Below are 67,160 nucleotides of genomic sequence, written 5' to 3'. Positions count from 1 at the left end.
AGCTGTTCAACAAGGCAACGTGCATAAACTCAAAGGGGACAACTTCGACGCTTACCGCAGGCGAGCTACAGAGTTGAGCACCCATCGCGGCTGCATCATATTTGGGTCCCGAGTTGTGATGCCGAGAGAACTACGCGCACAAGCTATGTCTCTCATCCACGCCGGACATCGGGGCATCGTTGCAATGAAAAAGTGTGCCAGAAGCTACATGTGGTGGCCTGGCATTGACAACGACATCGAAACAGTGGTGCGAGAATGCAAGCCTTGCCAGAGCAGCCGGAGCGCCCCGCCGAAAGCTCCTGTCCCAGAATGGGAAAAGCCAGACACACCATGGCACACACTGCACATTGATTGTCGTGTCCGGTCGCTGTGTTGAATGCAGCGAAGACGCACACGGTACTTTTAGACTTCGTTTATTTAAAGCTGAAGAGGGTGCGACCAGCGTCGACCGAGGCAGCAGCCGAACTGGCCGCCCGAAGAAAGGGGGGAGCGGAGAAGCGTCCAAGGGAGGGAGTGGCTTCCCAGAACAGGAGGAGGGTGCGGGGGCGCACCGTGGGGGGGCATCCGGCGACAGCGTGCGACGAGGGGCAAGCGGTCGTTAGGAGGAGGATTGAGTGGTCGTTAGGAGGAGGATGCGAGTGGTCGTTAGGAGGAGGACGCGGGGGCGCACACACACAAAAGCAATAAGGGGACACAACACTTCCTTCCCCCTTAGAAAGTTGCCTGGTATCGTGCAGGGGGTCGGCGCTCACGCGTGGAGGCGCGCTGGCTTTGTGCGCTCGGGGGAGAAACACTTGTAGGCTGGCTGTTGTTCGCTGTGTCTCCTGGGTCTGTCCTGGGCGAAGTCTCTTCTTCCGGGAAGAGGTGCCAGGCTATGTGGGAAAATGGTGCACGTGTTCTCTCCGCTGGCGGACAGCTCTCAGACGGCGTCGTAAATCTACGCAGCTGGTTGAGATGTCGGCGTGCTACTGTGCCATGTATGTTGACGAGCCAAGAGCGCAGGCCTATGCGTCTGACAATTGTAGCTTCCTCCCAGCGTGGCTTTTTCAGAAACTGTCGGGCGAGGACGCGCTGCCCCTCATTAAGCGTGCCGCAGCGCGGAATTGCTTTTTCTTCCCGGAACGTCTCTGCCTTTGGCTCGGGGAGGATGGCTGTGAGCTGGGTTCGCATTTCACGCTCGAACATCATTTTCGAGGGGGTCTCGCCTGTTGTGCTCTGAACCGTCGTGTGCTGCTTGAAGAGAAAGCGCGCAAGGCGGCGCTGCAGCGAGCCTGTCTGATCTCTTTCAAGGGCGCGTTTTAGCTCGGCTACGTAGCGCTCGGCTTGTCCGTTTGTCGCTGGGTGGTAGGGGGCCGATGTAACTGATGAGATCCCGTTGTCGCGATAAAACTTGAGGATCTCCGCAGACACAAACGGTGTTCCGTTGTCCGACACTACCTTGAGCGGCAGGCCGAACGTTGCAAATAGTGATCGGAGGTTGTCAATGACTGCTGCCGAAGTCGTCTGTCCCATTTGCCTTATCTCAAGCCACTTTGTGTAGGCATCTACGACCACAAGGAAAGTGCAGCCCTCAATTGGTCCTGCAAAATCAATGTGCAGTGTGTGCCATGGTGTGTCTGGCTTTTCCCATTCTGGGACAGGAGCTTTCGGCGGGGCGCTCCGGCTGCTCTGGCAAGGCTTGCATTCTCGCACCACTGTTTCGATGTCGTTGTCAATGCCAGGCCACCACATGTAGCTTCTGGCACACTTTTTCATTGCAACGATGCCCCGATGTCCGGCGTGGATGAGAGACATAGCTTGTGCGCGTAGTTCTCTCGGCATCACAACTCGGGACCCAAATATGATGCAGCCGCGATGGGTGCTCAACTCTGTAGCTCGCCTGCGGTAAGCGTCGAAGTTGTCCCCTTTGATTTTATGCACGTTGCCTTGTTGAACAGCTGTGTAAACTAGCCGGAGAGCTGCGCACTTCTGCGTAGATGCTGCAACTGTGCCTGCTGTAAGCGGAGGTTCTGGCAGTGCTTCGAACATCAGAACGTCTCCTGGTGGAAATGGTTCGTCAACAGTTGCGTCTAGTGGCAGACGGCTTAGCGCATCGGCGTTTTGATGTTTGCCGCATATCATTACGCCTAGTGGAGAAAACCAGTTTCTCCCTAGAAGGCTTGATCCTGTGCCCTTCACAACAAGCAGAGGTAGCGTATGGGTCTGGCCGTTGTAGTTAACCTGCACGTTGGCAGAGCCCAATAGTGGCAGATTCTGTCCTGACCACGTTCGCAGGTGCGTGTCGTCTTGTTGCAGGGCGGGTGCGTCAGATGGCCATGAAGTTCGGAACGTGTCCTCACTGATCAGAGTACAGGCTGCGCCGGTGTCCACCTCGAACTTAATCAGCTGGTGATGTACGCTTACTTCTGTAAAAATCTTCGGTCGCGTGCCGAGATTCATGGTGTTCAGGTCGTACAACACAGATGGTGTTGCTGATGTTGTTCCATGGAGATCAGATAGCGGCGTATACTCTGAGGCGTTGACGCTGTGATTAGGCTGGGAAGGTGACTTTATCTTGGCAAGTCTCCGTTTCGTAATGCATGCTCTTTCGATATGCCCTCGCTTGTGGCAAAAATTACACGTGGCTGACTGGAATCGACATCCCTGGGGGTTGTGTTGGTCGTCACACCGCCAGCAGCGTTGTGCCTTTTTGACCGATTTTACAACAACAGAAGGCTTGCGCACCTGGTTGCTTGTCTGGTGTACCGGCTCGGTGTTCCGGCGAATCCCTCTCTGCTGGTGACCGGCGCTCTCCGCTCGAACGGCGATGTCGTAAGCTTTGCTGAATGTGAGGTCCTTCTCAGCGAACAGGCGCTGCTGCAGTGACTCGTCACTCAGTCCGCACACAAATCTGTCGCGTAACATCACGTCCAAGGGAAGCATGGTGGTGTTAGCAGAAGAAGCTGCGTCTCCCTCCTGCCCGGTAGCTGTTGTCGACAGCGTTCCAAAATTGCAGTCGGCAGCGAGCTTCTTGAGCGCGGCTACGTAGGCGCTCACAGTTTCTCCTCCCAGTTGATCTCGTCGTTGGAAGCGAGCCCGGCTGTAGACCTCGGATGGCCTTGGGTCGTAGTGCTTTTGCAGCGCTTTTACGATGTCGTCGTAAGACACTGCCGCTGGTGTGCTTGGCTGAATAAGTGCGCAGACAGTATCGTAGGTCTGCTCCCCGCACAGCGTCAGCAGGTTGGCCCTCTTCAAGGCTGGGTCTGTGATGTTGTTAGCTTCAAAGTAGAACTGTCAATAGCGTTGCGTAGCGCGGGTCGAATCCACTTTCTCGTCGCCACTGTCGTGTCCGGTCGCTGTGTTGAATGCAGCGAAGACGCACACGGTACTTTTAGACTTCGTTTATTTAAAGCTGAAGAGGGTGCGACCAGCGTCGACCGAGGTAGGAGCCGAACTGGCCGCCCGAAGAAAGGGGGGAGCGGAGAAGCGTCCACGGGAGGGAGTGGCTTCCCAGAACAGGAGGAGGGTGCGGGGGCGCACCGTGGGGGGGCATCCGGCGACAGCGTGCGACGAGGGGCAAGCGGTCGTTAGGAGGAGGATTGAGTGGTCGTTAGGAGGAGGATGCGAGTGGTCGTTAGGAGGAGGACGCGGGGGCGCACACACACAAAAGCAATAAGGGGACACAACATTGATTTTGCAGGACCAATTGAGGGCTGCACTTTCCTTGTGGTCGTAGATGCCTACACAAAGTGGCTTGAGATAAGGCAAATGGGACAGACGACTTCGGCAGCAGTCATTGACAACCTCCGATCACTATTTGCAACGTTCGGCCTGCCGCGCAAGGTAGTGTCGGACAACGGAACACCGTTTGTGTCTGCGGAGATCCTCAAGTTTTATCGCGACAACGGGATCTCATCAGTTACATCGGCCCCCTACCACCCAGCGACAAACGGACAAGCCGAGCGCTACGTAGCCGAGCTAAAACGCGCCCTTGAAAGAGATCAGACAGGCTCGCTGCAGCGCCGCCTTGCGCGCTTTCTCTTCAAGCAGCACACGACGGTTCAGAGCACAACAGGCGAGACCCCCTCGAAAATGATGTTCGAGCGTGAAATGCGAACCCAGCTCACAGCCATCCTCCCCGAGCCAAAGGCAGAGACGTTCCGGGAAGAAAAAGCAATTCCGTGCTGCGGCACGCTTAATGAGGGGCAGCGCGTCCTCGCCCGACAGTTTCTGAAAAAGCCACGCTGGGAGGAAGCTACAATTGTCAGACGCATAGGCCTGCGCTCTAGGCTCGTCAACATACATGGCACAGTAGCACGCCGACATCTCAACCAGCTGCGTAGATTTACGACGCCGTCTGAGAGCTGTCCGCCAGCGGAGAGAGCACGTGCACCATCTTCCCACATAGCCTGGCACCCCTTCCCGGAAGAAGAGACTTCGCCCAGGACAGACCTGGGAGACGCAGCGAACAACAGCCAGCCTACAAGTGTTTCTCCCCCGAGCGCACAAAGCCAGCGCGCCTCCACGCGTGAGCGCTGACCCCCTGCACGATACCAGGCAACTTTCTAAGGGGGAAGGAAGTGTTGTGTCCCCTTATTGCTTTTGTGTGTGTGCGCCCCCGCGTCCTCCTCCTAACGACCACTCGCATCCTCCTCCTAACGACCGCTTCCCCTCGTCGCACGCTGTCGCCAGATGCCCCCCCACGGTGCGCCCCCGCACCCTCCTCCTGTTCTGGGAAGCCACTCCCTCCCGTGGACGCTTCTCCGCTCCCTCCTTTCTTCGGGCGGCCAGTTCGGCTCCTGCCTCGGTCGACGCTGGTCGCACCCTCATCGGCTTTAAATAAACGAAGTCTTAAAGTACCGTGTGCGTCTTTCGCTGCATTCAACACAGCGACCGGACACGACACGGAGTTTCGGAGTTTTGGAGTTTCAGAGTTTTGGAGGTTCAGGGTTGTGGAGTTTCGGAATTTTTGAGTATTGGAGTTCCGGAGTTTCGGAGTTTTGGAGAATTGCAGTTTTGGAATTTTTGTAGTTTCGAATTTTCAGAGTTTCGGATTTTTGGAGTTTTGGAGTTTCGGAGTTTTGGAGTTTCAGACTTTTCGAGGTTCAGGGTTGTGGAATTTCGGAATTTTTGAGTTTTGGAGTTTCGGAGTTCCGGAGTTTCGGAGTTTTGGAGTTTTGCAGTTTCGGAGTTTTGGAGTTTTGGAGTTTCGGAGTTTTGGAGTTTTGGTGTTTTGGAGTTTCGAATTTTCAGAGTTTCGGATTTTTGGAGTTTTGGAGTTCCGGAGATTTGGAGTTTCAGAGTTTTGGAGGTTCAAGGTTGTGGAGTTTCGGAATTTTTGAGTTTTGGAGTTTCGGAGTTTTGGAGTTTTGGAGTTTCGGAGTTTCGGAGTTTCAGAGTTTTCGAGGTTCAGGGTTGTGGAGTTTCGGAATTTTTGAGTTTTGGAGTTTCGGAGTTTCGGAGTTTTGGAGTTTTGGAGTTTCAGAGTTTTGGAGGTTCAGGGTTGTGGAGTTTCGGAATTTTTGTGTTTTGGAGTTTCGGAGTTTCGGAGCTTTGGAGTATTGCAGTTTTGGAATTTTGGAGTTTTGGAGTTTCGAATTTTCAGAGTTTCGGATTTTTGGAGTTTTGGAGTTTCAGAGAATTGGAGTTTTAACGTTTTCGAGATTCGGAATCTTGGAGTTTCGGAATTTTGTAGTTTTGTAGTTTTGGAGTGTCGGAGTTTTGGAGTTTTGGAGCTTTGGAGCTTTGGAGTTTGGGAGTTTTTGAGTTCTTGAGTTTTGGATTTTTGCACTTTTGGAAATTTGGAGTTTTGGAGTTTTGGAGTTTCGGAGTTTCGGAGTTTTGGAGTTTCAGAGTTTTGGAGGTTCAGGGTTGTGGAGTTTCGGAATTTTTGAGTTTTGGAGTTTCGGAGTTTCGGAGTTTTGGAGCATTGCAGTTTTGGAGTTCTGCAGTTTTGGAGTTTGGAATTTTCAGTTTCGGATTTTTGGAGTTTTGGAGTTTCGGAGATTTGGAGTTTTGGCCTTTTGGAGATTCGGGGTCTTGGAGTTTCGGAATTTTGTAGTTTTGCAGTTTTGGAATGTCGGAGGTTTGGAGTGTTGGAGTTTTGCAGTTTTGGAGTTCTGGAGCTTTGGAGTTTTGGAGTTTTTGAGTTTTGGAGTTTTGGATTTTTGCACTTTTGGAGTTTTGGAGTTTCAGAGTTTTGGAGGTTCAGGGTTGTGGAGTTTCGGAATTTTTGAGTTTTGGAGTTTCGGAGTTTTGGAGAATTGCAGTTTTGGAGTTTTGGGGTTTTGGAGTTTCGAATTTTCAGAGTTTCGGATTTTTGGAGTTTTGGAGTTTCGGAGTTTCGGAGTTTTGAAGTTTCAGAGTTTTCGAGGTTCAGGGTTGTGGAGTTTCGGAATTTTTGAGTTTTGGAGTTTCGGAGTTTCGGAGTTTTGGAGTTTTGGAGTTTCGAATTTTCAGTTCCGGATTTTTGAAGTTTTCGAGTTTCGGAGATTTGGAGTTTTGTAGTTTTGGAGTGTCAGAGTTTTGGAGTGTTGGAGTTATGGAGCTTTGGAGTTTTGGAGTTTTTGAGTTTTTGAGTTTTGGATTTTTGCACTTTTGGAGTTTTGGAGTTTCGGAGTTTCGGAGTTTCGGAGTTTTGGAGTTTCAGAGTTTTGGAGGTTCAGGGTTGTGGAGTTTCGGAATTTTTGAGTTTTGGAGTTTCGGAGTTTCGGAGTTTTGGAGTTTTGGAGTTTCGAATTTTCAGTTTCGGATTTTTGGAGTTTTGGAGTTTCGGAGATTTGGAGTTTTGGCGTTTTGGAGATTCGGAATCTTGGAGTTTCGGAATTTTGTAGTTTTGTAGTTTTGGAGTGTCAGAGTTCTGGAGTGTTGGAGCTTTGAGTTTTGGAGTTTTGGAGTTTTTGAGTTTTGGAGTTTTGGATTTTTGCACTTTTGGAGTTTTGGAGTTTTGGAGTTTCGGAGTTTCGGAGTTTCGGAGTTTTGGAGTTTCAGAGTTTTGGAGGTTCAGGGTTGTGGAGTTTCGGAATTTTTGAGTTTTGGAGTTTCGGAGTTTCGGAGTTTTGGAGTTTTGGAGTTTTGGAGTTTCGAATTTTCAGTTTCGGATTTTTGGAGTTTTGGAGTTTCGGAGATTTGGAGTTTTGGCGTTTTGGAGATTCGGAATCTTGGAGTTTCGGAATTTTGTAGTTTTGTAGTTTTGGAGTGTCAGAGTTCTGGAGTGTTGGAGCTTTGAGTTTTGGTGTTTATGAGTTTCTAAGTTTTGGATTTTTGCACTTTTGGAGTTTTGGAGTTTTGGAGTTCTGGAGTTTCGGAGTTTCGGAGTTTTGGAGTTTCAGAGTTTTGGAGGTTCAGGGTTGTGGAGTTTCGGAATTTTTGAGTATTGGAGTTCCGGAGTTTCGGAGTTTTGGAGAATTGCAGTTTTGGAATTTTTGTAGTTTCGAATTTTCAGAGTTTCGGATTTTTGGAGTTTTGGAGTTTCGGAGTTTCGGTGTTTTGGAGTTTCAGACTTTTCGAGGTTCAGGGTTGTGGAATTTCGGAATTTTTGAGTTTTGGAGTTTCGGAGTTCCGGAGTTCCGGAGTTTTGGAGTTTCAGAGTTTTCGAGGTTCAGGGTTGTGGAGTTTCGGAATTTTTGAGTTTTGGAGTTTCGGAGTTTTGGAGTTTTGGTGTTTTGGAGTTTCGAATTTTCAGAGTTTCGGATTTTTGGAGTTTTGGAGTTCCGGAGATTTGGAGTTTCAGAGTTTTGGAGGTTCAGGGTTGTGGAGTTTCGGAATTTTTGAGTTTTGGAGTTTCGGAGTTTTGGAGTTTTGGAGTTTCGGAGTTTCGGAGTTTTGGAGTTTCAGAGTTTTCGAGGTTCAGGGTTGTGGAGTTTCGGAATTTTTGAGTTTTGGAGTTTTGGAGTTGTGGAGTTTCGAATTTTCAGAGTTTGGGATTTTTGGAGTTTTGGAGTTTCGGAGATTTGGAGTTTTAGCGTTTTCGAGATTCGGAATCTTGGAGTTTCGGAATTTTGTAGTTTTGTAGTTTTGGAGTGTCAGAGTTTTGGAGTGTTGGAGTTTTGGAGCTTTGGATTTTGACACTTTTGGAGTTTTGGAGTTTCGGAGTTTCGGAGTTTCGGAGTTTCGGAGTTTTGGAGTTTCAGAGTTTTGGAGGTTCAGGGTTGTGGAGTTTTGGAATTTTTGAGTATTGGAGTTCCGGAGTTTCGGAGTTTTGGAGAATTGCAGTTTTGGAATTTTTGTAGTTTCGAATTTTCAGAGTTTCGGATTTTTGGAGTTTTGGAGTTTCGGAGTTTTGGAGTTTTGCAGTTTCGGAGTTTTGGAGTTTTGGAGTTTCGTAGTTTTGGAGTTTCAGAGTTTTCGAGGTTCAGGGTTGTGGAGTTTCGGAATTTTTGAGTTTTGGAGTTTCGGAGTTTTGGAGTTTTGGTGTTTTGGAGTTTCGAATTTTCAGAGTTTCGGATTTTTGGAGTTTTGGAGTTCCGGAGATTTGGAGTTTCAGAGTTTAGGAGGTTCAGGGTTGTGGAGTTTCGGAATTTTTGAGTTTTGGAGTTTCGGAGTTTTGGAGTTTTGGAGTTTTGGAGTTTCGGAGTTTCGGAGTTTCAGAGTTTTCGAGGTTCAGGGTTGTGGAGTTTCGGAATTTTTGAGTTTTGGAGTTTCGGAGTTTCGGAGTTTTGGAGTTTTGGAGTTTCAGAGTTTTGGAGGTTCAGGGTTGTGGAGTTTCGGAATTTTTCAGTTTTGGAGTTTCGGAGTTTTGGAGTTTTGGAGTTTTGGAGTTTCGGAGTTTTGGAGTTTCAGAGTTTTGGAGGTTCAGGGTTGTGGAGTTTCGGAATTTTTGAGTATTGGAGTTCCGGAGTTTCGGAGTTTTGGAGAATTGCAGTTTTGGAATTTTTGTAGTTTCGAATTTTCAGAGTTTCGGATTTTTGGAGTTTTGGAGTTTCGGAGTTTTGGAGTTTTGCAGTTTCGGAGTTTTGGAGTTTTGGAGTTTCGGAGTTTTGGAGTTTCAGAGTTTTCGAGGTTCAGGGTTGTGGAGTTTCGGAATTTTTGAGTTTTGGAGTTTCGGAGTTTTGGAGTTTTGGAGTTTCGGAGTTTCGGAGTTTCAGAGTTTTCGAGGTTCAGGGTTGTGGAGTTTCGGAATTTTTGAGCTTTGGAGTTTCGGAGTTTCGGAGTTTTGGAGTTTTGGAGTTTCAGAGTTTTGGAGGTTCACGGTTGTGGAGTTTCGGAATTTTTGAGTTTTGGAGTTTCGGAGTTTCGGAGCTTTGGAGTATTGCAGTTTTGGAATTTTGGAGTTTTGGAGTTTCGAATTTTCAGAGTTTCGGATTTTTGGAGTTTTGGAGTTTCAGAGAATTGGAGTTTTAACGTTTTCGAAATTCGGAATCTTGGAGTTTCGGAATTTTGTAGTTTTGTAGTTTTGGAGTGTCGGAGTTTTGGAGTGTTGGAGTTTTGGAGCTTTGGAGCTTTGGAGTTTGGGAGTTTTTGAGTTTTTGAGTTTTGGATTTTTGCACTTTTTGAAATTTGGAGTTTTGGAGTTTTGGAGTTTCGGAGTTTCGGAGTTTTGGAGTTTCAGAGTTTTGGAGGTTCAGGGTTGTGGAGTTTCGGAATTTTTGAGTTTTGGAGTTTCAGAGTTTCAGAGTTTTGGAGGTTCAGGGTTGTGGAATTTCGGAATTTTTGAGTTTTGGAGTTTCGAAGTTTTGGAGTATTGCAGTTTTGGAATTTTGGAGTTTTGGAGTTTCGAATTTTCAGAGTTTCGGATTTTTGGAGTTTTGGAGTTTCGGAGATTTGGAGTTTTGGCGTTTTGGAGATTCGGAATCTTGGAGTTTCGGAATTTTGCAGTTTTGTAGTTTTGGAGTGTCAGAGTTTTGGAGTGTTGGAGTTTTGGAGCTTTGCAGTTTTTGAGTTTTTGAGTTTTTGAGTTTTGGATTTTTGCACTTTTGGAGTTTTGGAGTTTTGGAGTTTCGGAGTTTCGGAGTTTTGGAGTTTCAGAGTTTTGGAGGTTCAGGGTTGTGGAGTTTCGGAATTTTTGAGTTTTGGAGTTTCGGAGTTTCGGAGTTTTGGAGTTTTGGAGTTTCGGAGATTTGGAGTTTTGGAGTTTTGAAGATTCGGAATCTTGGAGTTTCGGAATTTTGTAGTTTTGTAGTTTTCGAGTGTCGGAGTTTTGGAGTGTTGGAGTTTTGGAGCTTTGGAGTTTTGGAGTTTTTGAGTTTTGTTGTTTTGGATTTTTGGACTTTTGGAGTTTTGGAGTTTCAGAGTTTTGGAGGTTCAGGGTTGTGGAGTTTCGGAATTTTTGAGTTTTGGAGTTTCGGAGTTTTGGAGAATTGCAGTTTTGGAGTTTTGGGGTTTTGGAGTTTCGAATTTTCAGAGTTTCGGATTTTTGGAGTTTTGGAGTTTCGGAGTTTCGGAATTTTGAAGTTTCAGAGTTTTCGAGGCTCAGGGTTGTGGAGTTTCGGAATTTTTGAGTTTTGGAGTTTCGGAGTTTTGGAGTTTTGGAGTTTCGAATTTTCAGTTTCGGATTTTTGGAGTTTTGGAGTTTCGGAGATTTGGAGTTTTGGCGTTTTGGAGATTCGGAATCTTGGAGTTTCGGAATTTTGTAGTTTTGTAGTTTTGGAGTGTCAGAGTTCTGGAGTGTTGGAGCTTTGAGTTTTGGAGTTTTTGAGTTTTGGAGTTTTGGATTTTTGCACTTTTGGAGTTTTGGAGTTTTGGAGTTTCGGAGTTTCGGAGTTTCGGAGTTTTGGAGTTTCAGAGTTTTGGAGGTTCAGGGTTGTGGAGTTTCGGAATTTTTGAGTTTTGGAGTTTCGGAGTTTCGGAGTTTCGGATTTTTGGAGTTTTGGAGTTTTGGAGTTTCGAATTTTCAGTTTCGGATTTTTGGAGTTTTGGAGTTTCGGAGATTTGGAGTTTTGGCGTTTTGGAGATTCGGAATCTTGGAGTTTCGGAATTTTGTAGTTTTGTAGTTTTGGAGTGTCAGAGTTTTGGAGTGTTGGAGTTATGGAGCTTTGGAGTTTTGGAGTTTTTGAGTTTTGGAGTTTTGGATTTTTGCACTTTTGGAGTTTTGGAGTTTTGGAGTTTCGGAGTTTCGGAGTTTCGGAGTTTTGGAGTTTCAGAGTTTTGGAGGTTCAGGGTTGTGGAGTTTCGGAATTTTTGAGTTTTGGAGTTTCGGAGTTTCGGAGTTTTGGAGTTTTGGAGTTTCGAATTTTCAGTTTCGGATTTTTGGAGTTTTGGAGTTTCGGAGATTTGGAGTTTTGGCGTTTTGGAGATTCGGAATCTTGGAGTTTCGGAATTTTGTAGTTTTGTAGTTTTGGAGTGTCAGAGTTCTGGAGTGTTGGAGCTTTGAGTTTTGGAGTTTTTGAGTTTTGGAGTTTTGGATTTTTGCACTTTTGGAGTTTTGGAGTTTTGGAGTTTCGGAGTTTCGGAGTTTCGGAGTTTTGGAGTTTCAGAGTTTTGGAGGTTCAGGGTTGTGGAGTTTCGGAATTTTTGAGTTTTGGAGTTTCGGAGTTTCGGAGTTTCGGATTTTTGGAGTTTTGGAGTTTTGGAGTTTCGAATTTTCAGTTTCGGATTTTTGGAGTTTTGGAGTTTCGGAGATTTGGAGTTTTGGCGTTTTGGAGATTCGGAATCTTGGAGTTTCGGAATTTTGTAGTTTTGTAGTTTTGGAGTGTCAGAGTTCTGGAGTGTTGGAGCTTTGAGTTTTGGAGTTTATGAGTTTCTAAGTTTTGGATTTTTGCACTTTTGGAGTTTTGGAGTTTTGGAGTTCTGGAGTTTCGGAGTGTTGTGTCCCCTTATTGCTTTTGTGTGTGTGCGCCCCCGCGTCCTCCTCCTAACGACCACTCGCATCCTCCTCCTAACGACCACTAGCATTCCCCTCCTAACGACCGCTTGCCCCTCGTCGCACGCTGTCGCCAGATGCCCCCCCACGGTGCGCCCCCGCACCCTCCTCCTGTTCTGGGAAGCCACTCCCTCCCGTGGACGCTTCTCCGCTCCCTCCTTTCTTCGGGCGGCCAGTTCGGCTCCTGCCTCGGTCGACGCTGGTCGCACCCTCATCGGCTTTAAATAAACAAAGTCTTAAAGTACCGTGTGCGTCTTTCGCTGCATTCAACACAGCGACCGGACACGACAGTGGCGACGAGAAAGTGGATTCGACCCGCGCTACGCAACGCTATTGACAAGCCATGGCTACGCGAGGGTTTCCCAATCAGATACCAGAGTTCAACGGCTCATCGTGGTCATCGTGGGTTGGACGCCTTCAGTTCTACTTTGAAGCTAACAACATCACAGACCCAGCCTTGAAGAGGGCCAACCTGCTGACGCTGTGCGGGGAGCAGACCTACGATACTGTCTGCGCCCTTATTCAGCCAAGCACACCAGCGGCAGTGTCTTACGACGACATCGTAAAAGCGCTGCAAAAGCACTACGACCCAAGGCCATCCGAGGTCTACAGCCGGGCTCGCTTCCAACGACGAGATCAACTGGGAGGAGAAACTGTGAGCGCCTACGTAGCCGCGCTCAAGAAGCTCGCTGCCGACTGCAATTTTGGAACGCTGTCGACAACAGCTACCGGGCAGGAGGGAGACGCAGCTTCTTCTGCTAACACCACCATGCTTCCCTTGGACGTGATGTTACGCGACAGATTTGTGTGCGGACTGAGTGACGAGTCACTGCAGCAGCGCCTGTTCGCTGAGAAGGACCTCACATTCAGCAAAGCTTACGACATCGCCGTTCGAGCGGAGAGCGCCGGTCACCAGCAGAGAGGGATTCGCCGGAACACCGAGCCGGTACACCAGACAAGCAACCAGGTGCGCAAGCCTTCTGTTGTTGTAAAATCGGTCAAAAAGGCACAACGCTGCTGGCGGTGTGACGACCAACACAACCCCCAGGGATGTCGATTCCAGTCAGCCACGTGTAATTTTTGCCACAAGCGAGGGCATATCGAAAGAGCATGCATTACGAAACGGAGACTTGCCAAGATAAAGTCACCTTCCCAGCCTAATCACAGCGTCAACGCCTCAGAGAATACGCCGCTATCTGATCTCCATGGAACAACATCAGCAACACCATCTGTGTTGTACGACCTGAACACCATGAATCTCGGCACGCGACCGAAGATTTTTACAGAAGTAAGCGTACATCACCAGCTGATTAAGTTCGAGGTGGACTCCGGCGCAGCCTGTACTCTGATCAGTGAGGACACGTTCCGAACTTCATGGCCATCTGACGCACCCGCCCTGCAACAAGACGACACGCACCTGCGAACGTGGTCAGGACAGAATCTGCCACTATTGGGCTCTGCCAACGTGCAGGTTAACTACAACGGCCAGACCCATACGCTACCTCTGCTTGTTGTGAAGGGCACAGGATCAAGCCTTCTAGGGAGAAACTGGTTTTCTCCACTAGGCGTGATGATATGCAGCATACACCAGACGCCGAGCCAGAACATGGTTGAGCAACTGCAAGAGATATACGAAAGAGTATTCTCGGAAGAGATTCCAGGAAACGAAGGGCCCCCGGTCACAGTGGAGTTGTTGGACAACGCGCAACCCAAATTTCTGAAGGCCAGGCCGGTGCCGTTTGCTCTCCGAGATTCAGTTGAAAAAGAGTTGGACAAACTGGAGCAGCAAGGTGTCATCGAGCCCACGCAGCATTCCATCAAACTCTCAGCGTACGACTACGCTCTGGTCTACCGCAATGGGAGTAAACATCAAAACGCCGATGCGCTAAGCCGTCTGCCACTAGACGCAACTGTTGACGAACCATTTCCACCAGGAGACGTTCTGATGTTCGAAGCACTGCCAGAACCTCCGCTTACAGCAGGCACAGTTGCAGCATCTACGCAGAAGTGCGCAGCCCTCCGGCTAGTTTACACAGCTGTTCAACAAGGCAACGTGCATAAACTCAAAGGGGACAACTTCGACGCTTACCGCAGGCGAGCTACAGAGTTGAGCACCCATCGCGGCTGCATCATATTTGGGTCCCGAGTTGTGATGCCGAGAGAACTACGCGCACAAGCTATGTCTCTCATCCACGCCGGACATCGGGGCATCGTTGCAATGAAAAAGTGTGCCAGAAGCTACATGTGGTGGCCTGGCATTGACAACGACATCGAAACAGTGGTGCGAGAATGCAAGCCTTGCCAGAGCAGCCGGAGCGCCCCGCCGAAAGCTCCTGTCCCAGAATGGGAAAAGCCAGACACACCATGGCACACACTGCACATTGATTGTCGTGTCCGGTCGCTGTGTTGAATGCAGCGAAGACGCACACGGTACTTTTAGACTTCGTTTATTTAAAGCTGAAGAGGGTGCGACCAGCGTCGACCGAGGCAGCAGCCGAACTGGCCGCCCGAAGAAAGGGGGGAGCGGAGAAGCGTCCAAGGGAGGGAGTGGCTTCCCAGAACAGGAGGAGGGTGCGGGGGCGCACCGTGGGGGGGCATCCGGCGACAGCGTGCGACGAGGGGCAAGCGGTCGTTAGGAGGAGGATTGAGTGGTCGTTAGGAGGAGGATGCGAGTGGTCGTTAGGAGGAGGACGCGGGGGCGCACACACACAAAAGCAATAAGGGGACACAACACTTCCTTCCCCCTTAGAAAGTTGCCTGGTATCGTGCAGGGGGTCGGCGCTCACGCGTGGAGGCGCGCTGGCTTTGTGCGCTCGGGGGAGAAACACTTGTAGGCTGGCTGTTGTTCGCTGTGTCTCCTGGGTCTGTCCTGGGCGAAGTCTCTTCTTCCGGGAAGAGGTGCCAGGCTATGTGGGAAAATGGTGCACGTGTTCTCTCCGCTGGCGGACAGCTCTCAGACGGCGTCGTAAATCTACGCAGCTGGTTGAGATGTCGGCGTGCTACTGTGCCATGTATGTTGACGAGCCAAGAGCGCAGGCCTATGCGTCTGACAATTGTAGCTTCCTCCCAGCGTGGCTTTTTCAGAAACTGTCGGGCGAGGACGCGCTGCCCCTCATTAAGCGTGCCGCAGCGCGGAATTGCTTTTTCTTCCCGGAACGTCTCTGCCTTTGGCTCGGGGAGGATGGCTGTGAGCTGGGTTCGCATTTCACGCTCGAACATCATTTTCGAGGGGGTCTCGCCTGTTGTGCTCTGAACCGTCGTGTGCTGCTTGAAGAGAAAGCGCGCAAGGCGGCGCTGCAGCGAGCCTGTCTGATCTCTTTCAAGGGCGCGTTTTAGCTCGGCTACGTAGCGCTCGGCTTGTCCGTTTGTCGCTGGGTGGTAGGGGGCCGATGTAACTGATGAGATCCCGTTGTCGCGATAAAACTTGAGGATCTCCGCAGACACAAACGGTGTTCCGTTGTCCGACACTACCTTGAGCGGCAGGCCGAACGTTGCAAATAGTGATCGGAGGTTGTCAATGACTGCTGCCGAAGTCGTCTGTCCCATTTGCCTTATCTCAAGCCACTTTGTGTAGGCATCTACGACCACAAGGAAAGTGCAGCCCTCAATTGGTCCTGCAAAATCAATGTGCAGTGTGTGCCATGGTGTGTCTGGCTTTTCCCATTCTGGGACAGGAGCTTTCGGCGGGGCGCTCCGGCTGCTCTGGCAAGGCTTGCATTCTCGCACCACTGTTTCGATGTCGTTGTCAATGCCAGGCCACCACATGTAGCTTCTGGCACACTTTTTCATTGCAACGATGCCCCGATGTCCGGCGTGGATGAGAGACATAGCTTGTGCGCGTAGTTCTCTCGGCATCACAACTCGGGACCCAAATATGATGCAGCCGCGATGGGTGCTCAACTCTGTAGCTCGCCTGCGGTAAGCGTCGAAGTTGTCCCCTTTGATTTTATGCACGTTGCCTTGTTGAACAGCTGTGTAAACTAGCCGGAGAGCTGCGCACTTCTGCGTAGATGCTGCAACTGTGCCTGCTGTAAGCGGAGGTTCTGGCAGTGCTTCGAACATCAGAACGTCTCCTGGTGGAAATGGTTCGTCAACAGTTGCGTCTAGTGGCAGACGGCTTAGCGCATCGGCGTTTTGATGTTTGCCGCATATCATTACGCCTAGTGGAGAAAACCAGTTTCTCCCTAGAAGGCTTGATCCTGTGCCCTTCACAACAAGCAGAGGTAGCGTATGGGTCTGGCCGTTGTAGTTAACCTGCACGTTGGCAGAGCCCAATAGTGGCAGATTCTGTCCTGACCACGTTCGCAGGTGCGTGTCGTCTTGTTGCAGGGCGGGTGCGTCAGATGGCCATGAAGTTCGGAACGTGTCCTCACTGATCAGAGTACAGGCTGCGCCGGTGTCCACCTCGAACTTAATCAGCTGGTGATGTACGCTTACTTCTGTAAAAATCTTCGGTCGCGTGCCGAGATTCATGGTGTTCAGGTCGTACAACACAGATGGTGTTGCTGATGTTGTTCCATGGAGATCAGATAGCGGCGTATACTCTGAGGCGTTGACGCTGTGATTAGGCTGGGAAGGTGACTTTATCTTGGCAAGTCTCCGTTTCGTAATGCATGCTCTTTCGATATGCCCTCGCTTGTGGCAAAAATTACACGTGGCTGACTGGAATCGACATCCCTGGGGGTTGTGTTGGTCGTCACACCGCCAGCAGCGTTGTGCCTTTTTGACCGATTTTACAACAACAGAAGGCTTGCGCACCTGGTTGCTTGTCTGGTGTACCGGCTCGGTGTTCCGGCGAATCCCTCTCTGCTGGTGACCGGCGCTCTCCGCTCGAACGGCGATGTCGTAAGCTTTGCTGAATGTGAGGTCCTTCTCAGCGAACAGGCGCTGCTGCAGTGACTCGTCACTCAGTCCGCACACAAATCTGTCGCGTAACATCACGTCCAAGGGAAGCATGGTGGTGTTAGCAGAAGAAGCTGCGTCTCCCTCCTGCCCGGTAGCTGTTGTCGACAGCGTTCCAAAATTGCAGTCGGCAGCGAGCTTCTTGAGCGCGGCTACGTAGGCGCTCACAGTTTCTCCTCCCAGTTGATCTCGTCGTTGGAAGCGAGCCCGGCTGTAGACCTCGGATGGCCTTGGGTCGTAGTGCTTTTGCAGCGCTTTTACGATGTCGTCGTAAGACACTGCCGCTGGTGTGCTTGGCTGAATAAGTGCGCAGACAGTATCGTAGGTCTGCTCCCCGCACAGCGTCAGCAGGTTGGCCCTCTTCAAGGCTGGGTCTGTGATGTTGTTAGCTTCAAAGTAGAACTGTCAATAGCGTTGCGTAGCGCGGGTCGAATCCACTTTCTCGTCGCCACTGTCGTGTCCGGTCGCTGTGTTGAATGCAGCGAAGACGCACACGGTACTTTTAGACTTCGTTTATTTAAAGCTGAAGAGGGTGCGACCAGCGTCGACCGAGGTAGGAGCCGAACTGGCCGCCCGAAGAAAGGGGGGAGCGGAGAAGCGTCCACGGGAGGGAGTGGCTTCCCAGAACAGGAGGAGGGTGCGGGGGCGCACCGTGGGGGGGCATCCGGCGACAGCGTGCGACGAGGGGCAAGCGGTCGTTAGGAGGAGGATTGAGTGGTCGTTAGGAGGAGGATGCGAGTGGTCGTTAGGAGGAGGACGCGGGGGCGCACACACACAAAAGCAATAAGGGGACACAACATTGATTTTGCAGGACCAATTGAGGGCTGCACTTTCCTTGTGGTCGTAGATGCCTACACAAAGTGGCTTGAGATAAGGCAAATGGGACAGACGACTTCGGCAGCAGTCATTGACAACCTCCGATCACTATTTGCAACGTTCGGCCTGCCGCGCAAGGTAGTGTCGGACAACGGAACACCGTTTGTGTCTGCGGAGATCCTCAAGTTTTATCGCGACAACGGGATCTCATCAGTTACATCGGCCCCCTACCACCCAGCGACAAACGGACAAGCCGAGCGCTACGTAGCCGAGCTAAAACGCGCCCTTGAAAGAGATCAGACAGGCTCGCTGCAGCGCCGCCTTGCGCGCTTTCTCTTCAAGCAGCACACGACGGTTCAGAGCACAACAGGCGAGACCCCCTCGAAAATGATGTTCGAGCGTGAAATGCGAACCCAGCTCACAGCCATCCTCCCCGAGCCAAAGGCAGAGACGTTCCGGGAAGAAAAAGCAATTCCGTGCTGCGGCACGCTTAATGAGGGGCAGCGCGTCCTCGCCCGACAGTTTCTGAAAAAGCCACGCTGGGAGGAAGCTACAATTGTCAGACGCATAGGCCTGCGCTCTAGGCTCGTCAACATACATGGCACAGTAGCACGCCGACATCTCAACCAGCTGCGTAGATTTACGACGCCGTCTGAGAGCTGTCCGCCAGCGGAGAGAGCACGTGCACCATCTTCCCACATAGCCTGGCACCCCTTCCCGGAAGAAGAGACTTCGCCCAGGACAGACCTGGGAGACGCAGCGAACAACAGCCAGCCTACAAGTGTTTCTCCCCCGAGCGCACAAAGCCAGCGCGCCTCCACGCGTGAGCGCTGACCCCCTGCACGATACCAGGCAACTTTCTAAGGGGGAAGGAAGTGTTGTGTCCCCTTATTGCTTTTGTGTGTGTGCGCCCCCGCGTCCTCCTCCTAACGACCACTCGCATCCTCCTCCTAACGACCGCTTCCCCTCGTCGCACGCTGTCGCCAGATGCCCCCCCACGGTGCGCCCCCGCACCCTCCTCCTGTTCTGGGAAGCCACTCCCTCCCGTGGACGCTTCTCCGCTCCCTCCTTTCTTCGGGCGGCCAGTTCGGCTCCTGCCTCGGTCGACGCTGGTCGCACCCTCATCGGCTTTAAATAAACGAAGTCTTAAAGTACCGTGTGCGTCTTTCGCTGCATTCAACACAGCGACCGGACACGACACGGAGTTTCGGAGTTTTGGAGTTTCAGAGTTTTGGAGGTTCAGGGTTGTGGAGTTTCGGAATTTTTGAGTATTGGAGTTCCGGAGTTTCGGAGTTTTGGAGAATTGCAGTTTTGGAATTTTTGTAGTTTCGAATTTTCAGAGTTTCGGATTTTTGGAGTTTTGGAGTTTCGGAGTTTTGGAGTTTCAGACTTTTCGAGGTTCAGGGTTGTGGAATTTCGGAATTTTTGAGTTTTGGAGTTTCGGAGTTCCGGAGTTTCGGAGTTTTGGAGTTTTGCAGTTTCGGAGTTTTGGAGTTTTGGAGTTTCGGAGTTTTGGAGTTTTGGTGTTTTGGAGTTTCGAATTTTCAGAGTTTCGGATTTTTGGAGTTTTGGAGTTCCGGAGATTTGGAGTTTCAGAGTTTTGGAGGTTCAAGGTTGTGGAGTTTCGGAATTTTTGAGTTTTGGAGTTTCGGAGTTTTGGAGTTTTGGAGTTTCGGAGTTTCGGAGTTTCAGAGTTTTCGAGGTTCAGGGTTGTGGAGTTTCGGAATTTTTGAGTTTTGGAGTTTCGGAGTTTCGGAGTTTTGGAGTTTTGGAGTTTCAGAGTTTTGGAGGTTCAGGGTTGTGGAGTTTCGGAATTTTTGTGTTTTGGAGTTTCGGAGTTTCGGAGCTTTGGAGTATTGCAGTTTTGGAATTTTGGAGTTTTGGAGTTTCGAATTTTCAGAGTTTCGGATTTTTGGAGTTTTGGAGTTTCAGAGAATTGGAGTTTTAACGTTTTCGAGATTCGGAATCTTGGAGTTTCGGAATTTTGTAGTTTTGTAGTTTTGGAGTGTCGGAGTTTTGGAGTTTTGGAGCTTTGGAGCTTTGGAGTTTGGGAGTTTTTGAGTTCTTGAGTTTTGGATTTTTGCACTTTTGGAAATTTGGAGTTTTGGAGTTTTGGAGTTTCGGAGTTTCGGAGTTTTGGAGTTTCAGAGTTTTGGAGGTTCAGGGTTGTGGAGTTTCGGAATTTTTGAGTTTTGGAGTTTCGGAGTTTCGGAGTTTTGGAGCATTGCAGTTTTGGAGTTCTGCAGTTTTGGAGTTTGGAATTTTCAGTTTCGGATTTTTGGAGTTTTGGAGTTTCGGAGATTTGGAGTTTTGGCCTTTTGGAGATTCGGGGTCTTGGAGTTTCGGAATTTTGTAGTTTTGCAGTTTTGGAATGTCGGAGGTTTGGAGTGTTGGAGTTTTGCAGTTTTGGAGTTCTGGAGCTTTGGAGTTTTGGAGTTTTTGAGTTTTGGAGTTTTGGATTTTTGCACTTTTGGAGTTTTGGAGTTTCAGAGTTTTGGAGGTTCAGGGTTGTGGAGTTTCGGAATTTTTGAGTTTTGGAGTTTCGGAGTTTTGGAGAATTGCAGTTTTGGAGTTTTGGGGTTTTGGAGTTTCGAATTTTCAGAGTTTCGGATTTTTGGAGTTTTGGAGTTTCGGAGTTTCGGAGTTTTGAAGTTTCAGAGTTTTCGAGGTTCAGGGTTGTGGAGTTTCGGAATTTTTGAGTTTTGGAGTTTCGGAGTTTCGGAGTTTTGGAGTTTTGGAGTTTCGAATTTTCAGTTCCGGATTTTTGAAGTTTTCGAGTTTCGGAGATTTGGAGTTTTGTAGTTTTGGAGTGTCAGAGTTTTGGAGTGTTGGAGTTATGGAGCTTTGGAGTTTTGGAGTTTTTGAGTTTTTGAGTTTTGGATTTTTGCACTTTTGGAGTTTTGGAGTTTCGGAGTTTCGGAGTTTCGGAGTTTTGGAGTTTCAGAGTTTTGGAGGTTCAGGGTTGTGGAGTTTCGGAATTTTTGAGTTTTGGAGTTTCGGAGTTTCGGAGTTTTGGAGTTTTGGAGTTTCGAATTTTCAGTTTCGGATTTTTGGAGTTTTGGAGTTTCGGAGATTTGGAGTTTTGGCGTTTTGGAGATTCGGAATCTTGGAGTTTCGGAATTTTGTAGTTTTGTAGTTTTGGAGTGTCAGAGTTCTGGAGTGTTGGAGCTTTGAGTTTTGGAGTTTTGGAGTTTTTGAGTTTTGGAGTTTTGGATTTTTGCACTTTTGGAGTTTTGGAGTTTTGGAGTTTCGGAGTTTCGGAGTTTCGGAGTTTTGGAGTTTCAGAGTTTTGGAGGTTCAGGGTTGTGGAGTTTCGGAATTTTTGAGTTTTGGAGTTTCGGAGTTTCGGAGTTTTGGAGTTTTGGAGTTTTGGAGTTTCGAATTTTCAGTTTCGGATTTTTGGAGTTTTGGAGTTTCGGAGATTTGGAGTTTTGGCGTTTTGGAGATTCGGAATCTTGGAGTTTCGGAATTTTGTAGTTTTGTAGTTTTGGAGTGTCAGAGTTCTGGAGTGTTGGAGCTTTGAGTTTTGGTGTTTATGAGTTTCTAAGTTTTGGATTTTTGCACTTTTGGAGTTTTGGAGTTTTGGAGTTCTGGAGTTTCGGAGTTTCGGAGTTTTGGAGTTTCAGAGTTTTGGAGGTTCAGGGTTGTGGAGTTTCGGAATTTTTGAGTATTGGAGTTCCGGAGTTTCGGAGTTTTGGAGAATTGCAGTTTTGGAATTTTTGTAGTTTCGAATTTTCAGAGTTTCGGATTTTTGGAGTTTTGGAGTTTCGGAGTTTCGGTGTTTTGGAGTTTCAGACTTTTCGAGGTTCAGGGTTGTGGAATTTCGGAATTTTTGAGTTTTGGAGTTTCGGAGTTCCGGAGTTCCGGAGTTTTGGAGTTTCAGAGTTTTCGAGGTTCAGGGTTGTGGAGTTTCGGAATTTTTGAGTTTTGGAGTTTCGGAGTTTTGGAGTTTTGGTGTTTTGGAGTTTCGAATTTTCAGAGTTTCGGATTTTTGGAGTTTTGGAGTTCCGGAGATTTGGAGTTTCAGAGTTTTGGAGGTTCAGGGTTGTGGAGTTTCGGAATTTTTGAGTTTTGGAGTTTCGGAGTTTTGGAGTTTTGGAGTTTCGGAGTTTCGGAGTTTTGGAGTTTCAGAGTTTTCGAGGTTCAGGGTTGTGGAGTTTCGGAATTTTTGAGTTTTGGAGTTTTGGAGTTGTGGAGTTTCGAATTTTCAGAGTTTGGGATTTTTGGAGTTTTGGAGTTTCGGAGATTTGGAGTTTTAGCGTTTTCGAGATTCGGAATCTTGGAGTTTCGGAATTTTGTAGTTTTGTAGTTTTGGAGTGTCAGAGTTTTGGAGTGTTGGAGTTTTGGAGCTTTGGATTTTGACACTTTTGGAGTTTTGGAGTTTCGGAGTTTCGGAGTTTCGGAGTTTCGGAGTTTTGGAGTTTCAGAGTTTTGGAGGTTCAGGGTTGTGGAGTTTTGGAATTTTTGAGTATTGGAGTTCCGGAGTTTCGGAGTTTTGGAGAATTGCAGTTTTGGAATTTTTGTAGTTTCGAATTTTCAGAGTTTCGGATTTTTGGAGTTTTGGAGTTTCGGAGTTTTGGAGTTTTGCAGTTTCGGAGTTTTGGAGTTTTGGAGTTTCGTAGTTTTGGAGTTTCAGAGTTTTCGAGGTTCAGGGTTGTGGAGTTTCGGAATTTTTGAGTTTTGGAGTTTCGGAGTTTTGGAGTTTTGGTGTTTTGGAGTTTCGAATTTTCAGAGTTTCGGATTTTTGGAGTTTTGGAGTTCCGGAGATTTGGAGTTTCAGAGTTTAGGAGGTTCAGGGTTGTGGAGTTTCGGAATTTTTGAGTTTTGGAGTTTCGGAGTTTTGGAGTTTTGGAGTTTTGGAGTTTCGGAGTTTCGGAGTTTCAGAGTTTTCGAGGTTCAGGGTTGTGGAGTTTCGGAATTTTTGAGTTTTGGAGTTTCGGAGTTTCGGAGTTTTGGAGTTTTGGAGTTTCAGAGTTTTGGAGGTTCAGGGTTGTGGAGTTTCGGAATTTTTCAGTTTTGGAGTTTCGGAGTTTTGGAGTTTTGGAGTTTTGGAGTTTCGGAGTTTTGGAGTTTCAGAGTTTTGGAGGTTCAGGGTTGTGGAGTTTCGGAATTTTTGAGTATTGGAGTTCCGGAGTTTCGGAGTTTTGGAGAATTGCAGTTTTGGAATTTTTGTAGTTTCGAATTTTCAGAGTTTCGGATTTTTGGAGTTTTGGAGTTTCGGAGTTTTGGAGTTTTGCAGTTTCGGAGTTTTGGAGTTTTGGAGTTTCGGAGTTTTGGAGTTTCAGAGTTTTCGAGGTTCAGGGTTGTGGAGTTTCGGAATTTTTGAGTTTTGGAGTTTCGGAGTTTTGGAGTTTTGGAGTTTCGGAGTTTCGGAGTTTCAGAGTTTTCGAGGTTCAGGGTTGTGGAGTTTCGGAATTTTTGAGCTTTGGAGTTTCGGAGTTTCGGAGTTTTGGAGTTTTGGAGTTTCAGAGTTTTGGAGGTTCAGGGTTGTGGAGTTTCGGAATTTTTGAGTTTTGGAGTTTCGGAGTTTCGGAGCTTTGGAGTATTGCAGTTTTGGAATTTTGGAGTTTTGGAGTTTCGAATTTTCAGAGTTTCGGATTTTTGGAGTTTTGGAGTTTCAGAGAATTGGAGTTTTAACGTTTTCGAAATTCGGAATCTTGGAGTTTCGGAATTTTGTAGTTTTGTAGTTTTGGAGTGTCGGAGTTTTGGAGTGTTGGAGTTTTGGAGCTTTGGAGCTTTGGAGTTTGGGAGTTTTTGAGTTTTTGAGTTTTGGATTTTTGCACTTTTTGAAATTTGGAGTTTTGGAGTTTTGGAGTTTCGGAGTTTCGGAGTTTTGGAGTTTCAGAGTTTTGGAGGTTCAGGGTTGTGGAGTTTCGGAATTTTTGAGTTTTGGAGTTTCAGAGTTTCAGAGTTTTGGAGGTTCAGGGTTGTGGAATTTCGGAATTTTTGAGTTTTGGAGTTTCGAAGTTTTGGAGTATTGCAGTTTTGGAATTTTGGAGTTTTGGAGTTTCGAATTTTCAGAGTTTCGGATTTTTGGAGTTTTGGAGTTTCGGAGATTTGGAGTTTTGGCGTTTTGGAGATTCGGAATCTTGGAGTTTCGGAATTTTGCAGTTTTGTAGTTTTGGAGTGTCAGAGTTTTGGAGTGTTGGAGTTTTGGAGCTTTGCAGTTTTTGAGTTTTTGAGTTTTTGAGTTTTGGATTTTTGCACTTTTGGAGTTTTGGAGTTTTGGAGTTTCGGAGTTTCGGAGTTTTGGAGTTTCAGAGTTTTGGAGGTTCAGGGTTGTGGAGTTTCGGAATTTTTGAGTTTTGGAGTTTCGGAGTTTCGGAGTTTTGGAGTTTTGGAGTTTCGGAGATTTGGAGTTTTGGAGTTTTGAAGATTCGGAATCTTGGAGTTTCGGAATTTTGTAGTTTTGTAGTTTTCGAGTGTCGGAGTTTTGGAGTGTTGGAGTTTTGGAGCTTTGGAGTTTTGGAGTTTTTGAGTTTTGTTGTTTTGGATTTTTGGACTTTTGGAGTTTTGGAGTTTCAGAGTTTTGGAGGTTCAGGGTTGTGGAGTTTCGGAATTTTTGAGTTTTGGAGTTTCGGAGTTTTGGAGAATTGCAGTTTTGGAGTTTTGGGGTTTTGGAGTTTCGAATTTTCAGAGTTTCGGATTTTTGGAGTTTTGGAGTTTCGGAGTTTCGGAATTTTGAAGTTTCAGAGTTTTCGAGGCTCAGGGTTGTGGAGTTTCGGAATTTTTGAGTTTTGGAGTTTCGGAGTTTTGGAGTTTTGGAGTTTCGAATTTTCAGTTCCGGATTTTTGAAGTTTTGGAGTTTCGGAGATTTGGAGTTTTGGCGTTTTGGAGATTCGGAATCTTGGAGTTTCGGAATTTTGTAGTTTTGTAGTTTTGGAGTGTCAGAGTTTTGGAGTGTTGGAGTTATGGAGCTTTAGAGTTTTGGAGTTTTTGAGTTTTGGAGTTTTGGATTTTGCACTTTTGGAGTTTTGGAGTTTTGGAGTTTCGGAGTTTCGGAGTTTCGGAGTTTTGGAGTTTCAGAGTTTTGGAGGTTCAGGGTTGTGGAGTTTCGGAATTTTTGAGTTTTGGAGTTTCGGAGTTTCGGAGTTTTGGAGTATTGCAGTTTTGGAATTTTGGAGTTTTGGAGTTTCGAATTTTCAGAGTTTCGGATTTTTGGAGTTTTGGAGTTTCGGAGATTTGGAGTTTTGGCGTTTTTGAGATTCGGAATCTTGGAGTTTCGGAATTTTGTAGTTTTGTGGTTTTGGAGTGTCACAGTTTTGGAGTGTTGGAGTTTTGGAGCTTTGGAGTTTTGGAGTTTTTGAGTTTTGGATTTTTGCACTTTTGGAGTTTTGGAGTTTTGGAGTTTCGGAGTTTCGGAGTTTTGGAGTTTCAGAGTTTTGGAGGTTCAGTGTTGTGGAGTTTCGGCATTTTTGAGTATTGGAGTTTCGGAGTTTCGGAGTTTTGGAGAATTGCAGTTTTGGAGTTTTGGAGTTTCGAATTTTCAGAGTTTCGGATTTTTGGAGTTTTGGAGTTTTGGAGTTTCGGAGTTTCGGAGTTTTGGAGTATTGCAGTTTTGGAGTTTTGGAGTTTTGGAGTTGCGAATTTTCAGAGTTTAGGATTTTTGGAGTTTTGGAGTTTTGGAGAATTGGAGTTTTGGCGTTTTCGAGATTCGGAATCTTGGAGTTTCGGAATTTTGTAGTTTTGGAGTTTTGGAGTTTAGGAGTTTCGGAGTTTCGGAGTTTCGGAGTTTTGGAGTTTCAGAGTTTTCGAGGTTCAGGGTTGTGGAGTTTCGGAATTTTTGAGTTTTGGAGTTTCGGAGTTTCGGAGTTTTGGAGTTTTGGAGTTTCGAATTTTCAGTTCCGGATTTTTGAAGTTTTGGAGTTTCGGAGATTTGGAGTTTTGGCGTTTTGGAGATTCGGAATCTTGGAGTTTCGGAATTTTGTAGTTTTGTAGTTTTGGAGTGTCAGAGTTTTGGATTGTTGGAGTTTTGGAGCTTTGGAGTTTTGGAGTTTTTGAGTTTTGGAGTTTTGGATTTTTGCACTTTTGGAGTTTTGGAGTTTTGGAGTTTCGGAGTTTCGGAGTTTTGGAGTTTTGGAGTTTCAGAGTTTTGGAGGTTCAGGGTTGTGGAGTTTCGGAATTTTTGAGTTTTGGAGTTTCGGAATTTCGGAGTTTTGGAGTATTGCAGTTTTGGAATTTTGGAGTTTTGTAGTTTCGAATTTTCAGAGTTTCGGATTTTTGGAGTTTTGGAGTTTCGGAGATTTGGAGTTTTGGCGTTTTTGAGATTCGGAATCTTGGAGTTTCGGAATTTTGTAGTTTTGTAGTTTTGGAGTGTCACAGTTTTGGAGTGTTTTTAGTTTTGGAGCTTTGGAGTTTTGGAGTTTTTGAGTTTTTGAGTTTTGGATTTTTGCACTTTTGGAGTTTTGGAGTTTTGGAGTTTCGGAGTTTTGGAGTTTCAGAGTTTTGGAGGTTCAGTGTTGTGGAGTGTCGGCATTTTTGAGTATTGGAGTTTCGGAGTTTCGGAGTTTTGGAGAATTGCAGTTTTGGAGTTTTGGAGTTTCGAATTTTCAGTTTCGGATTTTTGGAGTTTTATAGTTTTGGAGTTTCGGAGTTTCGGAGTTTTGGAGTATTGCAGTTTTGGAGTTTTGGAGTTTTGGAGTTGCGAATTTTCAGAGTTTAGGATTTTTGGAGTTTTGGAGTTTTGGAGAATTGGAGTTTTGGCGTTTTCGAGATTCGGAATCTTGGAGTTTCGGAATTTGTAGTTTTGGAGTTTTGGAGTTTAGGAGTTTCGGCGTTTCGGAGTTTCGGAGTTTCAGAGTTTTCGAGATTCAGGGTTGTGGAGTGTCGGAATTTTTGAGTTTTGGAGTTTCGGAGTTTCGGAGTTTTGGAGTTTTGGAGTTTTGGAGTTTTGGAGTGTCGGAGTTTCGGAGTGTCGGAGTTTTGGAGTGTTGGAGTTTTGGAGCTTTGGAGCTTTGGAGTTTGGGAGTTTTTGAGTTTTTGAGTTTTGGATTTTAGCACTTTTTGAAATTTGGAGTTTTGGAGTTTTGGAGTTTCGGAGTTTTGGAGTTTCAGAGTTTTGGAGGTTCAGGGTTGTGGAGTTTCGGAATTTTTGAGTTTTGGAGTTTCGGAGTTTCGGAGTTTTGGAGCATTGCAGTTTTGGAGTTCTGGAGTTTTGGAGTTTGGAATTTTCAGAGTTTCGGATTTTTGGAGTTTTGGAGTTTCGGAATTTGGAGTTTTGGCCTTTTGGAGATTCGGGGTCTTGGAGTTTCGGAATTTTGTAGTTTTGCAGTTTTGGAGTGTCGGAGGTTTGGAGTGTTGGAGTTTTGGAGTTTTGGAGTTCTGGAGTTTTGGAGTTTCGGAGTTTCGGAGTTTCGGAGTTTTGGAGTTTCAGAGTTTTGGAGGTTCAGGGTTGTGGAATTTCGGAATTTTTGAGTTTTGGAGTTTCGGAGTTTTGGAGTATTGCAGTTTTGGAATTTTGGAGTTTTGGAGTTTCGAATTTTCAGAGTTTCGGATTTTTGGAGTTTTGGAGTTTCGGACATTTGGAGCTTTGGCGTTTTGGAGATTCGGAATCTTGGAGTTTCGGAATTTTGTAGTTTTGTAGTTTTGGAGTGTCAGAGTTTTGGAGTGTTGGAGTTTTGGAGCTTTGGAGTTTTTGAGTTTTTGAGTTTTTGATTTTTGCACTTTTGGAGTTTTGGAGTTTTGGAGTTTCGGAGTTTCGGAGTTTTGGAGTTTCAGAGTTTTGGAGGTTCAGGGTTGTGGAGTTTCGGAATTTTTGAGTATTGCAGTTTCGGAGTTTCGGAGTTTTGGAGAATTGCAGTTTCGGAGTTTTGGAGTTTCAGAGTTTTCGAGGTTCAGGGTTGTGGAGTTTCGGAATTTTTGAGTTTTGGAGTTTCGGAGTTTTGGAGTTTTGGAGTTTCGAATTTTCGGTTCCGGATTTTTGAAGTTTTGGAGTTTCGGAGATTTGGAGTTTTGGCGTTTTGGAGATTCGGAATCTTGGAGTTTCGGAATTTTGTAGTTTTGTAGTTTTGGAGTGTCAGAGTTTTGGAGTGTTGGAGTTATGGAGCTTTAGAGTTTTGGAGTTTTTGAGTTTTGGAGTTTTGGATTTTGCACTTTTGGAGTTTTGGAGTTTTGGAGTTTCGGAGTTTCGGAGTTTTGGAGTTTCAGAGTTTTGGAGGTTCAGGGTTGTGGAGTTTCGGAATTTTGGAGTTTTGGAGTTTCGGAGTTTCGGAGTTTTGGAGTATTGCAGTTTTGGAATTTTGGAGTTTTGGAGTTTCGAATTTTCAGAGTTTCGGATTTTTGGAGTTTTGGAGTTTCGGAGATTTGGAGTTTTGGCGTTTTTGAGATTCGGAATCTTGGAGTTTCGGAATTTTGTAGTTTTGTGGTTTTGGAGTGTCACAGTTTTGGAGTGTTGGAGTTTTGGAGCTTTGGAGTTTTTGAGTTTTTGAGTTTTGGAGTTTTGGAGTTTTGGAGTTGCGAATTTTCAGAGTTTAGGATTTTTGGAGTTTTGGAGTTTTGGAGAATTGGAGTTTTGGCGTTTTCGAGATTCGGAATCTTGGAGTTTCGGAATTTTGTAGTTTTGGAGTTTTGGAGTTTAGGAGTTTCGGAGTTTCGGAGTTTCGGAGTTTCGGAGTTTTGGAGTTTCAGAGTTTTGGAGATTCAGGGTTGTGGAGTGTCGGAATTTTTGAGTTTTGGAGTTTCGGAGTTTCGGAGTTTTGGAGTTTTGGAGTTTTGGAGTTTTGGAGTTTTGGAGTGTCGGAGTTTCGGAGTGTCGGAGTTTTGGAGTGTTGGAGTTTTGGAGCTTTGGAGCTTTGGAGTTTGGGAGTTTTTGAGTTTTTGAGTTTTGGATTTTAGCACTTTTTGAAATTTGGAGTTTTGGAGTTTTGGAGTTTCGGAGTTTTGGAGTTTCAGAGTTTTGGAGGTTCAGGGTTGTGGAGTTTCGGAATTTTTGAGTTTTGGAGTTTCGGAGTTTCGGAGTTTTGGAGCATTGCAGTTTTGGAGTTCTGGAGTTTTGGAGTTTGGAATTTTCAGAGTTTCGGATTTTTGGAGTTTTGGAGTTTCGGAATTTGGAGTTTTGGCCTTTTGGAGATTCGGGGTCTTGGAGTTTCGGAATTTTGTAGTTTTGCAGTTTTGGAGTGTCGGAGGTTTGGAGTGTTGGAGTTTTGGAGTTTTGGAGTTCTGGAGTTTTGGAGTTTCGGAGTTTCGGAGTTTCGGAGTTTTGGAGTTTCAGAGTTTTGGAGGTTCAGGGTTGTGGAATTTCGGAATTTTTGAGTTTTGGAGTTTCGGAGTTTTGGAGTATTGCAGTTTTGGAATTTTGGAGTTTTGGAGTTTCGAATTTTCAGAGTTTCGGATTTTTGGAGTTTTGGAGTTTCGGACATTTGGAGCTTTGGCGTTTTGGAGATTCGGAATCTTGGAGTTTCGGAATTTTGTAGTTTTGTAGTTTTGGAGTGTCAGAGTTTTGGAGTGTTGGAGTTTTGGAGCTTTGGAGTTTTTGAGTTTTTGAGTTTTTGATTTTTGCACTTTTGGAGTTTTGGAGTTTTGGAGTTTCGGAGTTTCGGAGTTTTGGAGTTTCAGAGTTTTGGAGGTTCAGGGTTGTGGAGTTTCGGAATTTTTGAGTATTGCAGTTTCGGAGTTTCGGAGTTTTGGAGAATTGCAGTTTCGGAGTTTTGGAGTTTCAGAGTTTTCGAGGTTCAGGGTTGTGGAGTTTCGGAATTTTTGAGTTTTGGAGTTTCGGAGTTTTGGAGTTTTGGAGTTTCGAATTTTCGGTTCCGGATTTTTGAAGTTTTGGAGTTTCGGAGATTTGGAGTTTTGGCGTTTTGGAGATTCGGAATCTTGGAGTTTCGGAATTTTGTAGTTTTGTAGTTTTGGAGTGTCAGAGTTTTGGAGTGTTGGAGTTATGGAGCTTTAGAGTTTTGGAGTTTTTGAGTTTTGGAGTTTTGGATTTTGCACTTTTGGAGTTTTGGAGTTTTGGAGTTTCGGAGTTTCGGAGTTTTGGAGTTTCAGAGTTTTGGAGGTTCAGGGTTGTGGAGTTTCGGAATTTTGGAGTTTTGGAGTTTCGGAGTTTCGGAGTTTTGGAGTATTGCAGTTTTGGAATTTTGGAGTTTTGGAGTTTCGAATTTTCAGAGTTTCGGATTTTTGGAGTTTTGGAGTTTCGGAGATTTGGAGTTTTGGCGTTTTTGAGATTCGGAATCTTGGAGTTTCGGAATTTTGTAGTTTTGTGGTTTTGGAGTGTCACAGTTTTGGAGTGTTGGAGTTTTGGAGCTTTGGAGTTTTTGAGTTTTTGAGTTTTGGAGTTTTGGAGTTTTGGAGTTGCGAATTTTCAGAGTTTAGGATTTTTGGAGTTTTGGAGTTTTGGAGAATTGGAGTTTTGGCGTTTTCGAGATTCGGAATCTTGGAGTTTCGGAATTTTGTAGTTTTGGAGTTTTGGAGTTTAGGAGTTTCGGAGTTTCGGAGTTTCGGAGTTTCGGAGTTTTGGAGTTTCAGAGTTTTGGAGATTCAGGGTTGTGGAGTGTCGGAATTTTTGAGTTTTGGAGTTTCGGAGTTTCGGAGTTTTGGAGTTTTGGAGTTTTGGAGTTTTGGAGTTTTGGAGTGTCGGAGTTTCGGAGTGTCGGAGTTTTGGAGTGTTGGAGTTTTGGAGCTTTGGAGCTTTGGAGTTTGGGAGTTTTTGAGTTTTTGAGTTTTGGATTTTTGCACTTTTTGAAATTTGGAGTTTTGGAGTTTTGGAGTTTCGGAGTTTTGGAGTTTCAGAGTTTTGGAGGTTCAGGGTTGTGGAGTTTCGGAATTTTTGAGTTTTGGAGTTTCGGAGTTTCGGAGTTTTGGAGCATTGCAGTTTTGGAGTTCTGGAGTTTTGGAGTTTGGAATTTTCAGAGTTTCGGATTTTTGGAGTTTTGGAGTTTCGGAATTTGGAGTTTTGGCCTTTTGGAGATTCGGGGTCTTGGAGTTTCGGAATTTTGTAGTTTTGTAGTTTTGGAGTGTCAGAGTTTTGGATTGTTGGAGTTTTGGAGCTTTGGAGTTTTGGAGTTTTTGAGTTTTGGAGTTTCGGAATTTGGAGTTTTGGCCTTTTGGAGATTCGGGGTCTTGGAGTTTCGGAATTTTGTAGTTTTGTAGTTTTGGAGTGTCAGAGTTTTGGATTGTTGGAGTTTTGGAGCTTTGGAGTTTTGGAGTTTTTGAGTTTTGGAGTTTTGGATTTTTGCACTTTTGGAGTTTTGGAGTTTTGGAGTTTCGGAGTTTCGGAGTTTTGGAGTTTTGGAGTTTCAGAGTTTTGGAGGTTCAGGGTTGTGGAGTTTCGGAATTTTTGAGTTTTGGAGTTTCGGAATTTCGGAGTTTTGGAGTATTGCAGTTTTGGAATTTTGGAGTTTTGGAGTTTCGAATTTTCAGAGTTTCGGATTTTTGGAGTTTTGGAGTTTCGGAGATTTGGAGTTTTGGCGTTTTTGAGATTCGGAATCTTGGAGTTTCGGAATTTTGTAGTTTTGTAGTTTTGGAGTGTCACAGTTTTGGAGTGTTTTTAGTTTTGGAGCTTTGGAGTTTTGGAGTTTTTGAGTTTTTGAGTTTTGGATTTTTGCACTTTTGGAGTTTTGGAGTTTTGGAGTTTCGGAGTTTTGGAGTTTCAGAGTTTTGGAGGTTCAGTGTTGTGGAGTGTCGGCATTTTTGAGTATTGGAGTTTCGGAGTTTCGGAGTTTTGGAGAATTGCAGTTTTGGAGTTTTGGAGTTTCGAATTTTCAGTTTCGGATTTTTGGAGTTTTATAGTTTTGGAGTTTCGGAGTTTCGGAGTTTTGGAGTATTGCAGTTTTGGAGTTTTGGAGTTTTGGAGTTGCGAATTTTCAGAGTTTAGGATTTTTGGAGTTTTGGAGTTTTGGAGAATTGGAGTTTTGGCGTTTTCGAGATTCGGAATCTTGGAGTTTCGGAATTTGTAGTTTTGGAGTTTTGGAGTTTAGGAGTTTCGGCGTTTCAGAGTTTCGGAGTTTCAGAGTTTTCGAGATTCAGGGTTGTGGAGTGTCGGAATTTTTGAGTTTTGGAGTTTCGGAGTTTCGGAGTTTTGGAGTTTTGGAGTTTTGGAGTTTTGGAGTGTCGGAGTTTCGGAGTGTCGGAGTTTTGGAGTGTTGGAGTTTTGGAGCTTTGGAGCTTTGGAGTTTGGGAGTTTTTGAGTTTTTGAGTTTTGGATTTTAGCACTTTTTGAAATTTGGAGTTTTGGAGTTTTGGAGTTTCGGAGTTTTGGAGTTTCAGAGTTTTGGAGGTTCAGGGTTGTGGAGTTTCGGAATTTTTGAGTTTTGGAGTTTCGGAGTTTCGGAGTTTTGGAGCATTGCAGTTTTGGAGTTCTGGAGTTTTGGAGTTTGGAATTTTCAGAGTTTCGGATTTTTGGAGTTTTGGAGTTTCGGAATTTGGAGTTTTGGCCTTTTGGAGATTCGGGGTCTTGGAGTTTCGGAATTTTGTAGTTTTGCAGTTTTGGAGTGTCGGAGGTTTGGAGTGTTGGAGTTTTGGAGTTTTGGAGTTCTGGAGTTTTGGAGTTTCGGAGTTTCGGAGTTTCGGAGTTTTGGAGTTTCAGAGTTTTGGAGGTTCAGGGTTGTGGAGTTTGGGAATTTTTGAGTTTTGGAGTTTCGGAGTTTCGGAGCTTTGGAGTATTGCAGTTTTGGAATTTTGGAGTTTTGGAGTTTCGAATTTTCAGAGTTTCGGATTTTTGGAGTTTTGGAGTTTCAGAGAATTGGAGTTTTAACGTTTTCGAAATTCGGAATCTTGGAGTTTCGGAATTTTGTAGTTTTGTAGTTTTGGAGTGTCGGAGTTTTGGAGTGTTGGAGTTTTGGAGCTTTGGAGCTTTGGAGTTTGGGAGTTTTTGAGTTTTTGAGTTTTGGATTTTTGCACTTTTTGAAATTTGGAGTTTTGGAGTTTTGGAGTTTCGGAGTTTCGGAGTTTTGGAGTTTCAGAGTTTTGGAGGTTCAGGGTTGTGGAGTTTCGGAATTTTTGAGTTTTGGAGTTTCAGAGTTTCAGAGTTTTGGAGGTTCAGGGTTGTGGAATTTCGGAATTTTTGAGTTTTGGAGTTTCGAAGTTTTGGAGTATTGCAGTTTTGGAATTTTGGAGTTTTGGAGTTTCGAATTTTCAGAGTTTCGGATTTTTGGAGTTTTGGAGTTTCGGAGATTTGGAGTTTTGGCGTTTTGGAGATTCGGAATCTTGGAGTTTCGGAATTTTGCAGTTTTGTAGTTTTGGAGTGTCAGAGTTTTGGAGTGTTGGAGTTTTGGAGCTTTGCAGTTTTTGAGTTTTTGAGTTTTTGAGTTTTGGATTTTTGCACTTTTGGAGTTTTGGAGTTTTGGAGTTTCGGAGTTTCGGAGTTTTGGAGTTTCAGAGTTTTGGAGGTTCAGGGTTGTGGAGTTTCGGAATTTTTGAGTTTTGGAGTTTCGGAGTTTCGGAGTTTTGGAGTTTTGGAGTTTCGGAGATTTGGAGTTTTGGAGTTTTGAAGATTCGGAATCTTGGAGTTTCGGAATTTTGTAGTTTTGTAGTTTTCGAGTGTCGGAGTTTTGGAGTGTTGGAGTTTTGGAGCTTTGGAGTTTTGGAGTTTTTGAGTTTTGTTGTTTTGGATTTTTGGACTTTTGGAGTTTTGGAGTTTCAGAGTTTTGGAGGTTCAGGGTTGTGGAGTTTCGGAATTTTTGAGTTTTGGAGTTTCGGAGTTTTGGAGAATTGCAGTTTTGGAGTTTTGGGGTTTTGGAGTTTCGAATTTTCAGAGTTTCGGATTTTTGGAGTTTTGGAGTTTCGGAGTTTCGGAATTTTGAAGTTTCAGAGTTTTCGAGGCTCAGGGTTGTGGAGTTTCGGAATTTTTGAGTTTTGGAGTTTCGGAGTTTTGGAGTTTTGGAGTTTCGAATTTTCAGTTCCGGATTTTTGAAGTTTTGGAGTTTCGGAGATTTGGAGTTTTGGCGTTTTGGAGATTCGGAATCTTGGAGTTTCGGAATTTTGTAGTTTTGTAGTTTTGGAGTGTCAGAGTTTTGGAGTGTTGGAGTTATGGAGCTTTAGAGTTTTGGAGTTTTTGAGTTTTGGAGTTTTGGATTTTGCACTTTTGGAGTTTTGGAGTTTTGGAGTTTCGGAGTTTCGGAGTTTCGGAGTTTTGGAGTTTCAGAGTTTTGGAGGTTCAGGGTTGTGGAGTTTCGGAATTTTTGAGTTTTGGAGTTTCGGAGTTTCGGAGTTTTGGAGTATTGCAGTTTTGGAATTTTGGAGTTTTGGAGTTTCGAATTTTCAGAGTTTCGGATTTTTGGAGTTTTGGAGTTTCGGAGATTTGGAGTTTTGGCGTTTTTGAGATTCGGAATCTTGGAGTTTCGGAATTTTGTAGTTTTGTGGTTTTGGAGTGTCACAGTTTTGGAGTGTTGGAGTTTTGGAGCTTTGGAGTTTTGGAGTTTTTGAGTTTTGGATTTTTGCACTTTTGGAGTTTTGGAGTTTTGGAGTTTCGGAGTTTCGGAGTTTTGGAGTTTCAGAGTTTTGGAGGTTCAGTGTTGTGGAGTTTCGGCATTTTTGAGTATTGGAGTTTCGGAGTTTCGGAGTTTTGGAGAATTGCAGTTTTGGAGTTTTGGAGTTTCGAATTTTCAGAGTTTCGGATTTTTGGAGTTTTGGAGTTTTGGAGTTTCGGAGTTTCGGAGTTTTGGAGTATTGCAGTTTTGGAGTTTTGGAGTTTTGGAGTTGCGAATTTTCAGAGTTTAGGATTTTTGGAGTTTTGGAGTTTTGGAGAATTGGAGTTTTGGCGTTTTCGAGATTCGGAATCTTGGAGTTTCGGAATTTTGTAGTTTTGGAGTTTTGGAGTTTAGGAGTTTCGGAGTTTCGGAGTTTCGGAGTTTTGGAGTTTCAGAGTTTTCGAGGTTCAGGGTTGTGGAGTTTCGGAATTTTTGAGTTTTGGAGTTTCGGAGTTTCGGAGTTTTGGAGTTTTGGAGTTTCGAATTTTCAGTTCCGGATTTTTGAAGTTTTGGAGTTTCGGAGATTTGGAGTTTTGGCGTTTTGGAGATTCGGAATCTTGGAGTTTCGGAATTTTGTAGTTTTGTAGTTTTGGAGTGTCAGAGTTTTGGATTGTTGGAGTTTTGGAGCTTTGGAGTTTTGGAGTTTTTGAGTTTTGGAGTTTTGGATTTTTGCACTTTTGGAGTTTTGGAGTTTTGGAGTTTCGGAGTTTCGGAGTTTTGGAGTTTTGGAGTTTCAGAGTTTTGGAGGTTCAGGGTTGTGGAGTTTCGGAATTTTTGAGTTTTGGAGTTTCGGAATTTCGGAGTTTTGGAGTATTGCAGTTTTGGAATTTTGGAGTTTTGGAGTTTCGAATTTTCAGAGTTTCGGATTTTTGGAGTTTTGGAGTTTCGGAGATTTGCAGTTTTGGCGTTTTTGAGATTCGGAATCTTGGAGTTTCGGAATTTTGTAGTTTTGTAGTTTTGGAGTGTCACAGTTTTGGAGTGTTTTTAGTTTTGGAGCTTTGGAGTTTTGGAGTTTTTGAGTTTTTGAGTTTTGGATTTTTGCACTTTTGGAGTTTTGGAGTTTTGGAGTTTCGGAGTTTTGGAGTTTCAGAGTTTTGGAGGTTCAGTGTTGTGGAGTGTCGGCATTTTTGAGTATTGGAGTTTCGGAGTTTCGGAGTTTTGGAGAATTGCAGTTTTGGAGTTTTGGAGTTTCGAATTTTCAGTTTCGGATTTTTGGAGTTTTATAGTTTTGGAGTTTCGGAGTTTCGGAGTTTTGGAGTATTGCAGTTTTGGAGTTTTGGAGTTTTGGAGTTGCGAATTTTCAGAGTTTAGGATTTTTGGAGTTTTGGAGTTTTGGAGAATTGGAGTTTTGGCGTTTTCGAGATTCGGAATCTTGGAGTTTCGGAATTTGTAGTTTTGGAGTTTTGGAGTTTAGGAGTTTCGGCGTTTCGGAGTTTCGGAGTTTCAGAGTTTTCGAGATTCAGGGTTGTGGAGTGTCGGAATTTTTGAGTTTTGGAGTTTCGGAGTTTCGGAGTTTTGGAGTTTTGGAGTTTTGGAGTTTTGGAGTGTCGGAGTTTCGGAGTGTCGGAGTTTTGGAGTGTTGGAGTTTTGGAGCTTTGGAGCTTTGGAGTTTGGGAGTTTTTGAGTTTTTGAGTTTTGGATTTTAGCACTTTTTGAAATTTGGAGTTTTGGAGTTTTGGAGTTTCGGAGTTTTGGAGTTTCAGAGTTTTGGAGGTTCAGGGTTGTGGAGTTTCGGAATTTTTGAGTTTTGGAGTTTCGGAGTTTCGGAGTTTTGGAGCATTGCAGTTTTGGAGTTCTGGAGTTTTGGAGTTTGGAATTTTCAGAGTTTCGGATTTTTGGAGTTTTGGAGTTTCGGAATTTGGAGTTTTGGCCTTTTGGAGATTCGGGGTCTTGGAGTTTCGGAATTTTGTAGTTTTGCAGTTTTGGAGTGTCGGAGGTTTGGAGTGTTGGAGTTTTGGAGTTTTGGAGTTCTGGAGTTTTGGAGTTTCGGAGTTTCGGAGTTTTGGAGTTTCAGAGTTTTGGAGGTTCAGGGTTGTGGAATTTCGGAATTTTTGAGTTTTGGAGTTTCGGAGTTTTGGAGTATTGCAGTTTTGGAATTTTGGAGTTTTGGAGTTTCGAATTTTCAGAGTTTCGGATTTTTGGAGTTTTGGAGTTTCGGACATTTGGAGCTTTGGCGTTTTGGAGATTCGGAATCTTGGAGTTTCGGAATTTTGTAGTTTTGTAGTTTTGGAGTGTCAGAGTTTTGGAGTGTTGGAGTTTTGGAGCTTTGGAGTTTTTGAGTTTTTGAGTTTTTGATTTTTGCACTTTTGGAGTTTTGGAGTTTTGGAGTTTCGGAGTTTCGGAGTTTTGGAGTTTCAGAGTTTTGGAGGTTCAGGGTTGTGGAGTTTCGGAATTTTTGAGTATTGCAGTTTCGGAGTTTCGGAGTTTTGGAGAATTGCAGTTTCGGAGTTTTGGAGTTTCAGAGTTTTCGAGGTTCAGGGTTGTGGAGTTTCGGAATTTTTGAGTTTTGGAGTTTCGGAGTTTTGGAGTTTTGGAGTTTCGAATTTTCGGTTCCGGATTTTTGAAGTTTTGGAGTTTCGGAGATTTGGAGTTTTGGCGTTTTGGAGATTCGGAATCTTGGAGTTTCGGAATTTTGTAGTTTTGTAGTTTTGGAGTGTCAGAGTTTTGGAGTGTTGGAGTTATGGAGCTTTAGAGTTTTGGAGTTTTTGAGTTTTGGAGTTTTGGATTTTGCACTTTTGGAGTTTTGGAGTTTTGGAGTTTCGGAGTTTCGGAGTTTTGGAGTTTCAGAGTTTTGGAGGTTCAGGGTTGTGGAGTTTCGGAATTTTGGAGTTTTGGAGTTTCGGAGTTTCGGAGTTTTGGAGTATTGCAGTTTTGGAATTTTGGAGTTTTGGAGTTTCGAATTTTCAGAGTTTCGGATTTTTGGAGTTTTGGAGTTTCGGAGATTTGGAGTTTTGGCGTTTTTGAGATTCGGAATCTTGGAGTTTCGGAATTTTGTAGTTTTGTGGTTTTGGAGTGTCACAGTTTTGGAGTGTTGGAGTTTTGGAGCTTTGGAGTTTTTGAGTTTTTGAGTTTTGGAGTTTTGGAGTTTTGGAGTTGCGAATTTTCAGAGTTTAGGATTTTTGGAGTTTTGGAGTTTTGGAGAATTGGAGTTTTGGCGTTTTCGAGATTCGGAATCTTGGAGTTTCGGAATTTTGTAGTTTTGGAGTTTTGGAGTTTAGGAGTTTCGGAGTTTCGGAGTTTCGGAGTTTCGGAGTTTTGGAGTTTCAGAGTTTTGGAGATTCAGGGTTGTGGAGTGTCGGAATTTTTGAGTTTTGGAGTTTCGGAGTTTCGGAGTTTTGGAGTTTTGGAGTTTTGGAGTTTTGGAGTTTTGGAGTGTCGGAGTTTCGGAGTGTCGGAGTTTTGGAGTGTTGGAGTTTTGGAGCTTTGGAGCTTTGGAGTTTGGGAGTTTTTGAGTTTTTGAGTTTTGGATTTTTGCACTTTTTGAAATTTGGAGTTTTGGAGTTTTGGAGTTTCGGAGTTTTGGAGTTTCAGAGTTTTGGAGGTTCAGGGTTGTGGAGTTTCGGAATTTTTGAGTTTTGGAGTTTCGGAGTTTCGGAGTTTTGGAGCATTGCAGTTTTGGAGTTCTGGAGTTTTGGAGTTTGGAATTTTCAGAGTTTCGGATTTTTGGAGTTTTGGAGTTTCGGAATTTGGAGTTTTGGCCTTTTGGAGATTCGGGGTCTTGGAGTTTCGGAATTTTGTAGTTTTGTAGTTTTGGAGTGTCAGAGTTTTGGATTGTTGGAGTTTTGGAGCTTTGGAGTTTTGGAGTTTTTGAGTTTTGGAGTTTTGGATTTTTGCACTTTTGGAGTTTTGGAGTTTTGGAGTTTCGGAGTTTCGGAGTTTTGGAGTTTTGGAGTTTCAGAGTTTTGGAGGTTCAGGGTTGTGGAGTTTCGGAATTTTTGAGTTTTGGAGTTTCGGAATTTCGGAGTTTTGGAGTATTGCAGTTTTGGAATTTTGGAGTTTTGGAGTTTCGAATTTTCAGAGTTTCGGATTTTTGGAGTTTTGGAGTTTCGGAGATTTGGAGTTTTGGCGTTTTTGAGATTCGGAATCTTGGAGTTTCGGAATTTTGTAGTTTTGTAGTTTTGGAGTGTCACAGTTTTGGAGTGTTTTTAGTTTTGGAGCTTTGGAGTTTTGGAGTTTTTGAGTTTTTGAGTTTTGGATTTTTGCACTTTTGGAGTTTTGGAGTTTTGGAGTTTCGGAGTTTTGGAGTTTCAGAGTTTTGGAGGTTCAGTGTTGTGGAGTGTCGGCATTTTTGAGTATTGGAGTTTCGGAGTTTCGGAGTTTTGGAGAATTGCAGTTTTGGAGTTTTGGAGTTTCGAATTTTCAGTTTCGGATTTTTGGAGTTTTATAGTTTTGGAGTTTCGGAGTTTCGGAGTTTTGGAGTATTGCAGTTTTGGAGTTTTGGAGTTTTGGAGTTGCGAATTTTCAGAGTTTAGGATTTTTGGAGTTTTGGAGTTTTGGAGAATTGGAGTTTTGGCGTTTTCGAGATTCGGAATCTTGGAGTTTCGGAATTTGTAGTTTTGGAGTTTTGGAGTTTAGGAGTTTCGGCGTTTCAGAGTTTCGGAGTTTCAGAGTTTTCGAGATTCAGGGTTGTGGAGTGTCGGAATTTTTGAGTTTTGGAGTTTCGGAGTTTCGGAGTTTTGGAGTTTTGGAGTTTTGGAGTTTTGGAGTGTCGGAGTTTCGGAGTGTCGGAGTTTTGGAGTGTTGGAGTTTTGGAGCTTTGGAGCTTTGGAGTTTTTGAGTTTTTGAGTTTTTGAGTTTTGGATTTTAGCACTTTTTGAAATTTGGAGTTTTGGAGTTTTGGAGTTTCGGAGTTTTGGAGTTTCAGAGTTTTGGAGGTTCAGGGTTGTGGAGTTTCGGAATTTTTGAGTTTTGGAGTTTCGGAGTTTCGGAGTTTTGGAGCATTGCAGTTTTGGAGTTCTGGAGTTTTGGAGTTTGGAATTTTCAGAGTTTCGGATTTTTGGAGTTTTGGAGTTTCGGAATTTGGAGTTTTGGCCTTTTGGAGATTCGGGGTCTTGGAGTTTCGGAATTTTGTAGTTTTGCAGTTTTGGAGTGTCGGAGGTTTGGAGTGTTGGAGTTTTGGAGTTTTGGAGTTCTGGAGTTTTGGAGTTTCGGAGTTTCGGAGTTTCGGAGTTTTGGAGTTTCAGAGTTTTGGAGGTTCAGGGTTGTGGAATTTCGGAATTTTTGAGTTTTGGAGTTTCGGAGTTTTGGAGTATTGCAGTTTTGGAATTTTGGAGTTTTGGAGTTTCGAATTTTCAGAGTTTCGGATTTTTGGAGTTTTGGAGTTTCGGACATTTGGAGCTTTGGCGTTTTGGAGATTCGGAATCTTGGAGTTTCGGAATTTTGTAGTTTTGTAGTTTTGGAGTGTCAGAGTTTTGGAGTGTTGGAGTTTTGGAGCTTTGGAGTTTTTGAGTTTTTGAGTTTTTGATTTTTGCACTTTTGGAGTTTTGGAGTTTTGGAGTTTCGGAGTTTCGGAGTTTTGGAGTTTCAGAGTTTTGGAGGTTCAGGGTTGTGGAGTTTCGGAATTTTTGAGTATTGCAGTTTCGGAGTTTCGGAGTTTTGGAGAATTGCAGTTTCGGAGTTTTGGAGTTTCAGAGTTTTCGAGGTTCAGGGTTGTGGAGTTTCGGAATTTTTGAGTTTTGGAGTTTCGGAGTTTTGGAGTTTTGGAGTTTCGAATTTTCGGTTCCGGATTTTTGAAGTTTTGGAGTTTCGGAGATTTGGAGTTTTGGCGTTTTGGAGATTCGGAATCTTGGAGTTTCGGAATTTTGTAGTTTTGTAGTTTTGGAGTGTCAGAGTTTTGGAGTGTTGGAGTTATGGAGCTTTAGAGTTTTGGAGTTTTTGAGTTTTGGAGTTTTGGATTTTGCACTTTTGGAGTTTTGGAGTTTTGGAGTTTCGGAGTTTCGGAGTTTTGGAGTTTCAGAGTTTTGGAGGTTCAGGGTTGTGGAGTTTCGGAATTTTGGAGTTTTGGAGTTTCGGAGTTTCGGAGTTTTGGAGTATTGCAGTTTTGGAATTTTGGAGTTTTGGAGTTTCGAATTTTCAGAGTTTCGGATTTTTGGAGTTTTGGAGTTTCGGAGATTTGGAGTTTTGGCGTTTTTGAGATTCGGAATCTTGGAGTTTCGGAATTTTGTAGTTTTGTGGTTTTGGAGTGTCACAGTTTTGGAGTGTTGGAGTTTTGGAGCTTTGGAGTTTTTGAGTTTTTGAGTTTTGGAGTTTTGGAGTTTTGGAGTTGCGAATTTTCAGAGTTTAGGATTTTTGGAGTTTTGGAGTTTTGGAGAATTGGAGTTTTGGCGTTTTCGAGATTCGGAATCTTGGAGTTTCGGAATTTTGTAGTTTTGGAGTTTTGGAGTTTAGGAGTTTCGGAGTTTCGGAGTTTCGGAGTTTCGGAGTTTTGGAGTTTCAGAGTTTTGGAGATTCAGGGTTGTGGAGTGTCGGAATTTTTGAGTTTTGGAGTTTCGGAGTTTCGGAGTTTTGGAGTTTTGGAGTTTTGGAGTTTTGGAGTTTTGGAGTGTCGGAGTTTCGGAGTGTCGGAGTTTTGGAGTGTTGGAGTTTTGGAGCTTTGGAGCTTTGGAGTTTGGGAGTTTTTGAGTTTTTGAGTTTTGGATTTTTGCACTTTTTGAAATTTGGAGTTTTGGAGTTTTGGAGTTTCGGAGTTTTGGAGTTTCAGAGTTTTGGAGGTTCAGGGTTGTGGAGTTTCGGAATTTTTGAGTTTTGGAGTTTCGGAGTTTCGGAGTTTTGGAGCATTGCAGTTTTGGAGTTCTGGAGTTTTGGAGTTTGGAATTTTCAGAGTTTCGGATTTTTGGAGTTTTGGAGTTTCGGAATTTGGAGTTTTGGCCTTTTGGAGATTCGGGGTCTTGGAGTTTCGGAATTTTGTAGTTTTGCAGTTTTGGAGTGTCGGAGGTTTGGAGTGTTGGAGTTTTGGAGTTTTGGAGTTCTGGAGTTTTGGAGTTTCGGAGTTTCGGAGTTTCGGAGTTTTGGAGTTTCAGAGTTTTGGAGGTTCAGGGTTGTGGAATTTCGGAATTTTTGAGTTTTGGAGTTTCGGAGTTTTGGAGTATTGCAGTTTTGGAATTTTGGAGTTTTGGAGTTTCGAATTTTCAGAGTTTCGGATTTTTGGAGTTTTGGAGTTTCGGACATTTGGAGCTTTGGCGTTTTGGAGATTCGGAATCTTGGAGTTTCGGAATTTTGTAGTTTTGTAGTTTTGGAGTGTCAGAGTTTTGGAGTGTTGGAGTTTTGGAGCTTTGGAGTTTTTGAGTTTTTGAGTTTTTGATTTTTGCACTTTTGGAGTTTTGGAGTTTTGGAGTTTCGGAGTTTCGGAGTTTTGGAGTTTCAGAGTTTTGGAGGTTCAGGGTTGTGGAGTTTCGGAATTTTTGAGTATTGCAGTTTCGGAGCTTCGGAGTTTTGGAGAATTGCAGTTTTGGAGTTTTGGAGTTTCGAATTTTCAGAGTTTCGGATTTTTGGAGTTTTCGAGTTTCGGAGTTTTGGAGTTTGAGTTTTCGAGGTTCAGGGTTGTGGAGTTTCGGAATTTTTGAGTTTTGGAGTTTCGGAGTTTTGGAGTTTTGGAGTTTCGAATTTTCGGTTCCGGATTTTTGAAGTTTTGGAGTTTCGGAGATTTGGAGTTTTGGCGTTTTGGAGATTCGGAATCTTGGAGTTTCGGAATTTTGTAGTTTTGTAGTTTTGGAGTGTCAGAGTTTTGGAGTGTTGGAGTTATGGAGCTTTAGAGTTTTGGAGTTTTTGAGTTTTGGAGTTTTGGATTTTGCACTTTTGGAGTTTTGGAGTTTTGGAGTTTCGGAGTTTCGGAGTTTTGGAGTTTCAGAGTTTTGGAGGTTCAGGGTTGTGGAGTTTCGGAATTTTGGAGTTTTGGAGTTTCGGAGTTTCGGAGTTTTGGAGTATTGCAGTTTTGGAATTTTGGAGTTTTGGAGTTTCGAATTTTCAGAGTTTCGGATTTTTGGAGTTTTGGAGTTTCGGAGATTTGGAGTTTTGGCGTTTTTGAGATTCGGAATCTTGGAGTTTCGGAATTTTGTAGTTTTGTGGTTTTGGAGTGTCACAGTTTTGGAGTGTTGGAGTTTTGGAGCTTTGGAGTTTTTGAGTTTTTGAGTTTTGGATTTTTGCACTTTTGGAGTTTTGGAGTTTTGGAGTTTCGGAGTTTCGGAGTTTTGGAGTTTCAGAGTTTTGGAGGTTCAGTGTTGTGGAGTTTCGGCATTTTTGAGTATTGGAGTTTCGGAGTTTTGGAGAATTGCAGTTTTGGAGTTTTGGAGTTTCGAATTTTCAGAGTTTCGGATTTTTGGAGTTTTGGAGTTTTGGAGTTTCGGAGTTTCGGAGAATTGGAGTTTTGGCGTTTTCGAGATTCGGAATCTTGGAGTTTCGGAGTTTTGGAGTTTTGCAGTTTTGGAGTTTTGGAGTGTCGGAGTTTCGGAGTGTTGGAGTTTTGGAGTTTTAGAGTTTTGGAGTTTTGAAATTTTTGAGTTTCGGATTTTTGGAGTTTGGAGTTTTTAAGTTTTGGATTTTTGAGTTTTGGATTTTTGGATTTTTGGAGTTTTTGTTTTTTGAGTTTTGGAGTTTTGGATTTTTGCACTTTTGGAGGTTTGGAGTTTTGGAGTTTTGGATTTTTGGAGCTTTGGAGGTATGGAATTTTGGATATTCAGGGTTTTGTTTCAGAATTTTGTAGTTTTGGAGTTTTGGAGTGTCGGAGTTTCGAATTATTGGAGTTTTCGAGTTTTGGAATTTTTGATTTTTGGAGGTATGGATTTTTGGAGTTTCGGAGTTGTGGAGATTCGGGTTTGTGGAGTTTTGGAGTTTTGGAGTTTTGGATTTTTGCACTTTTGGAGTTTTGGAGTTTCGGAGTTTTGGAGTTTCGGAGTTTTGGAGATTCAGGGTTGTGGAGTTTCGGAATTTTTGAGTTTTGGAGTTTTGGAGTTTCGGAGTTTCGGAGTTTCGGAGTTTTGGAGTTTTGCAGTTTCGGAGTTTTGGAGTTTTGGAGTTTCGGAGTTTTGGAGTTTCAGAGTTTTCGAGGTTCAGGGTTGTGGAGTTTCGGAATTTTTGAGATTTGGAGTTTCGGAGTTTTGGTGTTTTGGAGTTTCGAATTTTCAGAGTTTCGGATTTTTGGAGTTTTGGAGTTCCGGAGATTTGGAGTTTCAGAGTTTTGGAGGTTCAGGGTTGTGGAGTTTCGGAATTTTTGAGTTTTGGAGTTTCGGAGTTTCGGAGCTTTGGAGTATTGCAGTTTTGGAATTTTGGAGTTTTGGAGTTTCGAATTTTCAGAGTTTCGGATTTTTGGAGTTTTGGAGTTTCAGAGAATTGGAGTTTTAACGTTTTCGAGATTCGAAATCTTGGAGTTTCGGAATTTTGTAGTTTTGTAGTTTTGGAGTGTCAGAGTTTTGGAGTGTTGGAGTTATGGAGCTTTAGAGTTTTGGAGTTTTTGAGTTTTGGAGTTTTGGATTTTGCACTTTTGGAGTTTTGGAGTTTTGGAGTTTCGGAGTTTCGGAGTTTTGGAGTTTCAGAGTTTTGGAGGTTCAGGGTTGTGGAGTTTCGGAATTTTGGAGTTTTGGAGTTTCGGAGTTTCGGAGTTTTGGAGTATTGCAGTTTTGGAATTTTGGAGTTTTGGAGTTTCGAATTTTCAGAGTTTCGGATTTTTGGAGTTTTGGAGTTTCGGAGATTTGGAGTTTTGGCGTTTTTGAGATTCGGAATCTTGGAGTTTCGGAATTTTGTAGTTTTGTGGTTTTGGAGTGTCACAGTTTTGGAGTGTTGGAGTTTTGGAGCTTTGGAGTTTTTGAGTTTTTGAGTTTTGGATTTTTGCACTTTTGGAGTTTTGGAGTTTTGGAGTTTCGGAGTTTCGGAGTTTTGGAGTTTCAGAGTTTTGGAGGTTCAGTGTTGTGGAGTTTCGGCATTTTTGAGTATTGGAGTTTCGGAGTTTTGGAGAATTGCAGTTTTGGAGTTTTGGAGTTTCGAATTTTCAGAGTTTCGGATTTTTGGAGTTTTGGAGTTTTGGAGTTTCGGAGTTTCGGAGAATTGGAGTTTTGGCGTTTTCGAGATTCGGAATCTTGGAGTTTCGGAGTTTTGGAGTTTTGCAGTTTTGGAGTTTTGGAGTGTCGGAGTTTCGGAGTGTTGGAGTTTTGGAGTTTTAGAGTTTTGGAGTTTTGAAATTTTTGAGTTTCGGATTTTTGGAGTTTGGAGTTTTTAAGTTTTGGATTTTTGAGTTTTGGATTTTTGGATTTTTGGAGTTTTTGTTTTTTGAGTTTTGGAGTTTTGGATTTTTGCACTTTTGGAGGTTTGGAGTTTTGGAGTTTTGGATTTTTGGAGCTTTGGAGGTATGGAATTTTGGATATTCAGGGTTTTGTTTCAGAATTTTGTAGTTTTGGAGTTTTGGAGTGTCGGAGTTTCGAATTATTGGAGTTTTCGAGTTTTGGAATTTTTGATTTTTGGAGGTATGGATTTTTGGAGTTTCGGAGTTGTGGAGATTCGGGTTTGTGGAGTTTTGGAGTTTTGGAGTTTTGGATTTTTGCACTTTTGGAGTTTTGGAGTTTCGGAGTTTTGGAGTTTCGGAGTTTTGGAGATTCAGGGTTGTGGAGTTTCGGAATTTTTGAGTTTTGGAGTTTTGGAGTTTCGGAGTTTCGGAGTTTCGGAGTTTTGGAGTTTTGCAGTTTCGGAGTTTTGGAGTTTTGGAGTTTCGGAGTTTTGGAGTTTCAGAGTTTTCGAGGTTCAGGGTTGTGGAGTTTCGGAATTTTTGAGATTTGGAGTTTCGGAGTTTTGGTGTTTTGGAGTTTCGAATTTTCAGAGTTTCGGATTTTTGGAGTTTTGGAGTTCCGGAGATTTGGAGTTTCAGAGTTTTGGAGGTTCAGGGTTGTGGAGTTTCGGAATTTTTGAGTTTTGGAGTTTCGGAGTTTCGGAGCTTTGGAGTATTGCAGTTTTGGAATTTTGGAGTTTTGGAGTTTCGAATTTTCAGAGTTTCGGATTTTTGGAGTTTTGGAGTTTCAGAGAATTGGAGTTTTAACGTTTTCGAGATTCGAAATCTTGGAGTTTCGGAATTTTGTAGTTTTGTAGTTTTGGAGTGTCGGAGATTTGGAGTGTTGGAGTTTTGGAGCTTTGGAGCTTTGGAGTTTGGGAGTTTTTGAGTTTTTGAGTTTTGGATTTTTGCACTTTTTGAAATTTGGAGTTTTGGAGTTTTGGAGTTTCGGAGTTTTGGAGTTTCAGAGTTTTGGAGGTTCAGGGTTGTGGAGTTTCGGAATTTTTGAGTTTTGGAGTTTCGGAGTTTCGGAGTTTTGGAGCATTGCAGTTTTGGAGTTCTGGAGTTTTGGAGTTTGGAATTTTCAGAGTTTCGGATTTTTGGAGTTTTGGAGTTTCGGAGATTTGGAGTTTTGGCCTTTTGGAGATTCGGGGTCTTGGAGTTTCGGAATTTTGTAGTTTTGCAGTTTTGGAGTGTTGGAGTTTTGGAGTTATGGAGTTCTGGAGTTTTGGAGTTTTGGAGTTTCAGAGTTTTGGAGGTTCAGGGTTGTGGAATTTCGGAATTTTTGAGTTTTGGAGTTTCGGAGTTTTGGAGTATTGCAGTTTTGGAATTTTGGAGTTTTGGAGTTTCGAATTTTCAGAGTTTCGGATTTTTAGAGTTTTGGAGTTTCGGAGATTTGGAGTTTTGGCGTTTTGGAGATTCGGAATCTTGGAGTTTCGGAATTTTGTAGTTTTGTAGTTTTGGAGTGTCAGAGTTTTGGAGTGTTGGAGTTTTGGAGCTTTGGAGTTTTTGAGTTTTTGAGTTTTTGATTTTTGCACTTTTGGAGTTTTGGAGTTTTGGAGTTTCGGAGTTTCGGAGTTTTGGAGTTTCAGAGTTTTGGAGGTTCAGGGTTGTGGAGTTTCGGAATTTTTGAGTATTGGAGTTTCGGAGTTTCGGAGTTTTGGAGAATTGCAGTTTTGGAGTTTTGGAGTTTCGAATTTTCAGAGTTTCGGATTTTTGGAGTTTTCGAGTTTCGGAGTTTTGGAGTTTCAGAGTTTTCGAGGTTCAGGGTTGTGGAGTTTCGGAATTTTTGAGTTTTGGAGTTTCGGAGTTTCGGAGTTTTGGAGTTTTGGAGTTTCGGAGATTTGGAGTTTTGGCGTTTTGAAGATTCGGAATCTTGGAGTTTCGGAATTTTGTAGTTTTGTAGTTTTCGAGTGTCGGAGTTTTGGAGTGTTGGAGTTTTGGAGTTTTGGATTTTTGCACTTTTGGAGTTTTGGAGTTTCAGAGTTTTGGAGGTTCAGGGTTGTGGAGTTTCGGAATTTTTGAGTTTTGGAGTTTCGGAGTTTTGGAGAATTGCAGTTTTGGAGTTTTGGGGTTTGGAGTTTCGAATTTTCAGAGTTTCGGATTTTTGGAGTTTTGGAGTTTCGGAGTTTCGGAGTTTCGGAGTTTTGGAGTTTCAGAGTTTTCGAGGTTCAGGGTTGTGGAGTTTCGGAATTTTTGAGTTTTGGAGTTTCGGAGTTTTGGAGTTTTGGAGTTTCGAATTTTCAGTTCCGGATTTTTTGAAGTTTTGGAGTTTCGGAGATTTGGAGTTTTGGCGTTTTGGAGATTCGGAATCTTGGAGTTTCGGAATTTTGTAGTTTTGTAGTTTTGGAGTGTCAGAGTTTTGGAGTGTTGGAGTTATGGAGCTTTGGAGTTTTGGAGTTTTTGAGTTTTGGAGTTTTGGATTTTTGCACTTTTGGAGTTTTGGAGTTTTGGAGTTTCGGAGTTTCGGAGTTTCGGAGTTTTGGAGTTTCAGAGTTTTGGAGGTTCAGGGTTGTGGAGTTTCGGAATTTTTGAGTTTTGGAGTTTCGGAGTTTTGGAGTATTGCAGTTTTGGAATTTTGGAGTTTTGGAGTTTCGAATTTTCAGTTTCGGATTTTTGGAGTTTTGGAGTTTCGGAGATTTGAAGTTTTGGCGTTTTTGAGATTCGGAATCTTGGAGTTTCGGAATTTTGTAGTTTTGTAGTTTTGGAGTGTCACAGTTTTGGAGTGTTGGAGTTTTGGAGCTTTGGAGTTTTGGAGTTTTTGAGTTTTTGAGTTTTGGATTTTTGCACTTTTGGAGTTTTGGAGTTTCGGAGTTTCGGAGTTTTGGAGTTTCAGAGTTTTGGAGGTTCAGTGTTGTGGAGTTTCGGCATTTTTGAGTATTGGAGTTTCGGAGTTTCGGAGTTTTGGAGAATTGCAGTTTTGGAGTTTTGGAGTTTCGAATTTTCAGTTTCGGATTTTTGGAGTTTTGGAGTTTTGGAGTTTCGGAGTTTCGGAGTTTTGGAGTATTGCAGTTTTGGAGTTTTGGAGTTTTGGAGTTGCGAATTTTCAGAGTTTAGGATTTTTGGAGTTTTGGAGTTTTGGAGAATTGGAGTTTTGGCGTTTTCGAGATTCGGAATCTTGGAGTTTCGGAATTTTGTAGTTTTGGAGTTTTGGAGTTTAGGAGTTTCGGAGTTTCGGAGTTTCGGAGTTTTGGAGTTTCAGAGTTTTCGAGGTTCAGGGTTGTGGAGTTTCGGAATTTTTGAGTTTTGGAGTTTCGGAGTTTCGGAGTTTTGGAGTTTTGGAGTTTCGAATTTTCAGTTCCGGATTTTTGAAGTTTTGGAGTTACGGAGGTTTGGAGTTTTGGCGTTTTGGAGATTCGGAATCTTGGAGTTTCGGAATTTTGTAGTTTTGTAGTTTTGGAGTGTCAGAGTTTTGGAGTGTTGGAGTTTTGGAGCTTTGGAGTTTTGGAGCTTTGGAGGTATGGAATTTTGGATATTCAGGGTTTTGTTCCAGAATTTTGTAGTTTTGGAGTTTTGGAGTGTCGGAGTTTCGAATTATTGGAGTTTTCGAGTTTTGGAATTTTTGATTTTTGGAGGTATGGATTTTTGGAGTTTTGGAGTTTTGGAGTTTTGGATTTTTGCACTTTTGGAGTTTTGGAGTTTCGGAGTTTTGGAGTTTCGGAGTTTTGGAGATTCAGGGTTGTGGAGTTTCGGAATTTTTGAGTTTTGGAGTTTTGGAGTTTCGGAGTTTTGGAGTTTCGGAGTTTCGGAGTTTCGGAGTTTTGGAGTTTTGCAGTTTCGGAGTTTTGGAGTTTCAGAGTTTTCGAGGTTCAGGGTTGTGGAGTTTCGGAATTTTTGAGATTTGGAGTTTCGGAGTTTTGGAGTTTTGGTGTTTTGGAGTTTCGAATTTTCAGAGTTTCGGATTTTTGGAGTTTTGGAGTTCCGGAGATTTGGAGTTTCAGAGTTTTGGAGGTTCAGGGTTGTGGAGTTTCGGAATTTTTGAGTTTTGGAGTTTCAGAGTTTTGGAGTTTTGGAGTTTCGGAGTTTCGGAGTTTCAGAGTTTTCGAGGTTCAGGGTTGTGGAGTTTCGGAATTTTTGAGTTTTGGAGTTTTGGAGTTTCGGAGTTTTGGAGTTTTGGAGTTTCAGAGTTTTGGAGGTTCAGGGTTGTGGAGTTTCGGAATTTTTGAGTTTTGGAGTTTCGGAGTTTCGGAGCTTTGGAGTATTGCAGTTTTGGAATTTTGGAGTTTTGGAGTTTCGAATTTTCAGAGTTTCGGATTTTTGGAGTTTTGGAGTTTCAGAGAATTGGAGTTTTAACGTTTTCGAGATTCGGAATCTTGGAGTTTCGGAATTTTGTAGTTTTGTAGTTTTGGAGTGTCAGAGTTTTGGAGTGTTGGAGTTTTGGAGCTTTGGAGCTTTGGAGTTTGGGAGTTTTTGAGTTTTTGAGTTTTGGAGTTTTGCACTTTTTGAAATTTGGAGTTTTGGAGTTTTGGAGTTTCGGAGTTTTGGAGTTTCAGAGTTTTGGAGGTTCAGGCTTGTGGAGTTTCGGAATTTTTGAGTTTTTGAGTTTCGGAGTTTCGGAGTTTTGGAGCATTGCAGTTTTGGAGTTCTGGAGTTTTGGAGTTTGGAATTTTCAGAGTTTCGGATTTTTGGAGTTTTGGAGTTTCGGAGATTTGGAGTTTTGGCCTTTTGGAGATTCGGGGTCTTGGAGTTTCGGAATTTTGTAGTTTTGCAGTTTTGGAGTGTCGGAGGCTTGGAGTGTTGGAGTTTTGGAGTTTTGGAGTTCTGGAGTTTTGGAGTTTCGGAGTTTCGGAGTTTTGGAGTTTCAGAGTTTTGGAGGTTCAGGGTTGTGGAATTTCGGAATTTTTGAGTTTTGGAGTTTCGGAGTTTTGGAGTATTGCAGTTTCGGATTTTTGGAGTTTTGGAGTTTCGGAGATTTGGAGTTTTGGCGTTTTTGAGATTCGGAATCTTGGAGTTTCGGAATTTTGTAGTTTTGTAGTTTTGGGGTGTCACAGTTTTGGAGTGTTGGAGTTTTGGAGCTTTGGAGTTTTGGAGTTTTTGAGTTTTTGAGTTTTGGATTTTTGCACTTTTGGAGTTTTGGAGTTTCGGAGTTTCGGAGTTTTGGAGTTTCAGAGTTTTGGAGGTTCAGTGTTGTGGAGTTTCGGCATTTTTGAGTATTGGAGTTTCGGAGTTTTGGAGAATTGCAGTTTTGGAGTTTTGGAGTTTCGAATTTTCAGAGTTTCGGATTTTTGGAGTTTTGGAGTTTTGGAGTTTCGGAGTTTCGGAGTTTTGGAGTATTGCAGTTTTGGAGTTTTGGAGTTTTGGAGTTGCGAATGTTCAGAGTTTAGGATTTTTGGAGTTTTGGAGTTTTGGAGAATTGGACTTTTGGCGTTTTCGAGATTCGGAATCTTGGAGTCTCGGAATTTTGTAGTTTTGGAGTTTTGGAGTTTAGGAGTTTCGGAGTTTCGGAGTTTTGGAGTTTCAGAGTTTTGGAGATTCAGGGTTGTGGAGTGTCGGAATTTTTGAGTTTTGGAGTTTCGGAGTTTCGGAGTTTTGGAGTTTTGCAGTTTTGGAGTTTTGGTGTTCTGGAGTTTTGGAGTTTCGAATTTTCAGACTTTCAAATTTTTGGAGTTTTGGAGTTTCGGAGATTTGGAATTTCGGCGTTTTGGGGATTCGGGGTCTTGGAGTTTCGGAATTTTGTAGTTTTGTGGTTTTGGAGTGTCGGAGTTTCGGAGTGTTGGAGTTTTGGAGTTTTAGAGTTTTAGAGTTTTATAGTTTTGAAATTTTTGAGTTTCGGATTTTTGGAGTTTGGAGTTTTTAAGTTTTGGATTTTTGAGTTTTGGATTTTTGGATTTTTGGAGTTTTTGTGTTTTTGAGTTTTGGAGTTTTGGATTTTTGCACTTTTGGAGGTTTGGAGTTTTGGAGGTATGGATTTTTGGATATTCAGGGTTTTGTTCCAGAATTTTGTAGTTTTGGAGTTTTGGAGTGTCGGAGTTTCGAATTATTGGAGTTTTCGTGTTTTGGAATTTTTGATTTTTGGAGGTATGGACTTTTGGAGTTTCGGAGTTGTGGAGATTCGGGTTTGTGGAGTTTTGGAGTTTTGGATTTTTGCACTTTTGGAGTTTTGGAGTTTCGGAGTTTTGGAGATTCAGGGTTGTGGAGTTTCGGAATGTTTGAGTTTTGGAGTTTTGGAGTTTCGGAGTTCCGGAGTTTCGGAGTTTCGGAGTTTTGAAGTTTTGCAGTTTCGGAGTTTTGGAGTTTTGGAGTTTCGAATTTACAGAGTTTCGGATTTTCGGAGTTTTGGAGTTTCGGAGATTTGTAGTTTTGGCGTTTTGGAGATTCAGGGTCTTGGAGTTTCGGAATTTTGCAGTTTTGTAGTTTTGGAGTGTCGGAGTTTTGGAGTGTTGGAGTTTTGGAATTTCGGAGTTTCGGAGTTTCGGAGTTTTGGAGTTTCTGAGTTTCAGAGTTCTGGAGGTTCAGGGTTGTGGAGTTTCGGAATTTTTGAGTTTTGGAGTTTCGGAGTTTCGGAGTTTTGGAGTATTGCAGTTTTGGAATTTTGGCGTTTTGGAGTTTCGAATTTTCAGAGTTTCGGATTTTTGGAGTTTTGGAGTTTCGGAGATTTGGAGTTTTCGCGTTTTGGAGTTTCGAATTTTCAGAGTTTGGGATTTTTGGAGTTTTGGAGTTTCGGAGATTTGGAGTTTTGGCGTTTTGGAGTTTCGGAGTTTCGGAGTTTTGGAGTTTCAGAGTTTTGGAGGTTCAGGGTTGTGGAGTTTCGGAATTTTTGAGTTTTGGAGTTTCGGAGTTTCGGAGCTTTGGAGTATTGCAGTTTTGGAATTTTGGAGTTTTGGAGTTTCGAATTTTCAGAGTTTCGGATTTTTGGAGTTTTGGAGTTTCAGAGAATTGGAGTTTTAACGTTTTCGAGATTCGGAATCTTGGAGTTTCGGAATTTTGTAGTTTTGTAGTTTTGGAGTGTCAGAGTTTTGGAGTGTTGGAGTTTTGGAGCTTTGGAGCTTTGGAGTTTGGGAGTTTTTGAGTTTTTGAGTTTTGGAGTTTTGCACTTTTTGAAATTTGGAGTTTTGGAGTTTTGGAGTTTCGGAGTTTTGGAGTTTCAGAGTTTTGGAGGTTCAGGCTTGTGGAGTTTCGGAATTTTTGAGTTTTTGAGTTTCGGAGTTTCGGAGTTTTGGAGCATTGCAGTTTTGGAGTTCTGGAGTTTTGGAGTTTGGAATTTTCAGAGTTTCGGATTTTTGGAGTTTTGGAGTTTCGGAGATTTGGAGTTTTGGCCTTTTGGAGATTCGGGGTCTTGGAGTTTCGGAATTTTGTAGTTTTGCAGTTTTGGAGTGTCGGAGGCTTGGAGTGTTGGAGTTTTGGAGTTTTGGAGTTCTGGAGTTTTGGAGTTTCGGAGTTTCGGAGTTTTGGAGTTTCAGAGTTTTGGAGGTTCAGGGTTGTGGAATTTCGGAATTTTTGAGTTTTGGAGTTTCGGAGTTTTGGAGTATTGCAGTTTTGGAATTTTGGAGTTTTGGAGTTTCGAATTTTCAGAGTTTCGGATTTTTGGAGTTTTGGAGTTTCGGAGATTTGGAGTTTTGGCGTTTTTGAGATTCGGAATCTTGGAGTTTCGGAATTTTGTAGTTTTGTAGTTTTGGAGTGTCACAGTTTTGGAGTGTTGGAGTTTTGGAGCTTTGGAGTTTTGGAGTTTTTGAGTTTTTGAGTTTTGGATTTTTGCACTTTTGGAGTTTTGGAGTTTCGGAGTTTCGGAGTTTTGGAGTTTCAGAGTTTTGGAGGTTCAGTGTTGTGGAGTTTCGGCATTTTTGAGTATTGGAGTTTCGGAGTTTTGGAGAATTGCAGTTTTGGAGTTTTGGAGTTTCGAATTTTCAGAGTTTCGGATTTTTGGAGTTTTGGAGTTTTGGAGTTTCGGAGTTTCGGAGTTTTGGAGTATTGCAGTTTTGGAGTTTTGGAGTTTTGGAGTTGCGAATGTTCAGAGTTTAGGATTTTTGGAGTTTTGGAGTTTTGGAGAATTGGACTTTTGGCGTTTTCGAGATTCGGAATCTTGGAGTCTCGGAATTTTGTAGTTTTGGAGTTTTGGAGTTTAGGAGTTTCGGAGTTTCGGAGTTTTGGAGTTTCAGAGTTTTGGAGATTCAGGGTTGTGGAGTGTCGGAATTTTTGAGTTTTGGAGTTTCGGAGTTTCGGAGTTTTGGAGTTTTGCAGTTTTGGAGTTTTGGTGTTCTGGAGTTTTGGAGTTTAGAATTTTCAGAGTTTCAAATTTTTGGAGTTTTGGAGTTTCGGAGATTTGGAATTTCGGCGTTTTGGGGATTCGGGGTCTTGGAGTTTCGGAATTTTGTAGTTTTGTGGTTTTGGAGTGTCGGAGTTTCGGAGTGTTGGAGTTTTGGAGTTTTAGAGTTTTAGAGTTTTATAGTTTTGAAATTTTTGAGTTTCGGATTTTTGGAGTTTGGAGTTTTTAAGTTTTGGATTTTTGAGTTTTGGATTTTTGGATTTTTGGAGTTTTTGTGTTTTTGAGTTTTGGAGTTTTGGATTTTTGCACTTTTGGAGGTTTGGAGTTTTGGAGTTTTGGATTTTTGGAGCTTTGGAGGTATGGATTTTTGGATATTCAGGGTTTTGTTCCAGAATTTTGTAGTTTTGGAGTTTTGGAGTGTCGGAGTTTCGAATTATTGGAGTTTTCGTGTTTTGGAATTTTTGATTTTTGGAGGTATGGACTTTTGGAGTTTCGGAGTTGTGGAGATTCGGGTTTGTGGAGTTTTGGAGTTTTGGATTTTTGCACTTTTGGAGTTTTGGAGTTTCGGAGTTTTGGAGATTCAGGGTTGTGGAGTTTCGGAATTTTTGAGTTTTGGAGTTTTGGAGTTTCGGAGTTCCGGAGTTTCGGAGTTTCGGAGTTTTGGAGTTTTGCAGTTTCGGAGTTTTGGAGTTTTGGAGTTTCGAATTTACAGAGTTTCGGATTTTCGGAGTTTTGGAGTTTCGGAGATTTGTAGTTTTGGCGTTTTGGAGATTCAGGGTCTTGGAGTTTCGGAATTTTGCAGTTTTGTAGTTTTGGAGTGTCGGAGTTTTGGAGTGTTGGAGTTTTGGAATTTCGGAGTTTCGGAGTTTCGGAGTTTTGGAGTTTCAGAGTTTCAGAGTTCTGGAGGTTCAGGGTTGTGGAGTTTCGGAATTTTTGAGTTTTGGAGTTTCGGAGTTTCGGAGTTTTGGAGTATTGCAGTTTTGGAATTTTGGCGTTTTGGAGTTTCGAATTTTCAGAGTTTCGGATTTTTGGAGTTTTGGAGTTTCGGAGATTTGGAGTTTTGGCGTTTTGGAGTTTCGAATTTTCAGAGTTTGGGATTTTTGGAGTTTTGGAGTTTCGGAGATTTGGAGTTTTGGCGTTTTGGAGTTTCGGAGTTTCGGAGTTTTGGAGTTTCAGAGTTTTGGAGGTTCAGGGTTGTGGAGTTTCGGAATTTTTGAGTATTGGAGTTTCGGAGTTTCGGAGTTCTGGAGAATTGCAGTTTTGGAGTTTTGGAGTTTCGAATTTTCAGAGTTTCGGATTTTTGGAGTTTTGGAGTTTCGGAGATTTGGAGTTTTGGCGTTTTGGAGATTCGGAATCTTGGAGTTTCGGAATTTTGTAGTTTTGTAGTTTTCGAGTGTCGGAGTTTTGGAGTGTTGGAGTTTTGGAGCTTTGGAGTTTTGGAGTTTTTGAGTTTTGGAGTTTTGGATTTTTGCACTTTTGGAGTTTTGGAGTTTTGGAGTTTCGGAGTTTCGGAGTTTCGGAGTTTCGGAGTTTTGGAGTTTCAGAGTTTTGGAGGTTCAGGGTTGTGGAGTTTCGGAATTTTTGAGTTTTGGAGTTTCGGAGTTCGGAGTTTTGGAGTATTGCAGTTTTGGAATTTTGGAGTTTTGGAGTTTCGAATTTTCAGAGTTTCGGATTTTTGGAGTTTTGGAGTTTTGGAGTTTCGGAGTTTCGGAGTTTTGCAGTATTGCAGTTTTGGAGTTTTGGAGTTGCGAATTTTCAGAGTTTAGGATTTTTGGAGTTTTGGAGTTTTGGAGAATTGGACTTTTGGCGTTTTCGAGATTCGGAATCTTGGAGTTTCGGAATTTTGTAGTTTTGGAGTTTTGGAGTTTAGGAGTTTCGGAGTTTTGGAGTTTCAGAGTTTTGGAGATTCAGGGTTGTGGAGTGTCGGAATTTTTGAGTTTTGGAGTTTCGGAGTTTCGGAGTTTTGGAGTTTTGCAGTTTTGGAGTTTTGGTGTTCTGGAGTTTTGGAGTTTCGAATTTTCAGAGTTTCAAATTTTTGGAGTTTTGGAGTTTCGGAGATTTGGAATTTCGGCGTTTTGGGGATTCGGGGTCTTGGAGTTTCGGAATTTTGTAGTTTTGTGGTTTTGGAGTGTCGGAGTGTCGGAGTTTCGGAGTGTTGGAGTTTTGGAGTTTTAGAGTTTTAGAGTTTTGGAGTTTTGAAATTTTTGAGTTTCGGATTTTTGGAGTTTGGAGTTTTTAAGTTTTGGATTTTTGAGTTTTGGATTTTGGGATTTTTTGAGTTTTTGTGTTTTTGAGTTTTTGAGTTTTGGATTTTTGCACTTTTGGAGGTTTGGAGTTTTGGAGTTTTGGATTTTTGGAGCTTTGGAGGTATGGATTTTTGGATATTCAGGGTTTTGTTCCAGAATTTTGTAGTTTTGGAGTTTTGGAGTGTCGGAGTTTCGAATTATTGGAGTTTTTGTGTTTTGGAATTTTTGATTTTTGGAGGTATGGATTTTTGGAGTTTCGGAGTTGTGGAGATTCGGGTTTGTGGAGTTTTGGAGTTTTGGATTTTTGCACTTTTGGAGTTTTGGAGTTTCGGAGTTTTGGAGTTTCGGAGTTTTGGAGTTTCGGAGTTTTGGAGATTCAGGGTTGTGGTGTTTCGGAATTTTTGAGTTTTGGAGTTTTGTAGTTTCGGAGTTCCGGAGTTTCGGAGTTTCGGAGTTTTGGAGTTTTGCAGTTTCGGAGTTTCGGAGTTTTGGAGTTTTGGAGTTTTGGAGTTTCGAATTTTCAGAGTTTCGGATTTTCGGAGTTTTGGAGTTTCGGAGATTTGGAGTTTTGGTGTTTTTGAGATTCGGAATCTTGGAGTTTCGGAATTTTGTAGTTTTGTAGTTCTCGAGTGTCGGAGTTTTGGAGTGTTGGAGTTTTGGAGCTTTGGAGTTGTGGAGTTTTTGAGTTTTTGAGTTTTTGAGTTTTGTATTTTCAAATTTGGAGTTTTGGAGTTTCGGAGTTTCGGAGTTTTGGAGTCTCAGAGTTTTGGAGGTTCAGGGTTGTGAAGTTTCGGAATTTTTGAGTTTTGGAGTTTCGGAGTTTCGAAGTTTTGGAGTATTGCAGTTTTGGAGTTTTGGAGTTTTGGAGTTTCGAATTTTCAGAGTTTAGGATTTTTGGAGTTTTGGAGTTTCAGAGAATTGGAGTTTTGGCGTTTTCGAGATTCGGAATCTTGGAGTTTCGGAATTTTGTAGTTTTGTAGTTTTGGAGTGTCGGAGTTTTGGAGTGTTGGAGTTTTGGAGCTTTGGAGCTTTGGAGTTTTGGAGTTTTTGAGTTTTTGAGTTTTGGATTTTTGCACTTTTTGAAATTTGGAGTTTTGGAGTTTTGGAGTTTTGGAGTTTCGGAGTTTCGGAGTTTTGGAGTTTCAGAGTTTTGGAGGTTCAGGGTTGTGGAGTTTCGGAATTTTTGAGTTTTGGAGTTTCGGAGTTTCGGAGTTTTGGAGCATTGCAGTTTTGGAGTTCTGGAGTTTTGGAGTTTGGAATTTTCAGAGTTTCGGATTTTTGGAGTTTTGGAGTTTCGGAGATTTGGAGTTTTGGCCTTTTGGAGATTCGGGGTTTTGGAGTTTCGGAGTGTTGGAGTTTTGGAGCTTTGGAGTTTTTGAGTTTTTGAGTTTTGGATTTTTGCACTTTTGGAGTTTTGGAGTTTTGGAGTTTCAGAGTTTTGGAGGTTCAGGGTTGTGGAGTTTCGGAATTTTTGAGTATTGGAGTTTCGGAGTTTCGGAGTTTTGGAGAATTGCAGTTTTGGAGTTTTGGAGTTTCGAATTTTCAGAGTTTCGGATTTTTGGAGTTTTGGAGTTTCGGAGTTTTGGAGTTTCAGAGTTTTCGAGGTTCAGGGTTGTGTAGTTTCGGAATTTTTGAGTTTTGGAGTTTCGGAGTTTCGGAGTTTTGGAGTTTTGGAGTTTTGGAGATTTGGAGTTTTGGCGTTTTGGAGATTCGGAATCTTGGAGTTTCGGAATTTTGTTGTTTTGTAGTTTTCGAGTGTCGGAGTTTTGGAGTGTTGGAGTTTTGGAGCTTTGGAGTTTGGAGTATTGCAGTTTTGGAGTTTTGGAGTTTCAGAGATTTGGAGTTTTGGCGTTTTGGAGATTCGGAATCTTGGAGTTTCGGAATTTTGTAGTTTTGTAGTTTTGGAGTGTCAGAGTTTTGGAGTGTTGGAGCTTTGGAGTTTTGGAGTTTATGAGTTTTTGAGTTTTGGATTTTTGCACATTTGGAGTTTTGGAGTTGTGGAGTTTCGGAGTTTCGGAGTTTTGGAGTTTCAGAGTTTTGGAGGTTCAGGGTTGTGGAGTTTTGGAATTTTTGAGTTTTGGAGTTTCGGAGTTTTGGAGTATTGCAGTTTTGGAATTTTGGAGTTTAGGAGTTTCGAATTTTCAGAGTTTCGGATTTTTGGAGTTTTGGAGTTTCGGAGACTTGGAGTTTTGGCGTTTTGGAGATTCGGAATCTTGGAGTTTCGGAATTTTGTATTGTTGTAGTTTTGGAGTGTCAGAGTTTTGGAGTGTTGGAGTTTTGGAGCTTTGGAGTTTTGGAGTTTTTGAGTTTTTGAGTTTCGGAGTTTCGGAGTTTTGGAGTTTCAGAGTTTTGAAGGTTCAGGGTTGTGGAGTTTCGGAATTTTTGAGTATTGGAGTTTCGGAGTTTCGGAGTTTTGGAGTTTTGGAGTTATGGAGTTTCGGAGTTTCGGAGTTTTGGAGTATTGCAGTTTTGGAGTTTTGGAGTTTTGGAGTTGCGAATTTTCAGAGTTTAGGATTTTTGGAGTTTTGGAGTTTTGGAGAATTGGACTTTTGGCGTTTTCGAGATTCGGAATCTTGGAGTTTCGGAATTTTGTAGTTTTGGAGTTTTGGAGTTTAGGAGTTTCGGAGTTTCGGAGTTTCGGAGTTTTGGAGTTTCAGAGTTTTGGAGATTCAGGGTTGTGGAGTGTCCGAATTTTTGAGTTTTTGAGTTTCGTAGTTTCGGAGTTTTGCAGTTTTGGAGTTTTGGTGTTCTAGAGTTTTGGAGTTTCGAATTTTCAGAGTTTCAAATTTTTGGAGTTTTGGAGTTTCGGAGATTTGGAATTTCGGCGTTTTGGGGATTCGGGGTCTTGGAGTTTCGGAATTTTGTAGTTTTGTGGTTTTGGAGTGTCGGAGTTTCGGAGTGTTGGAGTTTGGAGTTTTTAAGTTTTGGATTTTTGAGTTTTGGATTTTTGGATTTTTGGAGTTTTTGTGTTTGGAGTTTGGAGTTTCAGAGTTTTGGAGGTTCAGGGTTGTGGAGTTTCGGAATTTTTGAGTATTGGAGTTTCGGAGTTTCGGAGTTTTGGAGAATTGCAGTTTTGGAGTTTTGGAGTTTCGAATTTTCAGACTTTCGGATTTTTGGAGTTTTGGAGTTTCGGAGTTTTGGAGTTTCAGAGTTTTCGAGGTTCAGGGTTGTGGAGTTTCGGAATTTTTGAGTTTTGGAGTTTCGGAGTTTCGGAGTTTTGGAGTTTTGGAGTTTTGGAGATTTGGAGTTTTGGCGTTTTGGAGATTCGGAATCTTGGAGTTTCGGAATTTTGTTGTTTTGTAGTTTTCGAGTGTCGGAGTTTTGGAATGTTGGAGTTTTGGAGCTTTGGAGTTTTGGAGTTCTTGAGTTTTGGAGTTTTGGATTTTTGCACTTTTGGAGTTTTGGAGTTTCAGAGTTTTGGAGGTTCAGGGTTGTGGAGTTTCGGAATTTTTGAGTTTTGGAGTTTCGGAGTTTCGGAGTTTTGGAGTATTGCAGTTTTGGAGTTTTGGAGTTTCAGAGATTTGGAGTTATGGCGTTTTGGAGATTCGGAATCTTGGAGTTTCGGAATTTTGTAGTTTTGTAGTTTTGGAGTGTCAGAGTTTTGGAGTGTTGGAGCTTTGGAGTTTTGGAGTTTATGAGTTTTTGAGTTTTGGATTTTTGCACATTTGGAGTTTTGGAGTTGTGGAGTTTCGGAGTTTCGGAGTTTTGGAGTTTCAGAGTTTTGGAGGTTCAGGGTTGTGGAGTTTCGGAATTTTTGAGTTTTGGAGTTTCGGAGTTTTGGAGTATTGCAGTTTTGGAATTTTGGAGTTTTGGAGTTTCGAATTTTCAGAGTTTCGGATTTTTGGAGTTTTGGAGTTTCGGAGACTTGGAGTTTTGGCGTTTTGGAGATTCGGAATCTTGGAGTTTCGGAATTTTGTATTGTTGTAGTTTTGGAGTGTCAGAGTTTTGGAGTGTTGGAGTTTTGGAGCTTTGGAGTTTTGGAGTTTTTGAGTTTTTGAGTTTTGGATTTTTGCACTTTTGGCGTTTTGGAGTTTTGGAGTTTCGGAGTTTCGGAGTTTCGGAGTTTTGGAGTTTCAGAGTTTTGAAGGTTCAGGGTTGTGGAGTTTCGGAATTTTTGAGTATTGGAGTTTCGGAGTTTCGGAGTTTTGGAGAATTGCAGTTTTGGAGTTTCGAATTTTCAGAGTTTCGGATTTTTGGGGTTTTGGAGTTTCGGAGTTTCGGAGTTTTGGAGTTTCAGAGTTTTCGAGGTTCAGGGTTGTTGAGTTTCGGAATTTTTGAGTTTTGGAGTTTCGGAGTTTCGGAGTTTTGGAGTTTTTTAGTTTCGAATTTCCAGAGTTTCGGATTTTTGCAGTTTTGGAGTTTCGGAGTTTTGGCGTTTTGGAGATTCGGAATCTTGGAGTTTCGGAATTTTGTAGTTTTGTAGTTTTCGAGTGTCGGAGTTTTGGAGTGTTGGAGTTTTGGAGCTTTGGAGTTTTGGAGTTTTTGAGTTTTGGAGTTTTGGATTTTTGCACTTTTGGAGTTTTGGAGTTTCAGAGTTTTGGAGGTTCAGGGTTGTGTAGTTTCGGAATTTTTTAGTTTTGGAGTTTCGGAGTTTCGGAGGTTTGGAGTATTGCAGTTTTGGAGTTTTGGAGTTTTGGAGTTTCAGAGATTTGGAGTTTTGGCATTTTGGAGATTCGGAATCTTGGAGTTTCGGAATTTTGTAGTTTTGTAGTTTTGGAGTGTCAGAGTTTTGGAGTGTTGGAGCTTTGGAGTTTTGGAGTTTATGAGTTTTTGAGTTTTGGATTTTTGCACTTTTGGAGTTTTGGAGTTTTGGAGTTTTGGAGTCTCGGAGTTTCGGAGTTTTGGAGTTTCAGAGTTTTGGAGGATCAGGGTTGTGGAATTTCGGAATTTTTGAGTATTGGAGTTTCGGAGTTTCGGAGTTTTGGAGAATTGCAGTTTTGGAACTTTTGGAGTTTCGAATTTTCAGTTTCGGATTTTTGGAGTTTTGGAGTTTCGGAGTTTCGGAGTTTTGGAGTTTCAGAGTTTTCGAGGTTCAGGGTTGTGGAGTTTCGGAATTTTTGTGTTTTGGAGTTTCAAAGTTTTGGAGTTTTGGAGTTTTGGAGTTTCGAATTTTCAGAGTTTGGGATTTTTGGAGTTTTGGAGTTTCAGAGATTTGGAGTTTTGGCGTTTTGGAGATTCGTAATCTTGGAGTTTCGGAATTTTGTAGTTTTGTAGTTTTGGAGTGTCGGAGTTTTGGAGTGTTGGAGTTTTGGAGCTTTGGAGTTTTGGAGTTTTTGAGTTTTGGAGTTTTGGATTTTTGCACTTTTGGAGTTTTGGAGTTTCGGAGTTTCGGAGTTTTGGAGTTTCAGAGTTTTGGAGGTTCAGGGTTGTGGAGTTTCGGAATTTTTGAGTTTTGGAGTTTCGGAGTTTCGGAGTTTTGGAGTATTGCAGTTTTGGAATTTTGGAGTTTTGGAGTTTCGAATTTTCAGAGTTTCGGATTTTTGGAGTTTTGGAGTTTCGGAGATTTGGAGTTTTGGCGTTTTTGAGATTCGGAATCTTGGAGTTTCGGAATTTTGTAGTTTTGTAGTTTTGGAGTGTCACAGTTTTGGAGTGTTGGAGTTTTGGAGCTTTGGAGTTTTGGAGTTTTTGAGTTTTTGGATTTTTGCACTTTTGGAGTTTTGGAGTTTTGGAGTTTCGGAGTTTCGGAGTTTTGGAGTTTCAGAGTTTTGGAGGTTCAGTGTTGTGGAGTTTCGGCATTTTTGAGTATTGGAGTTTCGGAGTTTCGGAGTTTTGGAGAATTGCAGTTTTGGAGTTTTGGAGTTTCGAATTTTCAGAGTTTCGGATTTTTGGGGTTTTGGAGTTTTGGAGTTTCGGAGTTTCGGAGTTTTGGAGTATTGCAGTTTTGGAGTTTTGGAGTTTTGGAGTTGCGAATTTTCAGAGTTTAGGATTTTTGGAGTTTTGGAGTTTTGGAGTTTTGGAGAATTGGACTTTTGGCGTTTTCGAGATTCGGAATCTTGGAGTTTCGGAATTTTGTAGTTTTGGAGTTTTGGAGTTTAGGAGTTTCGGAGTTTCGGAGTTTCGGAGTTTCAGAGTTTTGGAGTTTCAGAGTTTTGGAGATTCAGGGTTGTGGAGTGTCCGAATTTTTGAGTTTTTGAGTTTCGGAGTTTCGGAGTTTTGGAGTTTTGCAGTTTTGGAGTTTTGGTGTTCTGGAGTTTTGGAGTTTCGAATTTTCAGAGTTTCAAATTTTTGGAGTTTTGGAGTTTCGGAGATTTGGAATTTCGGCGTTTTGGGGATTCGGGGTCTTGGAGTTTCGGAATTTTGTAGTTTTGTGGTTTTGGAGTGTCGGAGTTTCGGAGTGTTGGAGTTTGGAGTTTTTAAGTTTTGGATTTTTGAGTTTTGGATTTTTGGATTTTTGGAGTTTTTGTGTTTTTGAGTTTTTGAGTTTTGGATTTTTGCACTTTTGGAGGTTTGGAGTTTCAGAGTTTTGGAGGTTCAGGGTTGTGGAGTTTCGGAATTTTTTAGTTTTGGAGTTTCGGTGTTTCGGAGGTTTGGAGTTTTGGAGTTTCGGAGATTTGGAGTTTTGGCCTTTTGGAGATTCGGGGTCTTGGAGTTTCGGAGTGTTGGAGTTTTGGAGCTTTGGAGTTTTTGAGTTTTTGAGTTTTGGATTTTTGCACTTTTGGAGTTTTGGAGTTTTGGAGTTTCAGAGTTTTGGAGGTTCAGGGTTGTGGAGTTTCGGAATTTTTGAGTATTGGAGTTTCGGAGTTTCGGAGTTTTGGAGAATTGCAGTTTTGGAGTTTTGGAGTTTCGAATTTTCAGACTTTCGGATTTTTGGAGTTTTGGAGTTTCGGAGTTTTGGAGTTTCAGAGTTTTCGAGGTTCAGGGTTGTGGAGTTTCGGAATTTTTGAGTTTTTGAGTTTCGGAGTTTCGGAGTTTTGGAGTTTTGGAGTTTTGGAGATTTGGAGTTTTGGCGTTTTGGAGATTCGGAATCTTGGAGTTTCGGAATTTTGTTGTTTTGTAGTTTTCGAGTGTCGGAGTTTTGGAGTGTTGGAGTTTTGGAGCTTTGGAGTTTTGGAGTTCTTGAGTTTTGGAGTTTTGGATTTTTGCACTTTTGGAGTTTTGGAGTTTCAGAGTTTTGGAGGTTCAGGGTTGTGGAGTTTCGGAATTTTTGAGTTTTGGAGTTTCGGAGTTTCGGAGTTTTGGAGTATTGCAGTTTTGGAGTTTTGGAGTTTTAGAGATTTGGAGTTATGGCGTTTTGGAGATTCGGAATCTTGGAGTTTCGGAATTTTGTAGTTTTGTAGTTTTGGAGTGTCAGAGTTTTGGAGTGTTGGAGCTTTGGAGTTTTGGAGTTTATGAGTTTTTGAGTTTTGGATTTTTGCACATTTGGAGTTTTGGAGTTGTGGAGTTTCGGAGTTTCGGAGTTTTGGAGTTTCAGAGTTTTGGAGGTTCAGGGTTGTGGAGTTTCGGAATTTTTGAGTTTTGGAGTTTCGGAGTTTTGGAGTATTGCAGTTTTGGAATTTTGGAGTTTTGGAGTTTCGAATTTTCAGAGTTTCGGATTTTTGGAGTTTTGGAGTTTCAGAGACTTGGAGTTTTGGCGTTTTGGAGATTCGGAATCTTGGAGTTTCGGAATTTTGTATTGTTGTAGTTTTGGAGTGTCAGAGTTTTGGAGTGTTGGAGTTTTGGAGCTTTGGAGTTTTGGAGTTTTTGAGTTTTTGAGTTTTGGATTTTTGCACTTTTGGCGTTTTGGAGTTTTGGAGTTTCGGAGTTTCGGAGTTTCGGAGTTTTGGAGTTTCAGAGTTTTGAAGGTTCAGGGTTGTGGAGTTTCGGAATTTTTGAGTATTGGAGTTTCGGAGTTTCGGAGTTTTGGAGAATTGCAGTTTTGGAGTTTCGAATTTTCAGAGTTTCGGATTTTTGGGGTTTTGGAGTTTCGGAGTTTCGGAGTTTTGGAGTTTCAGAGTTTTCGAGGTTCAGGGTTGTGGAGTTTCGGAATTTTTGAGTTTTGGAGTTTCGGAGTTTCGGAGTTTTGGAGTTTTGGAGTTTCGAATTTCCAGAGTTTCGGATTTTTGGAGTTTTGGAGTTTCGGAGTTTTGGCGTTTTGGAGATTCGGAATCTTGGAGTTTCGGAATTTTGTAGTTTTGTGGTTTTGGAGTGTCGGAGTGTCGGAGTTTCGGAGTGTTGGAGTTTTGGAGTTTTAGAGTTTTAGAGTTTTGGAGTTTTGAAATTTTTGAGTTTCGGATTTTTGGAGTTTGGAGTTTTTAAGTTTTGGATTTTTGAGTTTTGGATTTTGGGATTTTTTGAGTTTTTGTGTTTTTGAGTTTTTGAGTTTTGGATTTTTGCACTTTTGGAGGTTTGGAGTTTTGGAGTTTTGGATTTTTGGAGCTTTGGAGGTATGGATTTTTGGATATTCAGGGTTTTGTTCCAGAATTTTGTAGTTTTGGAGTTTTGGAGTGTCGGAGTTTCGAATTATTGGAGTTTTTGTGTTTTGGAATTTTTGATTTTTGGAGGTATGGATTTTTGGAGTTTCGGAGTTGTGGAGATTCGGGTTTGTGGAGTTTTGGAGTTTTGGATTTTTGCACTTTTGGAGTTTTGGAGTTTCGGAGTTTTGGAGTTTCGGAGTTTTGGAGTTTCGGAGTTTTGGAGATTCAGGGTTGTGGAGTTTCGGAATTTTTGAGTTTTGGAGTTTTGTAGTTTCGGAGTTCCGGAGTTTTGGAGTTTCGGAGTTTTGGAGTTTTGCAGTTTCGGAGTTTCGGAGTTTTGGAGTTTTGGAGTTTTGGAGTTTCGAATTTTCAGAGTTTCGGATTTTCGGAGTTTTGGAGTTTCGGAGATTTGGAGTTTTGGTGTTTTTGAGATTCGGAATCTTGGAGTTTCGGAATTTTGTAGTTTTGTAGTTCTCGAGTGTCGGAGTTTTGGAGTGTTGGAGTTTTGGAGCTTTGGAGTTGTGGAGTTTTTGAGTTTTTGAGTTTTGTATTTTCAAATTTGGAGTTTTGGAGTTTCGGAGTTTCGGAGTTTTGGAGTCTCAGAGTTTTGGAGGTTCAGGGTTGTGAAGTTTCGGAATTTTTGAGTTTTGGAGTTTCGGAGTTTCGAAGTTTTGGAGTATTGCAGTTTTGGAGTTTTGGAGTTTTGGAGTTTCGAATTTTCAGAGTTTAGGATTTTTGGAGTTTTGGAGTTTCAGAGAATTGGAGTTTTGGCGTTTTCGAGATTCGGAATCTTGGAGTTTCGGAATTTTGTAGTTTTGTAGTTTTGGAGTGTCGGAGTTTTGGAGTGTTGGAGTTTTGGAGCTTTGGAGCTTTGGAGTTTTGGAGTTTTTGAGTTTTTGAGTTTTGGATTTTTGCACTTTTTGAAATTTGGAGTTTTGGAGTTTTGGAGTTTTGGAGTTTCGGAGTTTCGGAGTTTTGGAGTTTCAGAGTTTTGGAGGTTCAGGGTTGTGGAGTTTCGGAATTTTTGAGTTTTGGAGTTTCGGAGTTTCGGAGTTTTGGAGCATTGCAGTTTTGGAGTTCTGGAGTTTTGGAGTTTGGAATTTTCAGAGTTTCGGATTTTTGGAGTTTTGGAGTTTCGGAGATTTGGAGTTTTGGCCTTTTGGAGATTCGGGGTTTTGGAGTTTCGGTGTGTTGGAGTTTTGGAGCTTTGGAGTTTTTGAGTTTTTGAGTTTTGGATTTTTGCACTTTTGGAGTTTTGGAGTTTTGGAGTTTCAGAGTTTTGGAGGTTCAGGGTTGTGGAGTTTCGGAATTTTTGAGTATTGGAGTTTCGGAGTTTCGGAGTTTTGGAGAATTGCAGTTTTGGAGTTTTGGAGTTTCGAATTTTCAGAGTTTCGGATTTTTGGAGTTTTGGAGTTTCGGAGTTTTGGAGTTTCAGAGTTTTCGAGGTTCAGGGTTGTGTAGTTTCGGAATTTTTGAGTTTTGGAGTTTCGGAGTTTCGGAGTTTTGGAGTTTTGGAGTTTTGGAGATTTGGAGTTTTGGCGTTTTGGAGATTCGGAATCTTGGAGTTTCGGAATTTTGTTGTTTTGTAGTTTTCGAGTGTCGGAGTTTTGGAGTGTTGGAGTTTTGGAGCTTTGGAGTTTTGGAGTTCTTGAGTTTTGGAGGTTTGGATTTTTGCACTTTTGGAGTTTTGGAGTTTCAGAGTTTTGGAGGTTCAGGGTTGTGGAGTTTCGGAATTTTTGAGTTTTGGAGTTTCGGAGTTTCGGAGTTTGGAGTATTGCAGTTTTGGAGTTTTGGAGTTTCAGAGATTTGGAGTTTTGGCGTTTTGGAGATTCGGAATCTTGGAGTTTCGGAATTTTGTAGTTTTGTAGTTTTGGAGTGTCAGAGTTTTGGAGTGTTGGAGCTTTGGAGTTTTGGAGTTTATGAGTTTTTGAGTTTTGGATTTTTGCACATTTGGAGTTTTGGAGTTGTGGAGTTTCGGAGTTTCGGAGTTTTGGAGTTTCAGAGTTTTGGAGGTTCAGGGTTGTGGAGTTTTGGAATTTTTGAGTTTTGGAGTTTCGGAGTTTTGGAGTATTGCAGTTTTGGAATTTTGGAGTTTAGGAGTTTCGAATTTTCAGAGTTTCGGATTTTTGGAGTTTTGGAGTTTCGGAGACTTGGAGTTTTGGCGTTTTGGAGATTCGGAATCTTGGAGTTTCGGAATTTTGTATTGTTGTAGTTTTGGAGTGTCAGAGTTTTGGAGTGTTGGAGTTTTGGAGCTTTGGAGTTTTGGAGTTTTTGAGTTTTTGAGTTTCGGAGTTTCGGAGTTTTGGAGTTTCAGAGTTTTGAAGGTTCAGGGTTGTGGAGTTTCGGAATTTTTGAGTATTGGAGTTTCGGAGTTTTGGAGTTTTGGAGTTTTGGAGTTTCGGAGTTTCAGAGTTTTGGAGTATTGCAGTTTTGGAGTTTTGGAGTTTTGGAGTTGCGAATTTTCAGAGTTTAGGATTTTTGGAGTTTTGGAGTTTTGGAGAATTGGACTTTTGGCGTTTTCGAGATTCGGAATCTTGGAGTTTCGGAATTTTGTAGTTTTGGAGTTTTGGAGTTTAGGAGTTTCGGAGTTTCGGAGTTTCGGAGTTTTGGAGTTTCAGAGTTTTGGAGATTCAGGGTTGTGGAGTGTCCGAATTTTTGAGTTTTTGAGTTTCGGAGTTTCGGAGTTTTGCAGTTTTGGAGTTTTGGTGTTCTGGAGTTTTGGAGTTTCGAATTTTCAGAGTTTCAAATTTTTGGAGTTTTGGAGTTTCGGAGATTTGGAATTTCGGCGTTTTGGGGATTCGGGGTCTTGGAGTTTCGGAATTTTGTAGTTTTGTGGTTTTGGAGTGTCGGAGTTTCGGAGTGTTGGAGTTTGGAGTTTTTAAGTTTTGGATTTTTGAGTTTTGGATTTTTGGATTTTTGGAGTTTTTGTGTTTGGAGTTTGGAGTTTCAGAGTTTTGGAGGTTCAGGGTTGTGGAGTTTCGGAATTTTTGAGTATTGGAGTTTCGGAGTTTCGGAGTTTTGGAGAATTGCAGTTTTGGAGTTTTGGAGTTTCGAATTTTCAGACTTTCGGATTTTTGGAGTTTTGGAGTTTCGGAGTTTTGGAGTTTCAGAGTTTTCGAGGTTCAGGGTTGTGGAGTTTCGGAATTTTTGAGTTTTGGAGTTTCGGAGTTTCGGAGTTTTGGAGTTTTGGAGTTTTGGAGATTTGGAGTTTTGGCGTTTTGGAGATTCGGAATCTTGGAGTTTCGGAATTTTGTTGTTTTGTAGTTTTCGAGTGTCGGAGTTTTGGAATGTTGGAGTTTTGGAGCTTTGGAGTTTTGGAGTTCTTGAGTTTTGGAGTTTTGGATTTTTGCACTTTTGGAGTTTTGGAGTTTCAGAGTTTTGGAGGTTCAGGGTTGTGGAGTTTCGGAATTTTTGAGTTTTGGAGTTTCGGAGTTTCGGAGTTTTGGAGTATTGCAGTTTTGGAGTTTTGGAGTTTCAGAGATTTGGAGTTATGGCGTTTTGGAGATTCGGAATCTTGGAGTTTCGGAATTTTGTAGTTTTGTAGTTTTGGAGTGTCAGAGTTTTGGAGTGTGGGAGCTTTGGAGTTTTGGAGTTTATGAGTTTTTGAGTTTTGGATTTTTGCACATTTGGAGTTTTGGAGTTGTGGAGTTTCGGAGTTTCGGAGTTTTGGAGTTTCAGAGTTTTGGAGGTTCAGGGTTGTGGAGTTTCGGAATTTTTGAGTTTTGGAGTTTCGGAGTTTTGGAGTATTGCAGTTTTGGAATTTTGGAGTTTTGGAGTTTCGAATTTTCAGAGTTTCGGATTTTTGGAGTTTTGGAGTTTCGGAGACTTGGAGTTTTGGCGTTTTGGAGATTCGGAATCTTGGAGTTTCGGAATTTTGTATTGTTGTAGTTTTGGAGTGTCAGAGTTTTGGAGTGTTGGAGTTTTGGAGCTTTGGAGTTTTGGAGTTTTTGAGTTTTTGAGTTTTGGATTTTTGCACATTTGGCGTTTTGGAGTTTTGGAGTTTCGGAGTTTCGGAGTTTCGGAGTTTTGGAGTTTCAGAGTTTTGAAGGTTCAGGGTTGTGGAGTTTCGGAATTTTTGAGTATTGGAGTTTCGGAGTTTCGGAGTTTTGGAGAATTGCAGTTTTGGAGTTTCGAATTTTCAGAGTTTCGGATTTTTGGGGTTTTGGAGT

This window comes from Amblyomma mixtum, chromosome 1 (genome assembly GCF_055824585.1).
Source record: "Amblyomma mixtum isolate Tamu chromosome 1, ASM5582458v1, whole genome shotgun sequence".
NCBI classification, from domain to species: Eukaryota; Metazoa; Arthropoda; class Arachnida; order Ixodida; family Ixodidae; genus Amblyomma; species Amblyomma mixtum.
This window is presented reverse-complemented; position numbering follows the sequence as displayed.